Source organism: Amphibalanus amphitrite, unplaced genomic scaffold, assembly GCF_019059575.1.
Source record: "Amphibalanus amphitrite isolate SeventyFive unplaced genomic scaffold, NRLGWU_Aamphi_draft 000424F_arrow, whole genome shotgun sequence".
Classification (NCBI taxonomy): Eukaryota; Metazoa; Arthropoda; class Thecostraca; order Balanomorpha; family Balanidae; genus Amphibalanus; species Amphibalanus amphitrite.
This window is the reverse complement of record NW_024881918.1, coordinates 309,746-376,178: the sequence shown is the minus strand read 5'-3', so window position 1 is coordinate 376,178 and position 66,433 is coordinate 309,746. Positions and strand designations below refer to the sequence as shown.

The 66,433-nt window shown below is 46.3% G+C and overlaps 2 protein-coding genes across 5 annotated transcripts; both read right to left on the bottom strand.

Moving 5' to 3' along the window:
• Nucleotides 1–14,762: 14,762 nt before the first annotated feature.
• On the bottom strand, nt 14,763–17,030 carry LOC122391169 (protein C19orf12 homolog). The gene is made up of 2 exons (XM_043384852.1): nt 16,191–17,030; nt 14,763–15,300 (listed from the first exon to the last, which is right to left on the bottom strand). Exon 1 carries the CDS (start codon nt 16,872–16,874, stop codon nt 16,431–16,433), a length of 444 nt encoding a protein of 147 aa, XP_043240787.1. The 5' UTR covers nt 16,875–17,030; the 3' UTR covers nt 14,763–15,300; nt 16,191–16,430.
• LOC122391168 (RING finger protein 141-like) lies at nt 14,763–33,203 on the bottom strand. 4 transcript variants are annotated; one of them, XM_043384851.1, is made up of 3 exons: nt 33,116–33,156; nt 18,280–18,466; nt 14,763–17,757 (listed from the first exon to the last, which is right to left on the bottom strand). In XM_043384851.1, exon 3 carries the CDS (start codon nt 17,739–17,741, stop codon nt 17,079–17,081), a length of 663 nt encoding a protein of 220 aa, XP_043240786.1. In that variant the 5' UTR covers nt 17,742–17,757; nt 18,280–18,466; nt 33,116–33,156; the 3' UTR covers nt 14,763–17,078. The 4 variants fall into 4 exon arrangements, with proteins under 4 accessions (XP_043240786.1, XP_043240784.1, XP_043240783.1 ...); XM_043384849.1 differs by lacking the exons at nt 18,280–18,466; nt 33,116–33,156 and adding an exon at nt 33,185–33,203; XM_043384848.1 differs by lacking the exon at nt 18,280–18,466 and having other exon boundaries at nt 33,116–33,186.
• Nucleotides 33,204–66,433: the final 33,230 nt, after the last annotated feature.

Sequence of the window (66,433 nt, the reverse complement as noted above, 5' to 3'; positions counted from 1 at the left end):
ACAAAACATGTGCCGCCACACAAGGATGCGTCACAATCAACAAAATCGCCGATCGAGGTCAAAGGTCAAGGTCATATTTGCGAAAAACCGTTATTTTTCGACGGGGTACAAAATAAAAACTTTATTTACCTTCCGATCGGGCTGAAACTTACACAAAGCATGTGCCGCCACACAAGGATGCGTCACAATCAACAAAATCGCCGATCGAGGTCAAAGGTCAAGGTCATATTTGCGAAAAACCGTTATTTTTCGACGGGGTACCAAATAAAAACTTTATTTACCGTCCGATCGGGCTGAAACTTACACAAAACATGTGCCGCCACACAAGGATGCGTCACAATCAACAAAATAGCCGATCGATGTCAAAGGTCAAGGTCATATTTGCGAAAAACCGTTATTTTTCGACGGGGTACCAAATAAAAACTTTATTTACCGTCCGATCGGGCTGAAACTTACACAAAGCATGTGCCGCCACACAAGGATGCGTCACAATCAACAAAATCGCCGATCGAGGTCAAAGGTCAAGGTCATATTTGCGAAAAACCGTTATTTTTCGACGGGGTACCAAATAAAAACTTTATTTACCGTCCGATCGGGCTGAAACTTACACAAAACATGTGCCGCCACACAAGGATGCGTCACAATCAACAAAATCGCCGATCGAGGTCAAAGGTCAAGGTCATATTTGCGAAAAACCGTTATTTTTCGACGGGGTACCAAATAAAAACTTTATTTACCGTCCGATCGGGCTGAAACTTACACAAAACATGTGCCGCCACACAAGGATGCGTCACAATCAACAAAATCGCCGATCGAGGTCAAAGGTCAAGGTCATATTTGCGAAAAACCGTTATTTTTCGACGGGGTACCAAATAAAAACTTTATTTACCGTCCGATCGGGCTGAAACTTACACAAAACATGTGCCGCCACACAAGGATGCGTCACAATCAACAAAATCGCCGATCGAGGTCAAAGGTCAAGGTCATATTTGCGAAAAACCGTTATTTTTCGACGGGGTACCAAATAAAAACTTTATTTACCGTCCGATCGGGCTCAAACTTACACAAAACATGTGCCGCCACACAAGGATGCGTCACAATCAACAAAATCGCCGATCGAGGTCAAAGGTCAAGGTCATATTTGCGAAAAAACCGTTATTTTTCGACGGGGTACCAAATAAAAACTTTATTTACCGTCCGATCGGGCTCAAACTTACACAAAACATGTGCCGCCACACAAGGATGCGTCAAAATCAACAAAATCGCCGATCGAGGTCAAAGGTCAAGGTCATATTTGCGAAAAACCGTTATTTTTCGACGGGGTACCAAATAAAAACTTTATTTACCGTCCGATCGGGCTGAAACATACACAAAACATGTGCCGCCACACAAGGATGCGTCACAATCAACAAAATCGCCGATCGAGGTCAAAGGTCAAGGTCATATTTGCGAAAAACCGTTATTTTTCGACGGGGTACCAAATAAAAACTTTATTTACCGTCCGATCGGGCTGAAACTTACACAAAACATGTGCCGCCACACAAGGATGCGTCACAATCAACAAAATTGCCGATCGAGGTCAAAGGTCAAGGTCATATTTGCGAAAAACCGTTATTTTTCGACGGGGTACCAAATAAAAACTTTATTTACCGTCCGATCGGGCTGAAACTTACACAAAACATGTGCCGCCACACAAGGATGCGTCACTTCAACAAAATCGCCGATCGAGGTCAAAGGTCAAGGTCATATTTGCGAAAAACCGTTATTTTTCGACGGGGTACCAAATAAAAACTTTATTTACCGTCCGATCGGGCTGAAACTTACACAAAACATGTGCCGCCACACAAGGATGCGTCACAATCAACAAAATCGCCGATCGAGGTCAAAGGTCAAGGTCATATTTGCGAAAAACCGTTATTTTTCGACGGGGTACCAAATAAAAACTTTATTTACCGTCCGATCGGGCTCAAACTTACACAAAACATGTGCCGCCACACAAGGATGCGTCACAATCAACAAAATCGCCGATCGAGGTCAAAGGTCAAGGTCATATTTGCGAAAAACCGTTATTTTTCGACGGGGTACCAAATAAAAACTTTATTTACCGTCCGATCGGGCTCAAACTTACACAAAACATGTGCCGCCACACAAGGATGCGTCACAATCAACAAAATCGCCGATCGAGGTCAAAGGTCAAGGTCATATTTGCGAAAAACCGTTATTTTTCGACGGGGTACCAAATAAAAACTTTATTTACCGTCCGATCGGGCTCAAACTTACACAAAACATGTGCCGCCACACAAGGATGCGTCACAATCAACAAAATCGCCGATCGAGGTCAAAGGTCAAGGTCATATTTGCGAAAAACCGTTATTTTTCGACGGGGTACCAAATAAAAACTTTATTTACCGTCCGATCGGGCTCAAACTTACACAAAACATGTGCCGCCATACAAGGATACGTCACAATCAACAAAATCGCCGATCGAGGTCAAAGGTCAAGGTCATATTTGCGAAAAACCGTTATTTTTCGACGGGGTACCAAATAAAAACTTTATTTACCGTCCGATCGGGCTCAAACTTACACAAAACATGTGCCGCCACACAAGGATGCGTCACAATCAACAAAATTGCCGATCGAGGTCAAAGGTCAAGGTCATATTTGCGAAAAACCGTTATTTTTCGACGGGGTACCAAATAAAAACTTTATTTACCGTCTGATCGGGCTCAACCTTACACAAAACATGTGCCGCCATACAAGGATGCGTCACAATCAACAAAATCGCCGATCGAGGTCAAAGGTCAAGGTCATATTTGCGAAAAACCGTTATTTTTCGACGGGGTACCAAATAAAAACTTTATTTACCGTCCGATCGGGCTCAAACTTACACAAAACATGTGCCGCCACACAAGGATGCGTCACAATCAACAAAATCGCCGATCGAGGTCAAAGGTCAAGGTCATATTTGCGAAAAACCGTTATTTTTCGACGGGGTACCAAATAAAAACTTTATTTACCGTCCGATTGGGCTCAAACTTACACAAAACATGTGCCGCCACACAAGGATGCGTCACAATCAACAAAATCGCCGATCAAGGTCAAAGGTCAAGGTCATATTTGCAAAAAACCGATATTTTTCGACGGGGTACCAAATAAAAACTTTATTTACCGTCCGATCGGGCTGAAACTTACACAAAACATGTGCCGCCATACAAGGATGCGTCACAATCAACAAAATTGCCGATCGAGGTCAAAGGTCAAGGTCATATTTGCGAAAAACCATTATTTTTCGACGGGGTACCAAATAAAAACTTTATTTACCGTCCGATCGGGCTGAAACTTACACAAAACATGTGCCGCCACACAAGGATGCGTCACAATCAACAAAATCGCCGATCGAGGTCAAAGGTCAAGGTCATATTTGCGAAAAACCCTTATTTTTCGACGGGGTACCAAATAAAAACTTTATTTACCGTCCGATCGGGCTCAAACTTACACAAAACATGTGCCGCCACACAAGGATGCGTCACAATCAACAAAATCGCCGATCGAGGTCAAAGGTCAAGGTCATATTTGCGAAAAACCGTTATTTTTCGACGGGGTACCAAATAAAAACTTTATTTACCGTCCGATCGGGCTCAAACTTACACAAAACATGTGCCGCCACACAAGGATGCGTCACAACCAACAAAATCGCCGATCGAGGTCAAAGGTCAAGGTCATATTTGCGAAAAACCGTTATTTTTCGACGGGGTACCAAATAAAAACTTTATTTACCGTCCGATCGGGCTCAAACTTACACAAAACATGTGCCGCCACACAAGTATGCGTCACAATCAACAAAATCGCCGATCAAGGTCAAAGGTCAAGGTCATATTTGCGAAAAACCGTTATTTTTCGACGGGGTACCAAATAAAAACTTTATTTACCGTCCGATCGGGCTGAAACTTACACAAAACATGTGCCGCCACACAAGGATGCGTCACAATCAACAAAATCGCCGATCGAGGTCAAAGGTCAAGGTCATATTTGCGAAAAACCGTTATTTTTCGACGGGGTACCAAATAAAAACTTTATTTACCGTCCGATCGGGCTCAAACTTACACAAAACATGTGCCGCCACACAAGGATGCGTCACAATCAACAAAATCGCCGATCGAGGTCAAAGGTCAAGGTCATATTTGCGAAAAACCGTTATTTTTCGACGGGGTACCACAAAAATAACGGTTTTTCGCAAATATGACCTTGACCTTTGACCTCGATCGGCGATTTTGTTGATTGTGACGCATCCTTGTGTGGCGGCACACGTTTTGTGTAAGTTTGAGCCCGATCGGACGGTAAATAAAGTTTTTATTTGGTACCCCGTCGAAAAATAACGGTTTTTCGCAAATATGACCTTGACCTTTGACCTCGATCGGCGATTTTGTTGATTGTGACGCATCCTTGTGTGGCGGCACATGTTTTGTGTAAGTTTCAGCCCGATCGGACGGTAAATAAAGTTTTTATTTGGTACCCCGTCGAAAAATAATGGTTTTTCGCAAATATGACCTTGACCTTTGACCTCGATCGGCAATTTTGTTGATTGTGACGCATCCTTGTATGGCGGCACATGTTTTGTGTAAGTTTCAGCCCGATCGGACGGTAAATAAAGTTTTTATTTGGTACCCCGTCGAAAAATATCGGTTTTTTTGCAAATATGACCTTGACCTTTGACCTCGATCGGCGATTTTGTTGATTGTGACGCATCCTTGTGTGGCGGCACATGTTTTGTGTAAGTTTGAGCCCAATCGGACGGTAAATAAAGTTTTTATTTGGTACCCCGTCGAAAAATAACGGTTTTTCGCAAATATGACCTTGACCTTTGACCTCGATCGGAGATTTTGTTGATTGTGACGCATCCTTGTGTGGCGGCACATGTTTTGTGTAAGTTTGAGCCCGATCGGACGGTAAATAAAGTTTTTATTTGGTACCCCGTCGAAAAATAACGGTTTTTCGCAAATATGACCTTGACCTTTGACCTCGATCGGCGATTTTGTTGATTGTGACGCATCCTTGTGTGGCGGCACATGTTTTGTGTAAGGTTGAGCCCGATCGGACGGTAAATAAAGTTTTTATTTGGTACCCCGTCGAAAAATAACGGTTTTTCGCAAATATGACCTTGACCTTTGACCTCGATCGGCGATTTTGTTGATTGTGACGCATCCTTGTGTGGCGGCACATGTTTTGTGTAAGTTTGAGCCCGATCGGACGGTAAATAAAGTTTTTATTTGGTACCCCGTCGAAAAATAACGGTTTTTCGCAAATATGACCTTGACCTTTGACCTCGATCGGCGATTTTGTTGATTGTGACGCATCCTTGTGTGGCGGCACATGTTTTGTGTAAGTTTGAGCCCGATCGGACGGTAAATAAAGTTTTTATTTGGTACCCCGTCGAAAAATAAGGGTTTTTCGCAAATATGACCTTGACCTTTGACCTCGATCGGCGATTTTGTTGATTGTGACGCATCCTTGTGTGGCGGCACATGTTTTGTGTAAGTTTCAGCCCGATCGGACGGTAAATAAAGTTTTTATTTGGTACCCCGTCGAAAAATAACGGTTTTTCGCAAATATGACCTTGACCTTTGACCTCGATCGGCGATTTTGTTGATTGTGACGCATCCTTGTGTGGCGGCACATGTTTTGTGTATGTTTGAGCCCGATCGGACGGTAAATAAAGTTTTTATTTGGTACCCCGTCGAAAAATAACGGTTTTTTCGCAAATATGACCTTGACCTTTGACCTCGATCGGCGATTTTGTTGATTGTGACGCATCCTTGTGTGGCGGCACATGTTTTGTGTAAGTTTCAGCCCGATCGGACGGTAAATAAAGTTTTTATTTGGTACCCCGTCGAAAAATAACGGTTTTTCGCAAATATGACCTTGACCTTTGACCTCGATCGGCGATTTTGTTGATTGTGACGCATCCTTGTGTGGCGGCACATGTTTTGTGTAAGTTTGAGCCCGATCGGACGGTAAATAAAGTTTTTATTTGGTACCCCGTCGAAAAATAACGGTTTTTCGCAAATATGACCTTGACCTTTGACCTCGATCGGCGATTTTGTTGATTGTGACGCATCCTTGTGTGGCGGCACATGTTTTGTGTAAGTTTGAGCCCGATCGGACGGTAAATAAAGTTTTTATTTGGTACCCCGTCGAAAAATAACGGTTTTTCGCAAATATGACCTTGACCTTTGACCTCGATCGGCGATTTTGTTGATTGTGACGCATCCTTGTGTGGCGGCACATGTTTTGTGTAAGTTTCAGCCCGATCGGACGGTAAATAAAGTTTTTATTTGGTACCCCGTCGAAAAATAAAGGTTTTTCGCAAATATGACCTTGACCTTTGACCTCGATCGGCGATTTTGTTGATTGTGACGCATCCTTGTGTGGCGGCACATGTTTTGTGTAAGTTTGAGCCCGATCGGACGGTAAATAAAGTTTTTATTTGGTACCCCGTCGAAAAATAACGGTTTTTCGCAAATATGACCTTGACCTTTGACCTCGATCGGCGATTTTGTTGATTGTGACGCATCCTTGTGTGGCGGCACATGTTTTGTGTAAGTTTCAGCCCGATCGGACGGTAAAAAAAGTTTTTATTTGGTACCCCGTCGAAAAATAACGGTTTTTCGCAAATATGACCTTGACCTTTGACCTCGATCGGCGATTTTGTTGATTGTGACGCATCCTTGTGTGGCGGCATATGTTTTGTGTAAGTTTCAGCCCGATCGGACGGTAAATAAAGTTTTTATTTGGTACCCCGTCGAAAAATAACGGTTTTTCGCAAATATGACCTTGACCTTTGACCTCGATCGGCGATTTTGTTGATTGTGACGCATCCTTGTGTAGCGGCATATGTTTTGTGTAAGTTTCAGCCCGATCGGACGGTAAATAAAGTTTTTATTTGGTACCCCGTCGAAAAATAACGGTTTTTCGCAAATATGACCTTGACCTTTGACCTCGATCGGCAATTTTGTTGGTTGTGACGCATCCTTGTGTGGCGGCACATGTTTTGTGTAAGTTTCAGCCCGATCGGACGGTAAATAAAGTTTTTATTTGGTACCCCGTCGAAAAATAACGGTTTTTCGCAAATATGACCTTGACCTTTGACCTCGATCGGCGATTTTGTTGATTGTGACGCATCCTTGTGTGGCGGCACATGTTTTGTGTAAGTTTGAGCCCGATCGGACGGTAAATAAAGTTTTTATTTGGTACCCCGTCGAAAAATAACGGTTTTTCGCAAATATGACCTTGACCTTTGACCTCGATCGGCGATTTTGTTGATTGTGACGCATCCTTGTGTGGCGGCACATGTTTTGTGTATGTTTCAGCCCGATCGGACGGTAAATAAAGTTTTTATTTGGTACCCCGTCGAAAAATAACGGTTTTTCGCAAATATGACCTTGACCTTTGACCTCGATCGGCGATTTTGTTGATTGTGACGCATCCTTGTGTGGCGGCACATGTTTTGTGTAAGTTTGAGCCCGATCGGACGGTAAATAAAGTTTTTATTTGGTACCCCGTCGAAAAATAACGGTTTTTCGCAAATATGACCTTGACCTTTGACCTCGATCGGCGATTTTGTTGATTGTGACGCATCCTTGTGTGGCGGCACATGTTTTGTGTAAGTTTGAGCCCGATCAGACGGTAAATAAAGTTTTTATTTGGTACCCCGTCGAAAAATAACGGTTTTTCGCAAATATGACCTTGACCTTTGACCTCGATCGGCGATTTTGTTGATTGTGACGCATCCTTGTGTGGCGGCACATGTTTTGTGTAAGTTTGAGCCCGATCGGACGGTAAATAAAGTTTTTATTTGGTACCCCGTCGAAAAATAACGGTTTTTCGCAAATATGACCTTGACCTTTGACCTCGATCGGCGATTTTGTTGATTGTGACGCATCCTTGTGTGGCGGCACATGTTTTGTGTAAGTTTGAGCCCGATCGGACGGTAAATAAAGTTTTTATTTGGTACCCCGTCGAAAAATAAGGGTTTTTCGCAAATATGACCTTGACCTTTGACCTCGATCGGCGATTTTGTTGATTGTGACGCATCCTTGTGTGGCGGCACATGTTTTGTGTAAGTGTCAGCCCGATCGGACGGTAAATAAAGTTTTTATTTGGTACCCCGTCGAAAAATAACGGTTTTTCGCAAATATGACCTTGACCTTTGACCTCGATCGGCAATTTTGTTGATTGTGACGCATCCTTGTGTGGCGGCACATGTTTTGTGTAAGTTTCAGCCCGATCGGACGGTAAATAAAGTTTTTATTTGGTACCCCGTCGAAAAATAACGGTTTTTCGCAAATATGACCTTGACCTTTGACCTCGATCGGCGATTTTGTTGATTGTGACGCATCCTTGTGTGGCGGCACATGTTTTGTGTATGTTTGAGCCCGATCGGACGGTAAATAAAGTTTTTATTTGGTACCCCGTCGAAAAATAACGGTTTTTCGCAAATATGACCTTGACCTTTGACCTCGATCGGCGATTTTGTTCATTGTGACGCATCCTTGTGTGGCGGCACATGTTTTGTGTAAGTTTCAGCCCGATCGGACGGTAAATAAAGTTTTTATTTGGTACCCCGTCGAAAAATAACGGTTTTTCGCAAATATGACCTTGACCTTTGACCTCGATCGGCGATTTTGTTGATTGTGACGCATCCTTGTGTGGCGGCACATGTTTTGTGTAAGTTTCAGCCCGATCGGACGGTAAATAAAGTTTTTATTTGGTACCCCGTCGAAAAATAACGGTTTTTCGCAAATATGACCTTGACCTTTGACCTCGATCGGCGATTTTGTTGATTGTGACGCATCCTTGTGTGGCGGCACATGTTTTGTGTAAGTTTCAGCCCGATCGGACGGTAAATAAAGTTTTTATTTGGTACCCCGTCGAAAAATAACGGTTTTTCGCAAATATGACCTTGACCTTTGACCTCGATCGGCGATTTTGTTGATTGTGACGCATCCTTGTGTGGCGGCACATGTTTTGTGTAAGTTTCAGCCCGATCGGACGGTAAATAAAGTTTTTATTTGGTACCCCGTCGAAAAATAACGGTTTTTCGCAAATATGACCTTGACCTTTGACCTCGATCGGCGATTTTGTTGATTGTGACGCATCCTTGTGTGGCGGCACATGTTTTGTGTAAGTTTCAGCCCGATCGGACGGTAAATAAAGTTTTTATTTGGTACCCCGTCGAAAAATAACGGTTTTTCGCAAATATGACCTTGACCTTTGACCTCGATCGGCGATTTTGTTGATTGTGACGCATCCTTGTGTGGCGGCACATGTTTTGTGTAAGTTTCAGCCCGATCGGACGGTAAATAAAGTTTTTATTTGGTACCCCGTCGAAAAATAACGGTTTTTCGCAAATATGACCTTGACCTTTGACCTCGATCGGCGATTTTGTTGATTGTGACGCATCCTTGTGTGGCGGCACATGTTTTGTGTAAGTTTGAGCCCGATCGGACGGTAAATAAAGTTTTTATTTGGTACCCCGTCGAAAAATAAGGGTTTTTCGCAAATATGACCTTGACCTTTGACCTCGATCGGCGATTTTGTTGATTGTGACGCATCCTTGTGTGGCGGCACATGTTTTGTGTAAGTTTCAGCCCGATCGGACGGTAAATAAAGTTTTTATTTGGTACCCCGTCGAAAAATAACGGTTTTTCGCAAATATGACCTTGACCTTTGACCTCGATCGGCGATTTTGCTGATTGTGACGCATCCTTGTGTGGCGGCACATGTTTTGTGTAAGTTTCAGCCAGATCGGACGGTAAATAAAGTTTTTATTTGGTACCCCGTCGAAAAATAACGGTTTTTCGCAAATATGACCTTGACCTTTGACCTTGATCGGCGATTTTGTTGATTGTGACGCATCCTTGTGTGGCGGCACATGTTTTGTGTAAGTTTGAGCCCGATCGGACGGTAAATAAAGTTTTTATTTGGTACCCCGTCGAAAAATAACGGTTTTTCGCAAATATGACCTTGACCTTTGACCTCGATCGACGATTTTGTTGATTGTGACGCATCCTTGTGTGGCGGCACATGTTTTGTGTAAGTTTGAGCCCGATCGGACGGTAAATAAAGTTTTTATTTGGTACCCCGTCGAAAAATAACGGTTTTTCGCAAATATGACCTTGACCTTTGACCTCGATCGGCGATTTTGTTGATTGTGACGCATCCTTGTGTGGCGGCACATGTTTTGTGTAAGTTTGAGCCCGATCGGACGGCAAATAAAGTTTTTATTTGGTACCCCGTCGAAAAATAACGGTTTTTCGCAAATATGACCTTGACCTTTGACCTCGATCGGCGATTTTGTTGATTGTGACGCATCCTTGTGTGGCGGCACATGTTTTGTGTAAGTTTCAGCCCGATCGGACGGTAAATAAAGAAGTACCTTATTGTTGTTTATAGCCAGAGTGGTTTTTTGCCCCTAGAGGTCAAAATATTTGACCTAGGAAAAAATGAGTGATATTTTTGGAATCAGCGTGTCAAGATCTATCGGTTGGCATAGTTTGGCGATGTTTTGAACTCGACGCTGAAAACGAATACGAATACGACGCTAACTTGATGGACATTTGTCACCATCAGATTCCTTGCACCATTGCGCGTCGAATGATATGTAAAACGAGTGAGGAACGACTGGGGAAAGGCAAGATTTCACACAAAAGTTGATTTTGCCCCCCCCCCCCCAACCGAAAATCTCTGGCGACGCCTATGCGGTGCCTCACAATTTTTCATGAGGCCAGGAACCGTTGGGGCAGCTTGTCCTCCCCAATTTAGGGGTTGTGAGTCACAAAGGAAGAAAGCATGTGAGTGAAAAATCTACCTATTTTACTGACTCGGCAACTCATTTGGCAGCTTAAAACCTTTATTCCAGGTTGCCAAAACGGTAGTTTCTTCACTCAACGGAGACGGAATACCTCACTTTTTTTGCAAATATTTTCTTCTTTTTTTTTTCGTTGAAAAGGCCAAGGTCTGAAAAATAAGTGGCCTAAAACCGATGAGAAAACTAGATTTGGGGGTATCCTAGGTTGATCTCTATGATGGTTCAGCCCCCCCCCCCCCCCAGTCTGGAAGAAGTTCCCGCGCCATTGATGATGCACCTTTTTATTCTGAATCGGCATTCCTTTTTTAATTGATTGCCGTTTTCCCATAGTGAATCGCTCAACTGTGCACAGCATGGCGGTTAAAAATGTTTCGCAACTCATATTTCCTATTTGCGCCTGACATGGTCGCAAATAGCTCAAGAAGGGAAAGAAAGGGGAAAAGAGGGAAATGAAAATGAGGTGTTGCTGAAGCTTGCAATGTGTGACAGGGGATGCCAAATGTCGTCACCGACTGCAGGGGTGCCGAATTCAGCGCGGACCTCGAATATCAAACAAGATAGCCCGCAAAATTTGAGTTTCCGCCTTCTTTTCGCCTTCGGTGCATCACGTGATCAGTTTTTACTGACGTAAATGTGTTGGATAAACGTTCTTGTTCGAGTGATTGAGTGCTTTGCGCATAGGTTACCTTTTTGAGATCATATTTCATCTTTTCAGGCGTCGCTTTGCCATTTTTACTATGGGGAAACCCATAGACTTATTAGCGACCCTCCCCGGTCGCTAATCGGGAAGAGTTCCCTATTAGCGTTTTTTGCAATGGTTTGCCAAAATGCTCACTACAAATAAGTTAGTGAATATTGGGGCAGAAAATGACTATATTTTAATAGAAAAAATGAACAATCTCTCCGAAAATCAAGCCAGTAACACAATGGCACCCACAGAGCGTGAGCAATGACGGTTCAAATTAAGGGGGTCGCTAATTAGGCACCTTACCCTATAGGGAGTTTTTCTCGAATAACTTTCGAACTAGTCAATATAGGAACAAACTAAGGGCATCATCGTGATCCTCTCGTCAATCCGCATCGAATGATATATATATATATATATATATATATATATATATATATATATATATATATATATATATATATATATATATATATATCATTCTATATATATATATATATATATATATATATATATATATATATATCATTCTATATATATATATATATATATATATCATTCTATATATATATATATATATATATATATATATATATATATATATATATATATATATATATATATATATGTTACAGGCAAAGTGAAAACTCGGGCATTTTGCAAAATGCCTAGGCAATTTGCAAAATGCCTGACCGGCTAGGCATTTTGCAAAATGCCCAGGCAATTTGCAAAATGCCTGACCGCCAGGCATTTTGCGAAATGCCTAGGCAGTTTGCAAACTGCCTGACCAACCAGGCATTTTGCAAACTGCCTAGGCAGTTTACAAAATGCCTGGCGGGTCAGGCATTTTGCAAAATGCCTGAGTTGTGATTGATTTATTTTACCGTTTTTGTTTACTACAGGCATTGACCATGTCGCTCCCATGTGCCTGAGCCCCAAACACATTCAATATTTACGAATATACCCACGTCTTGCGCCACTTCCGTCGAGATGGAACCACTACTGAATGGTGTAGATTGAGCCAACGTCTCCCTATAATTTTCGTATACGGAGTTGTAGCCGTTCGTGTGTAGGAATGCTGCGATGGGGCGCGGAGCATGGCACAGAGAAACATGGGCGCGGAAAAACGCGGCGACCGGCCGAATATTGACCCGACATTCTTCGCTTCCCGTGCTTATTTACATCACGGCAAGAGAGGGCCGCAGCGACACGGGGTTGCCAGAGATCGATAGAACAGAGACAAGCGTATCCAATAAACACTTTTGTTAATCACGTGTCACGTGGAAAGAAATAGTCTATATCTTAAGAAATCAGCCATTTTTGGTACATTTCAGGAAAAACAGCATTTAAAAAACAATGGCAATGCATTGGAATGAGATGAGCTACATTCCATAGACAACAAGAACATGTGGTTTTTCTGCATTTCAAGAAAAGCAAGTTTTTGGTCATCCACGACCCACGTGCACACCTTTGTAAGAAAAAGACTCTTAGAAATTACAAGTTTTACATGCAACGGGCATGTTCATCTTTACACAGTCACAATGCATTGATAATGTAGACGTGTGGCTCGCCAACCAAGCTACCATACATCGAAATAACGTTCTTTTCTGATCAATATTCACACAAAGTATTTCCAGAGTCATCAAGGCTCTTAGAAACATAACCGTGTTTAACGCGTGTTTACCGCTAAAACCGCGCCGGGCGCCCGGTAGCCGGCGCGGCGGCCGGGCCGCTCGCGCTGCCTGGGGCTCAGTGACCTTGAACTCGGCAGCGCTACCCGGAGAATGTCTCACTGTGTGTCCTCCCACTTGGTGCGTATCGCTTGTGATTAACCCCTGCTGGCGGCACTTACAGTGATTCTTACGCATCGTCGCTGGTGTGAGTTCGATGTCAGGCATTTTGCAAACTGCCTGAGAAAATAATTTCAGGCAGTTTGCAAAATGCCTGGTGGGCCAGGCAGTTTGCAAACTGCCTAGGCATTTTGCAAAATGCCTGGCCGGTCAGGCATTTTACAAATTGCCTGGGCATTTTGCAAAATGCCTAGCCAGTCAGGCATTTTGCAAAATGCCCGAGTTTTCACTTTGCCTGTAACATATATATATATATATATATATATATATATATATATATATATATATATATATATATATATATATATATATATATATATATATATATATATATATATATATATATATATATATATATATATATATATATATATATATATATATATATATATATGTTGACCTCGAAAGGTCAAGGTCAAAGGTTGACCTCAGGTCACGTGACCTCGAGGTCATCATGTATATCATTCGATGCGCCTTGACGAGCTGAACACAATGAGACCATCCGCGCGGCTGTATCTTGTTCCTGTACGGAGTTATTGGCAAAAAACCGCTGGTGACCTTTGATGACGTCACATAACCTTACAGCTGCCCAACAGCAAAACAGACCTCAAGGTAGTGAAGGTTGATCGTATATGAGGTCATGTATGGTTTATGGGGCCATTCCGACCCGTTTTAGTGGTAAAAAACAGGGAGTTGATTTTCCCCCCATTGACTTATAATAGGGAGGTCGGGAAATTGACCTGACCTTAGGTCATCGATATCGAAATTCCAAGATATACAAATTGTAGCTAATAATGACCTTATAACATCCTGCGACTTTCAAAGGCCTCCGACATCTACTGTAGCTCTGGCACGGTGACAAAGTTGCAAAAAAGGTAATTTGAGGTTGGGTCATTCAAAGCGACCTGGTGACCTGACCTTAAAAGTTAGGAGGTTCAAACTTGCACACCATGTGTAAAATTGATGAGAGAATAGTCGTAACAAATTTCGCGGCGCTACGCGCCGCGGTTTTCCCGCTATTCGCGAAAAAACCTCAGGGGGGGGGGGCGGATATCCGCCCCCCCCGTCGGTGCGCGTGTTAATGCAGATAAATTTATTAACTATAATGCCGATAAACACTAGAGATGAGTCTTTCTCGGGTGGCGAAAAGATGGCATCAAATTTAGCTTTGGTGATGTATTTCACGCTACAGAGACTGAATTTGGAAAAATGGACTAGACAGTGGTGTTGGGTGTTGGGTGGTACTCTTGTGAAAACCGTTTTGTGGCCAGAAGCGGCAGTCTACCTTTGAAAATCCTATCATTAGCTCACTTAGGTGATGTTGTTGGTGTGTGGTCTCCTTGATCCATCATTTTTTTTCTTCAAAACCTTCCATTTTTATTTCGTTTGCCGCAGAGATCACTCCAAAACAGCAATTCAAGGCAAGCGCAACGTGACGTTCACATTAGCCATATGTGCTTGAGGCATATTTAGAAAATCGTACACAAAAGAGCACATATTACACCCTAAGCATCTCGTTTCATTCTTCACGCAACAGCAAGGTCACTTCAGCTCATCAGCCCCTTCAACCACCACACAACTGTGCTTCACTTGACTGCGCACATTCCTCTTGGCAAGGACATAAGTGCTGGCGTACAGCTGTGCTTGCGTGCAAAGTACAGAGCCAATGTTTACAGTTTAGAAGAATAGTTCACTTCAATGATATATCACGGTGAATGCAGACAATCAAGCAGTCTGCCACGATTATACCCTCCTCCTCTTCCCACATCTAGCAGATGCGGCCGGTAGTGCCACTAGCCGAAGCACCGTCACACACGCTTTCCTGGCAGTATACCGCTCATAGAGCATTCGTAGAATAGATATCACGCATATTAACCCGCGAGTTGCTGGGGGGGGGGGGGGGCGTTAAACGCCCCCACTTTTTCGCCGGGCCATAACATAAAAACGGCGCGCCGCAGGCGCGCCAAATTTTGGGTTCCTGTAGGGAATTGATTGAAGTTTATTGTGACAAAGTTTCAAAAAAAAAAAAAAAAATCGGTCGGATTTTTTTATTGAGATATCGAGGTTTTAGTGATGTCATGATTACTGAATTTTCGACCAAAAACGGCATATGTTCAAAAAATCATATAAAATCACAGAATAGACATACAGACATGCCGTAAACGCCATTAGACTGCCAATACCATGAACAATCAAATAGCTATCTTCGATTATTGATTATCGCTCCGCATTTTCCAAAATCTTGAACTGAATCTTGGCAATTTCTCGTGACTACTTCACGACCATGATACATGCATTTCTTAAATTGAACTTTTGGAGCCAAACACGTACACATATGATAAAATGAATGTCACCATCGTGTTCTACGCCCCAAATTACCCATAAAACATGTGTCACAGGTTGCGAATATCAGTTTTGATTTTCGGGGATATGTGCCTACCCGGTTGACCTGACCTTGACCCTGACCTATGCTTGACTGACCCCTACATGGAGCTGAAACTCTTGTAGGCCTTATATGATGGACTGTGCACCGTTTTGACAGAGTTTATGACGAGAGGCGCCCATTGCGAAGTCCTGAAGTCCATGCTACTGAAAGCCCGATTTCAGGTGTTTGACCTGACCTTGACCCGACCTGTGACCTTAAAATTCAACTTTAAAGTACTCATCTGAAGCGTCTCGTCGCGTTCTTTCGTTTGCCGCCTCGTGCGTTTCGCTGCGCCTATTGGTTCTCGAGTTATCGGCTGGGGGCGTTTAACGCCCCCCCCCCCCCCCGGCAAACGGTGGGTGGCGAAATACCCCAGCAACTGCCGGGTTATGTCCAACGGTCACCACATCGTCTCCCCTTCCCCTACAGGCAGCACACACATACACACTCGACTGTCCAAGAGCACCACATTCAGACCCTCGAGAGTCGGCGCTCTGTGTCCTTCAGCCCAATCTCGTCCCTGCCGCGCGTGCCCGACCGTACGGCGGCAGAGGGGCAGTCGGCTGTCCTCCCCCCGTCCTGCTGCCGCTCGGCGCCTCAGTCTCACCACGTTTGGCCCGGCACGCCAGACACCTCCATGGCCATCTCATTGGTGAGGAAATTCACCACCTGGGCGATGATGAGGGAGCGAATCTCGGCGCCGCCGCCAATCGCCAGCATGGTGACCGCAGTCAGCACGTCCTGCGCGGTCAGCCGCGACACCAGGTGGTTGACGCGGCGCTCCAGCTGACACTGCCGGTCGGGAGGTAGCTGCCGGATCACCTCGCCGGCTGAGCGGAACTTGCCGGCCGAGAGCGCGTAGCCGGCGCCGCCGCCGGCCGTGCTGCCAATCAGTAAACCCACCGGACCCATCAGCAGGCCACCGAAGAATGCGCCTGCACCGGCGAGCAGCGCGCCCTGAGCCGAGCCCTTCACGGTGACTCGCATCTCCTCCTCCTCTGCCAGCTGCGCGAGCAGCGCCATCACGTCATGACGGTCCAGCGGCATACTGGCGGCACGGTTATGTCTGAGCAGTACCTAATCACGCCGTCTCCAGTCACAGTGCGGAGAGCGGTGCGGTCCCAAGACTGTCCGTCTTCCAGTGGCTGGGTAAGACCACGTCACCGCTGCGCCGGCACGCCCACCGACTCTGCTCCTTGATCCATCATGGAGGCGGGGGGCCGGGCTGCGGCGCGGCCGGGTGCCGGTCGACTAGCGCTGCTCGGTGGCCAGCTGCATTAGACTGGTGGCCACCTGGTGGCGCAGCTGGGAGCAGCTGGGCGCCTCGGCCAGCACCCAGGCGTCGTCGGTGCCGCTCAGCTGCTGCCGGCACATGGGACACGGCCGGTGCGCCGCGCCGCCGCTCCACTCCTCGATACACACGGCACAGTAGGCGTGCGCGCAGGGCAGCGACGTGTCCGGCCGCCGCTCCAGGCAGATGCAGCAGCAGCCGTCGTCAGAGTCGAGCGCGTCCAGCAGACGCGTGGTGCAGGGCGCCGTCGCGCCGGCCGGCGCCTGCGCCGTCAGCCAGGCGTGCTGCTGCTGCAGCGTGGCACGCGCCTGCAGGAACTGGCGCAGCGAGAGCGGCCGGCGCGCCTCTGCCAGGCCGCCGGCCGACAGCCGCTCGCAGTCGATGCGCACCAGGCCGCGCCACAGCACTGGCGCCGCGGCCGAGCCGGCGTCCACGACGAAACGCAGCCGGCGTCCGGCACCGTCACGCAGCTGATCGCAGAGCGCGTTCAGTGAGTCGACGCGCGCCAGCAGCTGGTCATAGGGCATTGTGGTGAGCTGGTGCAGCGGCGCGGCGCGGCGCAGAACCGTGTCGCGCGCGCGCAGCACGGGCGCTGACAGCGGGCTCGAGTCCGACTGGCCCATGGCGGCTGGACCTCACCTACCGGCACGCGCAGGCTAGATCAGCTGACAGGGTGGTGGCACTGGCTTACCGCAAATCATATTGATTTTTTTTTTTGCATTTGAAAGTCGCCAACAAACATACATCCATTCAAAGGCAAAGCCATTTAACCCGCGCCCCGCTGGAAGGAGGGGCAGAAGCTGCCCCCCTCCCGTTTTTCGCCAATAACTTCTAAACGCGTTACGCCAACGACGGCAAACTTTCAGTACCTTATCATACATCTATTTAACAGTTTTTTTGAAAATTTGAGCGAAATCCGTCGGAAATTTTTTGAGAAAATGACGTTAAAGTGACTCATACTCATACTCATACTCATACTCATATATTTCGGTTACATCCAAGAAATTGGGTTTTCAGTAAACCACGTCATACATTCAGAAGTTCAAAACTCATACCTGTACATACAGGACAGATTCTATAGAGGTTAAAACACACCACACATGATAAACTAACTGACCACATTGACCTAGCGCAGCAGGATTAAACATGCCGTTCCTTAACCTTTTTACGGAACGCCGCCAGACCGGTGCAGCTTCGAACAGGCGCAGGCAACTCATTCCATGAACGAGTTGCGCGACAGATGAATGAGCGCCGGGCAAGCTCAGTTCGCACGCGCGGGACATGAAGCTGACCGTCACTGGTTGCCCTAGTGCTGCGGCTCGACACCGCAGTACGGTGGACGATGCGGCTGCGGATCGAATCAGGGGCATGCGAGTCATGCATCAGTTTAACCCGCGCCCTGCTGGGGGTCCTGGATTTCCACGCCCTGCTGGGGGGGGGGGGGTGTTTGAACACCCCCCCTTGTAACTCGGCTCCTGGGCCACGTAGCGATACGCAGAAGGCGGCGTTCGAAAGAGCGTAAAAAATAATGACGAAATCACTTCGGTCAATTTTTTGGTCAGGTCAAAGGTCAGGTCACCAGAGGTCATTGAAGGCAAAATTTCGCCGATTTCCAGGTCGAATGTCGAAAATTTCCAAGAAGCCAACGCATAACTCGGGAACCAATAGAGCTACAGCGCCGCGGAAAAGCGCATTCGATAGCCCTATTAACGCCCTTTCTGAGTAATTCTCTCAGATTTGACCTAACGTCAACGGTTTTGCCTGCAGGGGGCAAAAACTGCAAAAAAAGCCGATTTTTTCGAAAACAGTTTTTCTGCAATAACTTCTGACCCAAGCCTTGTACGAGCTTACTTTTACCGGCATCGTGTTCCTCTCGTCAAGACGCATCGAATGAACTATGACTTGACCTTGAAAGGTCAACTTGAAAATTTGACCTCAGGTCAAGGTCATGACCTGACCGGAAAGGGTCATGTTGCATATCAGTCGATCCGTATCGTCGAGCTGAACACATCTAAGGCGTTTTCATCGCTCTAGTATGCCTCTATCAAAAGTTATTTGCGAAAAACTGTTAGATACCATTCCTGACCTAAGATGACCTCAGGGCATAAAAAAGGGTCACGGACATCATTTTCAAGTTCAGTGTGTCTATACCACTTGTAATTCGGTGTTTGGGAGTGTTTATAATGTCTTTCATCCAAAAGAGGCGCATTTCAATTTTCTCCCATTGACTTATAATGGGGAGGTCGCAAAATTGACCTGACCTTAGGTCATCGATATCAAAATTCTGAGATATACATTTTGTACATGCTATTGCTCTTAGCAATCGCTGAAAGTTTCAAAGCGATCGGTCACTCGGTGTAGCTATGACAGACATTGAAAGTTTTTATGAGGTGAGGTCACTTCAAGTGACCTGGTGACCTGACCTTGAATGACCTTGGTCTGAAATTTTCACAACATGTGTAGAATTGATGTATGATAAGGTGTACCAAAAACGGCGGCGCTCCGCGCCGCCGTTTTTGAGATATTCGCGAAAAACCACAAGGGGGGGTGTTCAAACACCCCCCCCCCAGCAGGGCGCGGGTTAAATATAACATGCAGATCATGCTCACGCAGTAGCTCCTGTACAGCAGGCCATCCCAGTTCCTTGCGGGACGCTGTCACACGGTCGCAACGTCTGAGGTTCGTTACGATTCTGACACAGAAGTTTATGCATTTCTGCAGTCTCCTGAGCTGTGTGACTGTGCAACCGCCCCATACAGACATGCAGTACGTTATTAGCGGGAAGACTAGCGCTTCAATCAGGAGCTCACGGGTCTCGCGCGGCACGCGGTGTCGAATCCTTGACAGACCTATCAGTACACTATAGCACCGGCGCAAAATGTATGATATGTGTTTGTCCCATGTCATGGCGTCGTCCACGGCGACGCCCAGCACCCTCACCGACTGTACCGGGAAAATTTGAGAGTTTCCAAAATGGATATGGAAGCCAGTTTCGGTTTTCCGAAACTGGCTTCCATATCGGACAGCTGTGTCCGTACTGCTGTGGACACAGCAAGTGATGACTTAATAGGTAGTCCATGAGTTGTGTGCAGACAACACGTTCGCAAAGCTTGGAAACAACAGGTGACGTCATGTCCACCATTTTCGGCTAAAAAACGGCTTTCAAACGCCGCTAACATCTTCATTTCTAAAGGAATCCAGACGTAACAAAAAAGATTATACGTGATTCTACTTTGTCTATCAAATGGTTATCTCGGTTTTTTGAAAAGTATGGATTTCTGCCCATTTTTTTCTTAAAAAAACTGACTTTTGGGAAAATAATGATAAAATCCAAATTTTTTAATGCATCAAAAAACGGAATATATGTCAGAGAAGCGGTCTTTTTGCACCTACATACCAATTTTTAGAAGAATCGGTTCAAAAATGTGGGAGTTTTTCAAATTTTTTGACATGACACACAACATTTTTGAAAAATGAATTTTTGGAAGTTCTAGACCTCTTACAGAAACAAAAATAGCACCATTCGATTCGCCGTGAAAATTGCATCAGATCGACACCTTTTGAGGTCTTAACAACCAACTTCAAAATTTGACCTCGCTTGACCTGACCTCGACCTGAAATTCATCCAGATGTGGTCCATATCACTTATTGAGTGTGCCTATTAACTTCTATGAATAAAATGACACATAAAACATGTGTCGCACATGCCCTTTTCTATATTTCGTTTTTGGTGATCTGACCTTGACCTTTGCATGACATTGTATGCAACGAATATTTACTTGGTAGCCTAAGAACGCGTTTTGGGCAATCAGTCTCAGTCCATTCCGGCAACAACAGTGTAAGGCCGATACTGTAGAAACTCGCATTTTGTGCCCTTAAAGGGACCCTCCCACCTTAACATTAGTTTTGAGTTGAGATAGCCAAGTTTGCGGCCAGGCTCAGAAACCACCATTTATCCTGGTCGCAACCCCCGCAGCTTTATGGTGTTCAAGAAATGTCTTCCCTTTACTTGCAGGGTGGGACCAGCGTGGTCCCTATCTCTTAACCATTACGAGAATCTGATGACGTCATCAGGCTTTCGAACGTCCGTTAAATGTTTGACTAAAACGTTTTGTAGCACGCGGTGGTATATGCTGCTTTGCGCGCAACAAATGCCGCACTTTCAAATAAAGTCGCTAGGAACAGCGGAGATCCCAAAAAGTAAACAAAAGTAAAAGTCTAATATCATGAAAACCGGTGAATATTTTTCTATGAAATTTGGTAGATATTCGTTTTTGCTCTTTCTGAACCGAGCGACATCACTTTCATGCCAATTCATTAACTTTTTTGAAGGTGGGAGGGTCCCTTTAAACTGACCTTGACCTGAACTCTGACCTACTTAAAGTGACCATCCCACCTGAACATTAGTTTTGAGTTGAGATAGCCAAATTGGTGGCCATGAGCCTTGTTCGGGTCCGCGCAAAATATTTTGCTGAGTGTGAAGTCACACATGCGATGATGTCAGCCGCCTGGCTCCGCCCATTCTCCGCCCCCTCTCCGCCGAGCGCTGTTCGGCAGCAGGCTATTTTGTGTGCAGGGTATGACGTATTTCGCGAGCCGACGTCACAGGCGGTGACTCACGCGCGAGCCGAGCGCCAACGACAAACTAACGGAACCCTCGGACACCCTCGGGGCATAAACCGCGGAGTAGCATATTGAGCGAGTCTTATAAGGAAAATTCATATATTTTCGTTTCTCAAAAGATAATCAGGGTGTCTCTTACCTTTTTACATATCATTTAGGCTTACCTAACACTTCAGTTGTCAAATATCTGCAATTTATTCAAGCGAAGGTATTCTCAGTAAATATCAATGGTATAGACCGAAATCTTTTGAATAAAAACTCCAACCAACAGAAATAAAAATAACTTAATTTATTCCAACCATTTCCTCCAAATAAACAACATAAAAACTCACTTTTACACACATCATTCATAATAAAGCATACTAACACGCCGCTTTTGACAATTGCGGCGTCGAGTGGCGCGCTGCTAGCGCTCTTTTTCGATCGCAGAGACCCTGCACGCGCGCGAGCACACTACGTCACGTCCGGGGGGCACAGGTATATGAAAAATCGCAGTGACGTAACACTTTTCTCGCTTCTCATTGGTCAATAGCCCGTTGCCGGGGTAACGTGCACGTATGTGAGCGCGGGCAAGAGTACTAGCCGGCCGCCGATCAGAGCCCTGTTCGGGTCCGCGCAAAATATTTTGCTGAGTGTGAAGTCACACATGCGATGATGTCAGCCGCCTGGCTCCGCCCATGCTCCGCCCCCTCTCCGCCGGTTCGCAAGGCCGAGGGCCACGCGACACGCGGCGAACCGTGGCGCGGATGGACTGGTGTGTTTCGTTCAATTACTAAGTAAAATGCGTTCAAATGTGGTTAATAGCAATGTGCCACTGAAAAGAAAGATAATGATAACAAAACAACACCATCCTAACCACTTACAATAAGAAATATATGAGGGTAAACTTTAATCCGCGCCACTTTCGCCTCCTGCAGCTACTATTTTCTTCTTGCGCAAAACTGAAAGATTTTGCGCGAGCCTACGTCACACGTGTGACGTCATACGCCGAAGGGCGGAGCTTGGCACCCGAGAGACCCCAACTGCGCATGCGTGGTGCAAAATTTTACAATAGGATGCGCTGCCCGAACAGGGCTATGGCCTGCAAATACCGGTTTGGGCACTCACTCACAACATCGAAAAATCCTTTAATTCGGAGATATGGAATTCCAAACTTGCAATTTTTGGATTATGAGGGGCTAATGCATTGGAATGCCCCTTAGAATTTGTGACGTCAGCGGAGATCTAACGATTTTTAAATCTCAGACTAAAACCATCGTTAACACGTGGTGGTATACGCTGCTTTGCGCGCAACGTCTGCCGCACTTCAAGGCTGCCAAATTATTGCTTCCAAATAAAGTCGCTAGAAACAGGAGAGATCCAAAAATTAAACAATAGTACCTAAAAGTCTAATATATTGAAAACCGGTGAATATTTTTCGGCGAAATTTGGTAGGTACTCGTTTTCGCTCTTTCTGAACCGAGCGACATCACTTTCATGCCAATTCATTAACTTTTTTGAAAGTGGGAGCCGGGAGGGTCCCTTTAAGGCGCAGTGGAAGGGGGGCGGATTTCGCCCACCCCTCATTTTTTTCGCAATTTTTTGCAAAAAAAAATTCGCAATTTCGCAATTATTTTGGCCAATAACTCGCGCCGCAAACATAATATTAATGTGAAATTTTGGCTTCCTGTCCAGAATTGAATTGCGGATCTTCTCGTGCAAGAAATAAGAAAATCGGTTCACAACTTTTCTAGTAATAGCGGTGTAAAGTCAAACATCCTGCCGCCGCGGCGCACAGTGATGCAAATGGGGTTCACGAGTGGCCATAAATACCAAAAAGTCAAGTTTACCAAACCGAGTAAATCGCTATATGGCTAACCAAAGAAATGTTTGGCGCATCTGAATTCACATAGTTTTCACATTTTTGTCAAAACCGGCCTCGTGTATGATTGTCAGAAGTCGTGACATTTTCTATGTCGTAAAATGACTGTCAGATAGGTACTCGGAACTTCAAACGCCGCTAGCGTGCGTTCATTTCATACAAATGACAAAAAAATTATGCATGGCATTGATCCCTAAAGCCTGCTGCTTCTCATGCCGGGTCACACAAAGCCGCATCTTTTTTGGTTTGGCGGTGATCTAATGATTTGTCATCATGTTGCAATCACAGATTTTTACTAAGAAATATTTGCTTTCGTTTCATATACAGCAGTTTACACAGTGTGTGCCCGTTAGTGCACCATACCATATCATTCCCCAACCATTTCTGAGTCACACTGTGAAAGAATTAAGGTGCTAGCATAGGGCAGGCCGGCGCCAGACTTACCTTACCTTACCTTACCTTAATTTGATCGGAATTTAGAGGCCACTTGGCCTGTAGGGAACCGTTCTCATCGAGCTCGTGACCTTTTTGGACCTTTCTAGCTCCTATCAGGTACCATGTACCTGATGTTTGCCCAGTGGGCATCCAATCTTGATTTGAACTGCTCGATATTGGCAGCGTCAACTACCGTCTGCGGCAAGCCATTCCAGTCGTTGACTGCCCTCACACTGAACGATTTCCTCCTTGGTCTGGTGGTGGCTTTGGGCTTCTGGACCTTCTGCGAGTGGCCTCGAGTACGACCGTCGGTGGAAGCAGTAAAGAACTCTTCCGGAGCCAGGTCAACACCTCCATGCATCAGTTGGTACATTTGGATCATATCGCCTCGCCGCCGCCGATAGAACAACGAAGGCAGCTTCAGTTCTCGTAGGCGCTCTTCATAGGGAAGGTGTCTGATTTGGGTTACCAGGCGCGTCGCTCTCCTCTGGACACGTTCGATCAGGAGTTGGTCGGAGCGATTGAATGGGCCCCATGCCACGTTGCCGTATTCCAAGTATGGGCGCACAAGTGTTTTGTACAGCAGAGGGAGGGTGGACTTGTCGATAAGCTCGAATGACCGTTTTATGATTCCTAGGATCTGGTTGGCCTTCGCCGCAGCAGCAGCAGCCTGTTTGCGGAACTTGAGCGATGAGTCCACGAAGACACCAAGATCGCGCTCGGCTTCGACCACCTCCAGCTCAACTCCTCGGATGGCATATTTGACCCGAGGGTTGTTGCGTCCCAGGTGCAGGATTTTGCATTTCCCCTCGTTGAATGGGAGCTGCCAGCGGTCGGACCATGCCACTAGATCATCAATGTCACCTTGGAGCGATGTCGTTACCGTTGGGTCTCGCGCCAGCTGCATGGGCGATGGTTGGGCAGAGTGGTTTCTGACATCTCCGTTAGGAGAGACAGCCACCTCTCCCTCCGCATCAGCCTGCGGCAGAGTACTGACGGGGTTACGGTTTTGCTCATCACTCGCCGGCTGGGTGTCTTGGGTGGGGTGGTCTCTGCCAGCTCTGGATTGAGCGACAGCCAGCCCCGCAACCTCGGCGGCTACTGAGCGGGAGACACTTTCTTGCTGTATTGACCGGTAGAGCTTCGTATCATCAGCAAACAACTTTACTGAGCAGTCGACCACAGAGGGTATGTCGTTACGAACAGCAGGAACAAGAGGGGCCCCAGAACTGAGCCTTGAGGTACACCACTCCTGACAGCAGTTGGTTTCGAGTGGCATCCGTTCACGACCACTTCTTGTTTGCGCCCGGATAAGAAGACCTCAATCCACTTCAAGAGTTTGCCTGAGATCCCAAAGCACCTAAGCTTTTTCAGAAGTCGGATGTGTGGTACCGCGTCGAACGCCTTACGAAAATCCAGGTAGGATGCCACGTCAACCGCATCTCCTTGTTCGAGCATCTTAGTCCAGTCCTCCAGCACCTCCAGCAGCTGGGAACAGCAGGACCTTCGGGGACGGAACTCATGCTGGTGTCTAGACAGCTGGCCGGTGGATGTCAGAAATTCGACCAACTCATCGCGCACTAGAGATTCCATGACCTTGCATGGGATGGGCGTCAGGCTTATGGGACGGTAGTTCCCCGGGGTACTTCTGCTTCCCTTCTTGTGGATTGGAACCACTGTAGCTGACTTCCAAATCGAGGGGAGAATACCTTGCTCCAGGGATTCGCGGTACAAGTTGGACAGCGGGCCAGCCAAGGCCGCGGAGGCAAGCTGCAACAGCTTCGGATGCAGGCCGTCAGGACCAGGGGCAGCGTCAGTCTTCAGGTTGTCAAGTTTATGTCGAACTGCTTCGGCTGTGATAGGGACTGTATCAATGGGCGTACCAGCAAACTGGCTGGTTGGCTCTGGAATGGTGGACAGATCCTCATCAGTGAATGTATCGTGGTGGCTGCTGTGGTCACACCCCGCTCTATAGCCTGGAGCCGCCGCTGAGCCGGCGCCGGTATCGTATGCAGTCTGGGCTGTGGCCGCCCGGGCCACCGCCGCCCCGCTCGCTGAATACAGTTCTCGGCTGGTACTGGTGGCGTCTGCACCCTGGGGTTCGTAAGCCAAGCAAGCAAGCACCCAAACATGGCGCAGCCTGCCTTCTGAACTTGCCATGCCACTCATCAAGCAAGCATGAGCAAGCGTTAGTGACTTTTTTGTGAAGCGTGCATCTAATTATTGTGATTTTTATCAGCCGTTATTGACGATTTTCGTGTCGATGCTGTGCTGCATCGTCACTCAAGATGCCTGGTTTCCATCCACCAGAAGACTTTGACTTCACCTCTCCTGAAAAGTGGCCGGCGTGGCGTGATCGCTTCATCCGCTACCGACTGGCATCGGGACTTCACAAGGAGGACGGTGATGTACAAGTAGCTGCGTTGATCTATAGCATGGGCCCGCAGGCCGAGCATATCGTGTCAACTTTTAAGCTAACTGCTGAGCAAAGCAAATATTTTTATTTTGTGCAGAGCAAGCTAGACGAGTATTTCATTCCGAGACGGAACTTCGTTGCAGAACGTCACAACTTCGAGCTCCGATGCCAAGGGTCACACGAGACCAACGAATCGTATATCAGGGCATTGTTCTCTCTCGCCGAGCATTGTGGCTTTGCAGACGCTGACGAGCGGATCCGGGATCGTCTCATATCAGGGATGTCCGACAGGGAGCTGTCCCGTAAGATCCAGCTCAAATCGCTCGAGGAAGAGGTGTCGATGAATACGGTCATTACCATGATGCGTAACGTCGAAATCGTAAACAGCCGTGACAGCTCCGGTCCATTTGATGTCAACAGGGTTCAAGCACCGACGCAGTACGGACAGCCGCGCCAGCAGCCACAGCACGCCCGTCAGCGCCAGCGTGGCCATCAGCAGCAGCACCAACGGCGCCAGCAGCACGGGCGACAGCAGCAGTCACCTGTCACGCAGCCACGACAGCAAGCGCGTCACATCGACTCTGCAACAACATGCAGGTATTGCGGGAGAGAGCGGCATGCTTCGCCGAGGGACTGTCCCGCTAAGGGAAAAGTTTGTTCCAACTGTCAGAAAATTGATCACTTCGCAGCCGTCTGCCGATCACCAAGCGTCAGGCAGATAGAGCGTACAGAATCAAGCGAGCCGTTAGCGCCACACGATGCTTTCGTTGGCGAAATCGACAAAGCGTGCGCGCCGTGGAGAGTCACAATCAGTCTCTGCGGTCAGGAGGTCACGTTCAAAGTTGATTCTGGTGCCGACGTTAGCATTTTGTCTTTGAAAACCTACCAGCGACTGAACCTGCCCTCCCTTGAGCATGCCTCAAGCACGCTCACTAGCGTCGGTGGCGTGCTAACCGTAAAAGGAAAGCTGCATGGGACAATCATGTTCAAAAGCAAAGCAGAGTCGGAGGTGTTCTATGTAGTGGACTCAGCAGATAACCTCCTCTCCCGGTCGGCGTGCTCGCGTCTGGGTGTTCTCCAGTTCACAGGAGAGGTGCATGAAGACGTCTTCGGAGAAGCAGGTCTCATGAAGACGGCACCGATCAGCATCCGGGTACGCGAGGATGCCGTCCCGGTCGCTCTCTCCACAGCAAGACACGTCCCCCTGCCGCTGATGAAGCCAGTGGAGGAGGAGCTGAAGAGAATGGAAGAGCAGGGCATCATCGTACCAGAGACTGAGCCCACAGACTGGGTATCCGCGCTCGTCCCTGTCCCGAAGAACAGTGGTGTCCGGATCACAGTTGACTACAAAAAGCTGAACCAAGCCGTAAAGCGTGAGATCTTCCCGATCCCGACCCTGGAGCACCTGACGTCCAAACTGGGCGGTGCGACACTGTTCTCCAAGCTGGACGCTTCTTCTGGCTTCTACCAGATCCCGTTGGACGAAGCAAGCTCCAAAATGACTACGTTCATCACACCGTTCGGCAGGAAGAGGTTCCTGCGCCTGCCGATGGGAATCTCACTGGCTTCGGAGTGCTTCCAGCGAAAGATGCAGGAGATGCTGGATGGACTGCCTGGAGTCATCGTCTACATGGACGACACGCTGGTTTTTGGAGATGCAAGCAACCATGACGCACGTCTCGAAGCCGTCATCAGAAGAATCCACGAATCTGGCCTCAAGCTGAACAAGACGAAGTGTGAGTTCCGAAGGGACGAGGTCAAGTTTCTTGGCATGAAGATAAGCAAGAATGGCATCGGCGTGGACGACGAGAAGCTCGAAGCGATACAGCAACTCCAGCAGCCAAAGAACGTCACAGAGCTCCGGTCTCTGCTAGGGATGGTCAACTACCTCTGCAGGTTCGTCCCGCACATCCAGGAGCGCCTAAGGCCCCTCAACGATTTGCTGAAAAAAGACGCTGCGTGGAACTGGACGCCTCAGCAGCAGCAAGCACTGGATGATGTGAAAGCAGCCGTCACGTCCGCTCCAGTCCTGGCGTTCTACGACCCAGCCCGTGAGACAGTGGTCAGCGCAGACGCAAGCAGCTACGGAATCGGAGGATGCATCCTTCAGAAGCATGGTTCCATCTTCAAGCCCGTCGCATTCTGCAGCAGAAGTCTGACGGACACAGAGACGAGGTGGGCCCAGATTGAAAAGGAACTACTCGCTGCAACTTGGACATGCGAGAAGATGCACATGTTCCTGTCTGGACTGCCGTCGTTCGACCTACAACTGGATCACAAGCCACTGATCCCGCTCATCAACACGAAAAATCTCGTAGATGCGCCAATCAGGTGTCAGCGCATGCTCATGCGACTGATGCGTTACAACGCAACAGCGGTGTTCATTCCAGAGAAGCAGCACCTGGTACCTGACTTCCTCTCGCGTCACCCACTTCAGAAGCACGATGCGATCGGCGCTGTGCTACAGGAAGACGTCCACCACTTCTGCAAGAGGGTCTTCGATCAGATGACCTGCCCGCCACACCGCAGCGTCTAGTGGAGATCAGCAGGGCACAACAGGCAGATGAACTCCTCCAGCGCGTGGTTCAGCAGACTCTCTCTGGCTGGAAGGAGGGAGCAAAGCACTCCGACATGCTGGACTACTTCGCCGCGCGTGGAGAAATCAGCGTTCTCTACCTGACAAGTGGCACACTGCTGATGTACGGCCGCCGCATCATCATACCGCCTAGTCTGCGTGAAGAGATGCTCAACCGTCTACATGACGACGGTCACTTCGGGCTCAACAAGTGCCGCCAGCGAGCAGCAGAATCCGTCTGGTGGCCCAAGATCAGCATCGACTTGAAGCGCCACATCGAGCACTGCGCGTTCTGCCAAGTGCACGCGCCCTCCCAGCACGCTGAGCCACTGGTAACGACTCCAACGCCGTCAAGACCGTGGACTCACATCGCAGCAGATATTTTCCACTTCAACAACAGCAACTGGCTCGTGACTGTGGACCTCTTCAGCAGGTATCTGGAAATTCAACGCTTGCCCAGCCTCACAAGCACCGCAGTCATCGAGCGGCTGAAGCGCCTGTTCTCCAGACTGGGGATACCGGATCTGATGACAACAGACGGAGGAACGCAGTTCACTTCCAGCTCATTCGCCGACTTCGCAGCGTCGTACGGCTTCACACATCGCGTCACTGACCCGCACACGCCATCATCCAACGGAGCAGCTGAACGGGCCGTGAGGACCGCAAAGTGGATACTTCGCCAAAAAGATCCTCACCTCGCTCTCCTGAACTACCGAACAACGGCTGTGGAAGCCACTGGATACTCCCCAGCCCGGCTTCTGATGGGGCGTGAGCTTCAGTCTCGTCTCCCCGTCGCTCAGCAGCCCGCCAAGAAGGCATGGCGGCACGCCAAACTCCGCGATGGGCGGAGAAAGAAGAAGCAGGAGTCAACCGTCAATCAGAGGCGAGGCGCCCGCAACCTGCCTCCGCTGCAGCCCGGCGCCAGAGTCCGGATCAAGACAGAAAAGGGCAGCTGGTCGGAGCCCGCCATCGTCACGCAAAGGCTCTCCAGACGCAGCTATCTGGTGGAGCTGGGCGGCTGCCAATATCGCCGCAACCGACGGCACCTGCTGCTGATCCCTCCTGTTCCGTTACAGGTCCCGGCACAGCACGGAACCGGGCAACGGGCAGCACCAGTGCCACCTCCGGTGGTGCCGCCGACATCCGTGGCAGTACCACGCCCGGTGGTGACGCCACCACCACCACAGCAGCTTCCGCCAGCTGCGCCGTCGCCTGAGCCGGCGACGTCTCCGCTGGCACCCGCTCCACCATCAGTGCAGCCAGCTGATGACCCTGTACACGTTAGCCCTCGTAAAACCCGCAGCGGTCGGATTTTCGGGGTTTAAGAAAACCAGCTTTGTGCTTGGAGTACAGCTTAGCATTCTGTAGTAGATCTTATTAGCATACGCGTAAGAGGGGGAGATGTATCGTGGTGGCTGCTGTGGTCACACCCCGCTCTATAGCCTAGAGCCGCCGCTGAGCCGGCGCCGGTATCGTATGCAGTCTGGGCTGTGGCCGCCCGGGCCACCGCCGCCCCGCTCGCTGAATACAGTTCTCGGCTGGTACTGGTGGCGTCTGCACCCTGGGGTTCGTAAGCCAAGCAAGCAAGCACCCAAACAGTGAAGACGCTACTAAAGAAGGCGTTTAGGAGTTGCGCCTTACCGCTGTCGTCGCGCACAATGGAGCCAGAGGCATCTATGAGGTTGTCAAGTCCCGCCTTAGTCCTCAGCCTTGAATTAGAGTATCTCCAAAAGACCTTTGGATTGGTTTTTAGGTTCTTGACCAGGTTCTCCTCGAGGTCTCTCCTCAATTTCCTTGTCAGGGCCCGCAGTTGGTTTCTGCAACGGGAATATCGGGTGAAGTCGAGTGGTTTGGGTCTCGGAGTAGATCGCCCATAGCCTCTCTTTTTCCTTCTTAAGTCGCAGAGCTTTGCCATTTATATAGATGTTTTTACGGCTGTTTTTTCTCTTGCTCCTTGGGAAACACTCTAGAGCGCTTGAACGTACACAATCCATGATGAACTGGTATTTTTCTTCGATTGCCAGAGGCTCTATTGAGTCCCAATCGGCGTCCTGAACCATCTCGATGAACTTCTGTGGGTTCCCCTTGAAGTAGTTTGGATGATCTGCTGCAGGGACTTGTTGGCAAGTGTAGCAGAACAGGTCGAACCGCAGTATGACGTAATCGCTTTTCCCCAGGCCGGCTTCGTGTTTGAGGTTTCGAACCATACCGTCCTCATTTGCTATAATCAGGTCCAATATGTGGGGGGTCTCACCAGGACGGAAACGGGTAGGTTGGGAGACCTGCTGTCTGAGGAAACAGTCGTCCAGGGCCTCGAGGAACTTGTGCGAGATGTCCAGTGGCAGGGCTGGGGAGAAGCCACTCTCCCTTGTACACGACTTGTAAACGATTCAAAAAATTCAATCAATTCAATCACGACTCACTTGATGAAATGACCGATTCAATCATAACTCAATCAAACAGTCTGATTTTCCAAGCGATTCAATCACGACTCATGGACCTTGTGATTCAACTCAATCACGACTCATCCCATTATCAGTGATTCAGGGAATGACTCAACTCATGATTTAAGTCAACGTGATTCAATCAAGATGTTATATAAAATATATACATATGTGATATCAATTTAAGACATTTTTGGAAACTGATACCAAACAGATACCAACCAAATACACTAGGAGAATACCAAAAAAACATAGAAAAGTAATAAATCTATACTGAACTCAACAAAGTTGTAGCTATTTATATAAATACGGTGTAAAGATGGTAATTTAAGTACAGAAAACACAAGTTCTGTTACAAATGAAGCTACCAGAGGACTTATAAAATTAATTTATTGGCTTGGCGCTTGCAAAAGGAAACATGCAAAATTGCACAGAACACTACCACATATTATCAGCATCATCGAAAAGGACCAAAATTTGCAAATCAATTGTGGTACCCAAACTAAAATAGCTGGTGATCAGCCATTAAAAAAATATTGATTGATACTTCAGGAAGCAGTGGTAAAGCCGGTAAAGCATTACAGTTGGGCAAACTAGACCTTTGGAATCAAAATATGGAGGCATCAAAAGATTGATTCCTTTGGGCATAAATGCAGACCATTTCTAACTTACCAATCACATAAAAATAAGAGAGTGTTTCAAGAAGGAGCATGCCTGATCTTGAACAGAAATGCTTGAACTATCTCCTAAGCAAAATAATATTGCTCCTATCATAACAATTTGAATTCTATAGGTAGTGAAAGGCAATCAAGGAATTGATTCGCTTTAAACAGATAATCATAATATTGATTCCCCATCAGCTGGCTAATCATTATTTTGATTCACAGGTAATGTTAACAGATAGGCAACAATGACTTGCAAGAATACAGCATTTATCTTGCTATTATTCTCATTTAGTGGTATCCTCAGCACCACAACTGATACCTATAGCATTGTTGTACTTTACCTTCACTACATTTGATAACAATTCACAATTTTTAAATGTCAAGAATACAAAAACTGAAGCAACAGGTAAAAACCATATAAATAATATAAAAGCACTACAACAATGATAATTAGGGGTTTAAAAATTTCATTTTGCCATTTTACACAAATACTGATTGGTTAGTATGTGATTCATGATACAAAAATAACATACAGTGTGATTTCCTCAAAACAGCTTTTACGTGATGGACAATGGCTCTGTCTTTTTCCCATTCACAAGACCAAAGGGACAATTTCTTAGCTTTGAGGTAACACTTTTTGCAAACCTACCACATATTTCTACCTTTTAAAAGAAAAATCTCACCGTCATGGGCCTTTTTTCAACCGTTACGATTCATTTGAAGTCAAAAGTGTACCCAAATGAATCAAAAAATTGATTCCATGCCCATATTTGGTCATGGCTCCTCCCACCAGAATCAAATTATTGATGCCTCCATATTTTGATTCCAAAAGTCTAGTTTGCCCAACTGATTACACATGACTTCACATTTTCGGCGTGCTTCAAGTTTTCTTTACTATCAAGAATACGGAATATCGACACATACGAAGCTATTCAATAGTTACATTATATAAATTGAATGCTCTCATGATAAAACTACCTCAACCATCCATATCTTCAATGACAAAATAACAATTCCAAGCCCGCCCCACGACACCGAACTTCATACGAGTCAGGCCGTAGCAGGGGGGTACGCTCCGGCTGTTTAGCATTACGAAAAGTGGTGACAGACGTTTGTGGAGGATTGTCGACGAACTCTTGTTCCGCGAGCAGCACTCACGCGCTAGCGGAAAATCCACCAATCAGCGCTCGGCAGTGCTCGACGCTGATTGGCCCGACGCTCGTGACGAAATTGCGGGGGACCGCAGTTATTCTCTATGGACCCGAATAGGCTTTTGGATTTCGGAGGGGTTTCTTTTAGATTATATGCTGTTTCGAGCTGTTTTCGAGTTGAAATATATTTCTTATGACTGTTAGCTATATAATGGCACCCTAAAATCATGATTTTAATTAATATTACCGATGTAATATCGGCCCAAAAGACATGCTGTTGTCATGGCACGGACTGCCCTACGGCTGATGTGGGGCCCCTAGTGCCAGCGTATGGTAATGATGGGTTGACGAAGGGTTATTGGAGACTCTTAGAGCCCCACCAGGATTCAGTATAGGGTCATCAGAGGCCGGGAGACTCCATCAGGGGTCGGAGTAGGCCTGCCATAGGGGCATACATGACACATCATGCATGGAACATGGGTCAATCTAGATCCATTAGGGGCCGTTGAAGGGCCAGCATTGTTCAGCGTGGGTCCGCAATTACCTCTGATGGGCATATGCCGTGCCCCGATGGACTAACACTGGCCCCTGATAAACCATCACCAGTCCCTGATAGGTCTACAAAGCCCCCCGCTGGGTCTAAATTGGTCACTGATATGCCCAAATGGGCCACTGAGAAACCCGTACAACATCTCCGGCTCTTGAATGGCCTCTTCAAGTCCCTGAAGCGCCTTTATTGGCCTAAATGGACCCCTGATTGGCTTATGTGGTCCCTAATGGTCCTATAATGGCCCCCATACGAACCCTCAACGTCCCTAGACAGCCTAGACATGATATGCCACCGGCCCCTGGTAGGCCTGCACTGGACCCGCTGGGCCTATACCGACCCATAAATGGCCCATGTCGAGCCCTCATGGGCCTCCGATGACCACACGCCGGTATGTGTGGCCTAGGGTTGTTAAAAAAAAACGAATTTTGGAAAAGTATATGGGCTCATGGCTCATGTGGTGCGGTATTCTTTTCTGAGTCCAATGATACCCTTTTTTCCGATAAGTATTACTGCTAGGCGCTGCTCAAACGGCTTAAAGAGGACCATGTTACGCCCGCCGACCGGCCGGTGTCAATAAGGGCGAGAATTCGACGCCGCACGGCGGCGACAGCGCCTTATCGGCACCGCGCGCCACGACATCTGCCGGGCGGCCGGCTGGGCGGTGGGAAGTTATAAGTGCGTGGTCTTATTGGCTGCACACGATCGGGGTGAGCTATCCCATGTTTTCGGGGCGGAAAGTTTCAGTGCAGCATCGGTGCGTCTGCCACGGTGGTTTGTGTCGATGGTATAGAAAACAACTCAAGCAGACCTCAGAAAATACTGAATGATTCCGGGTAGTTGCCTCGAAACAATCCGCTTCAAGAATACAGCTGCCTTCTTAACGTACTGTATCACTTGTTAATTCTTCAAAAAGCAAGCTCTGAGCAATAACAGACTTCTTTGCATTGCTGTTAACAATTTAAGTTGCTTTTGGACGGTGGCTCGCAGCCCCAATATGCTGCCAACTCTATTCCAACGACGAAACGGCAACTTAGCGAGAATCGAAAATTTAGCGAAGTAGGTACAACAGGAGCTGGCAAGGCTCCTGCATTGGTCTATCCGTCATGAGTGACACACCGGGGTAATGTGTCACGTCAGGGCAGAGCTGTGTTCTATGCCGGGTCTGGATTCGGGTCTTGATCGGCATCGGTGGGCACGGCCGCCCTGGCCGGACTGCCGGCGTCGCTTATGCTCGAAGGATTGGATAAACGGCGCTTGATTTATATGAGTAGGTACTCCGGCTAATGTCTCTACTCATGTCTCACTTCGTCACACTGTCAGGGTGGCCACCCTGTCACTCCCAGACATGTTATGTTTTCTTTCGACCCGCTAATCTAAGTTAAACCTGGCGTCGATTCTGTTGCCCCAGCATCTGACATCAACGTATCTGAATAATGACATTGGTGACGCCTATGCTCGTCAAAGCCACCCCCAAACTTGGGCCGATGACTGTCGGGTATCCTCCATATTCTGTCCTTGTGCATACTGCATTGCCAGCCCCTGCTGTACGTATATCGTGAATTTTCGATTCTCGCGAAGTTGCCGTTTCGCCGTTGGAATAAAGTTGCGCGGCAGCATATTGGGGGTGCGAACCACCGTCAAAAACTAACGTAAATTGTCAACAGCCATGCAAAGAGGTGTGTTATTGCTCAGAGTTTGCTTTTTGAAGAATTAACAAGTGATACGGTACGTTAAGAAGGCAGCTGTATTCTTAAAACGGATTGTTTCGAGGCAACTATCCGGAATCATTCAGTATTTTCTGAGCTCTGCTTGAGTTATTTTCTATACCATCGACACAGACCACCGTGGCAGACGCACCGATGCTGCACTGAAACTTTCCGCCCCGAAAACATGGGATAGCTCACCCCGATCGTGTGCAATAAGACCACGCACTTATAACTTCCCACCGCCCAGCCGGCCGCCCGGCAGATGTCGTGGCGCGCGGTGCCGATAAGGCGCTGCCGCCGGCGCGCGGCGTCGAGTTCTCGCCCTTATTGACACAGGCCGGTCGGCGGGCGTAACATGGTCCTATTTAAGCCGTTTGAGGAGCCCCTAACAGTTAATGCTTTTCAGAAAAAAGGGCATCATTGGTCTCAGAAAAGAATACCGCACCACATGAGCCATGAGCCTATATACTTTTCCAAAATTCGGTTTTTTTTAACAACCCTAGTGTGGCCCCATCAGCAGTGGTCCGTCTATCCCATGTACTTACGGTCTTTTTGGCCGATGTGACACCAGTAGTATATAAAAATGTCATGATTAAATGTCGTTATTATATAGTCAAAGGTCACGGAAAGAATATCCAAGCTCAAAAATGGCCTCAAACCCAAAAAAAACTGATACAAATCCCTTCCAAAAGTCATAATTCTATTAAACGCCATAGGGTTATAGCTGCAGTCCCCCGCAATTTCGTCACGAGCACCGGGCCAATCAGCGTTGAGTATTGCCGAGCGCCGATTGGTCGATTTCCGCTAGCTTGTAAATGCTGCTCGCGGATATAGTCTTGAACAAGTGAGGGTCGCGGCAACTGGCCGTAGTCATCCCCATTGGGCCCTGCGTGCACGGTTCTCAGCGGGCGGCAGGGACAAATGACGTCACCGAAGGTGCACTTCGATCCTGGCTCGTAGTATCATAAATTGATGTTTTTCTTCATTAAAAGCCATTTAAAATCAAAGAACAGCAGTCAGTTTTTCATTTTTGTTCACTAACATCGGCTTTTGAATGCTTTTTGAGAAAAGAAATGCCTTTTAGTGTTTGCAGTGAATTAGTGGGGAGCGTCAAATCATTGCTGTGTTTTAGAGGACATTTTGACAGAATTGACGGCTCTGGCGCAGATGTTTCAAACAAAAAGTTTTGAAAAACAGTGATAAATTCCGTTGATATTATTTGTGAGTATAGGTGCACGTTACACTGGGTGGGTTGTTTTATTGGAGATATGATAAGTTACCTTATTATAGATATCTAATATTACTTGCAGCAGCTAGGGAACATTTTTAATAAGTCTTTGGTGCACAACATTATTGCCTAGTTGACTGTTAATTGAGATTACAGGCTACAGTTTGAAGATAGGACTTAAACAGTGAACATTTTTTTGATAATATTGCTAAGGAAGCCCTCAGCGTCCCACAAAGTAAATCTCGTCGATCTTTTCTCATTTTTTAATACTCTGCCTGCATGGGCCTGCTGAAGTTAATGTTTGTATGCCTAGATTATTGACAATGCGGCAATGCTCCTCAGTATCCTTGTGTGGTGAAATGTGAACGTTAAATCGCATACTAGCATACCTGCTCTTGCCTGAAACCGTTTTTCGGCTAAAAGTCTGGACTCTTGCGGTTAGGTTGTTAACTATTTGATGTGATGTTTTCCTAATTGCCTTATTTTGTTCAATCATGGGATTTTACAATATCTGTGATAAATTCTCAAGGTTTTGATTGGTATGTAGGTACCTATGTCCAATATTGATTTCCCCGACTGAGGTAATGCTCGCTGCCTCTTTTTAGGAGGCATGGTCAGCTTACTCTTGATGCGTCCTCTTGATCTAAATACGGCTTTACAATATTGACCCTTTTACCTGACCTGAGAGCCTAAGTCTACTTGTAATACCGTAAAGTTGGGCTATTTGAAACGGATTTTACAGTTTTTGGCCTCTCCCTTTAAGACGGTTCATATTTCTTATAGCATGTAAATTGCAAAAATGTAGTTCTCTGTGAGCTCTTTCATATAGGTGTATTTTGGTTCAGCTAGTAATAATGATTAAGGTTATTTTTTATGTTAAAGCCTGTCTCAAATAGCCCCATAGGGTGGGCTATTTGAGACAGTTTTAGTTGCAAGGAAATTAAAGAAAATTGGTCACGCTAGAGATAATTTTTTAAACGCCATGCATTTGGAAATTGGATTTTGATCATTTTGGCAAAAATTGTTTTTTTCAAAGACTGTTATATGACCTTTATATTCAATCTTTTCCTTTTTCGTAGGACACTTCATTTCAGTAGGGTAGGTATAAAATTGCATCACTATATGCTAAGGCTATCATAATATGATGTGACCCATAGCTTTCAAACTGACAGGATGATCATCAAGGACTATTTTAAAGTCATCGACAGTAAAATTTTGAAAGAAAGTTTTTGTATATAGCCCCGGTGACGTGAAAACAGATATACCGAAAGACGAAAGTCGGTGGGGCTATTTGAGACAGTCTCGCTACCTTATGAAGCACACTGTAATGAATCAAACAAGGCAAAAGGTTTCCCAAAACATTTGAGTGAATGGTCTGCATGATTGTTTGTTCCATTGTACATCTCCATGCGAAGAAATAACAGAAAAATGTTAAACGGTTTTGATTTTATGCCGATTTTCCTCGATCGCTGCATGCTGTATCAATTGGCCGGTTACCCTACCACATCAAGTACTTGGATAGGCTCATCTAACAGTACGTTCGTGTGTTAAGTAACATTCAATGGTGTTTTTTTGGTCAACCAAGGTAGACATATGTTGATTGACGAATGAGTCAGTGACTGATGAAGCACATTTTAAGCACATATTCATCAGAATAGGGGCATTCCACGTCAAGTGGGACAAAAAATGATCATTTTGAACCCCACCTCCTCCAATTTTTGCGAAACTTTGTGAAACTACTCATCTATATGTGAAAAGAGAGGAGACATTTTTTTTCAAAATATGACGTCACGTTTCCGAGATACACGTCATCAAACATTGACTTAGGCAAGGCACATTATCATCTTTAAAGCGTCATAACTATTGAAGTTTTAGACATATCACCACGAGACAAAGTGTGAAATGGAAGGAAAAGATCAGGCTTTAATTTGAGGATAACAATGTTGTCGTAATTAACTCATCATCATCAATCACATGTATTTGAACATCCAGACGCATGTATGAATTAGTACAAAAGCACTTACGTGCTTAAGTCGAGGTACATCATTCACACTGGTCCATGAGAACTGACAACAAACACCCCACATCACACATCACTTTTCCGTGGCTTTCCTACCTTTAACAAATCATATTTCTTTACAGTATCTCATATTTAAGACTCAAAGCGCTTGGTTTCCCTGATATACTTTTGTACCGAAGCAGCCACAGCCACACACAGGCTACTGTTTTTTCCAGGACCATGAAGTATAATAGTTAATTTATCTTTTGAGTTAAGCGTATGGTAATTATTTATTAAATGTCTTAACGATGCTTCAAGCTCTTCCCTTTTTTGTGCGTACTGCGGACAAGACAAGAAATAATGGTGTACTGATTCTGTGAGGGAATTGCATTTGCAATATGGTGAATCTACCAAAGATGAATTTATTTGAAACAAATGAGAGTTTAAGCTGGACATACCAAGCCTGAGGCGAGTGTGCAAAATGTTATCCCCCTTAGTTCCCAAGCTATAATAAAACAAAGGTTTCGCTACCCCATACATCTTCTCTAAGGTTTGTTTAAATTCAATAGCATTTCTGATTGATTTGGTTTGTTCTGATAGTCGATTCCATCTTTTAATGGTCGAAGGAAAAAATGAGTTTTTGAAGGAAGATAAGCGATTGAATGGTTCACTTATGCTTCGAGAGTTCCTGAGGTCACGCAGAGTTTGTTCGTATCTTGTGCCGGGGATAACGTCTAATAGATAGCGGGGCGCATGGTGCTTGATTTTGTGAAATAGTTTAAGCGTGCTTATTTCTCTTCTTGTATGCAATGTTGTAAGTCCTAATTCTACTAGCAGTGATTTTGTTGGTGTCCTTCGAAAAGCTCCGGTTATGAGCCTTGCTGCTCTGTTTTGAACCCTTTCTAAGTTTAAAGAGTCTCTAAAGGTAAGGGAGTCATGAAAGACTGCATCTCCATAATCAAGTAGGGGTCGTACATATGTTAAGTAGATTTGTTTTAGAACGCGTCGAGGAATAAATTTCGCCACGGGGTACAATGGAGCTAGTGCAGCATTTGCTCTTCTTACTATCTCTTTTGTATGCAGATGAAATTTGAGGTCAGTGGTTATATTTAAGCCAAGGTGTTTGTGATTAGCTACTGTGGGGATCGGACTACGTCCAAAGGTAAGGGAGGGTGGGCTAAGTGTGCGTTTATTAGTGAATGTTTGCTGTGTAGTTTTTGACGAGTTAAATGTGATTGCCCATTTCTTTCCAAAGTGTTCTATTTTTGCATTGTCTTGTTGAATTGATCGTTCTGCTTCTGACGAGCCGTGTAAATGAGACTTCAACAAAATGGTGTCATCAGCAAAGAAGAGTAGCTCATTTTCGGTTACACCATCTAGGTCATTAAGATACACTAATGCCAGAAGTGGTCCTAAAACCGATCCTTGAGGGCATCCTGCGTTAATTGTTTGCGTTCTCGACATGCAATTCTCCACACGCACACTATGCGTCCTGTTGTGCAGGTATGATCTTAACCAGCTTAATAGCTTTCCGTTCATTCCACAATGTACCTTACATTTTGCTAATAACCCTTCATGCCAAATGGTATCAAAATATCGGGATATATCTAGGTAAATGATTGTAAAATCACGTTCGTTGTCTAGAGAAGAGTACAGCTTGTGAATCAAGTAAACAAGCTGAGTGTATGTCCCGTGATAATGTCGGTATCCACTTTGCCTTTCTGTTAAGAGACTGTTGCTTACAAGATGTTCATATAGTCTATTATATACAAGTTTCTCGAATATTTTTGACATGCCTGCTAAAAGACTTATTGGCCTGTAACATTTAACATCTGAAGTAGACCCTTTGTTTTTAAATACAGGTATTATATTAGCATGTTTCCATGCGGTTGGGTATCTGCCTTCCCTGAGTGATTTATTGAAAATTTTTGCCAGCGGCTCTTTCAAGAAAATGGCAGCCATTTTTAAAAGCTTGTTAGAAATACCGTCAGGCCCACATGCCTTGTTTACCTTAAGTGTCTTTAAAACACCAAAAACTTCATCTTCGCTAACTGTTATATCGCTTAGTGACGGTACTTCTCTGTTGACGAGACACTGCGGAACTTGATGTTCGGATACTATGGTTTTCGATTGGTTTGCGAAGAAGTCGTTCAATAGGTTTGCTTTGTCTAAACTATTCTCACAAATTTCGTTCCTATCGTTAAGCAAGGGTGGTAAAGTTAGAGTACGCTCACGTCCAATCATTTGCTTAAGTATCTGGTGGTATTGTTGAGGACTTTGTTTGCTGTCCATCAGTTTCTTCACCTGACGCGCCATGTATCTATTTTTAAACCTGCGATTCAAAGCAGATACCAAGTTTCTTTGGGTCTTCCATTTATTCCAGTCTGTTACGTTATTTGTTATTTTTGCAGCTCTAAAGAGATTGTTTCTCTTAATCAATTCTTGAAGTAGCTTTTTACCAACCCAAGGCTTATCATTGCTCTTTGAGCTAATGTTTATCTTAGGTATGGACTGTGACGCAGCATCTAGGATGAATTGTGTTAGTGAGCCTACCGCTGCGTCTAAATCCATGTTCAACGTTTCATCCCAATTCTTGTTTTCAAAGATTTGTATTAACTTGTCAATGTCTAAGCGCCTGTAGTCATATATACTTTTTACCCACCGGCCTTTATCCGGAGTTTCAAACTTTAAGCGTACGTAAATTGGGATATGATCAATATTTGCGAAAGGGGATAAAAGTCCGTAGTCGGCTAAGCGATGTTCATCTGAAACTATTATTAAATCTCTAAGATTTGCTATTTTATCAGTAACCCTGGTTGGCTCGGTCACGATTTGTTTGAAGTCGAGACTGTGTACATATAGTCTCTTGGAAGATCAAGTCAAAATGTGTTACGCCGCTGTGGTTTTTATACTCTGGCCTTAGATATATATTTCCCAAATTGAAATCTCCCATGATCAAAATAATCGAAGGATGGTGTTTTTGAGCTTCGAGAGCACTATCTGAAAGTTTATCTAGAAATAATCTGAAATCAGTGCTTGCTTGATTTGGGGGAAATATACACAGCATATAATCACTGTTTCTTTTTTAGTTCTAATTTTCACCCACACGCTCTCAAGATCATCCCACTCTAGTTCCGGTAGCCTAGTGCACGATATGTTAGTTCTAGCAAAAATCGCCACGCCTCCTCCTCGGCGAGTCCTGTGCCTGGTAAATGGTGGGCTAAATGCTTTCATGGTATATAATGACGAGCTTACCGTTGAGTCTAACTTTGTTTCGGTTGCACATAAGACGTGAATAGAATTGATGTTTACAAATTGTTCCAATTCATCTAGCTTGTTGGGGGCGGTGATGCTGTTAATATTAACATGAGAGACATTTAGACCGCACTTGACAGAAAGGGAAGATAGGCTTGAAGCACCTTGAACGCGACGTTGAAGCGTATCATTCACATCGATTTGTGGCAAGTCTGGTTTGACTGGGCTGCTTGACAGTAACGGTAACTGGCGCCTATCAGAAGTGGCAATTGCCCTATCGCTTAGTTCGTATACATATGTTTCGCAAAGAGTGCTAGTTACATCGTTGCGACGTTGATCTCGATCGTTTTTCAAGCTAAAAAACCGCCTGTTAACTCAATGATCGTCCTATAAGCTTGTACAGATCCCATTCTGTTGTAGTGAACGGCGTCACGTTGCAAGCCGCCAAATGGACACGATTCTAGTCGTTGGCGGAGGTCTATGAAGCCCACACCGTGAAGTTTCGAACAGAGCGTCCGAAGCCTATTGTTTACGCTTTCTGAACGGCTGAATATATAGGACCCGCGATCTCTTCTGGGAATTATACTACACACGTAAACTTTTTCCACCCCACTGCAACCCTTCGCTTGCTGCACTAGGTTCAAAATGTTCTTAACAACCTCCTCAGATCCATCCCTCGTAATATCATTGGTCCCAACATGAAGAACAACCTGGCTTGGGCTAGCTTCAGTAACTACCTGTGCGAGGTCACGTCGTGCGCGATAAGCTGTAGCACCCGAGATGGAATGGAATGTTGACCTGACCGCTGAACAGCCGTGGGAGTTCCTCAGATGACGGACATTGGAGTCGCCGATGATCAGCAGAGATGGTCTGCCAGGACTCTGTTGTCCGCTTGACGGTGGTTTTGATGCCGGAAGTCGGGCTTCTTGATTTGACGACGTCTCTCTAGGTGACGTACTCGGCAGTCCATCCATCGGAGGGGATCCAAGCGTTTGGCCTCCCTGGATCCGTTGAGCAGTTGGCAGAAGCCGCTTCAGTTGGCTTACCTCCTCGGTTAGCTTGTCCATTTTCAGCTGGGTCAGTCTCACAGCTTCCATCACGTCCATGAGACTCACCGAGATAAAGGATGGTCCCGGCAGTGACTCCGGCTCCGCTGACAAGTGGCTGTTGGATCGGTTACAACCGGATGGATCGGGTGGTGGGTTTCTTCCAACAGTCCCTTCCTCAAACACGCTCCCTGGGAGGTTTAACAGGTCACCCGATTGTTCTGGCGGTGGATGGCGATGGTTTGGCAGCTGGCACTCAGATGACGCGCTTGTATCCTTTTCGGCAGGCTGTTGGCCGGAAAGGATGTCGGGTTGGTACTTTTCTGTGACGACTGGAGCTGCGGATGTTTGAGATAGGTCGTTTGTCTTATTTGCATGAGTTTCACAGGTCCAGTGGATGTGCTGGCTGGTTGTAGACTCGCTCCAGCATTGATCGTGAATGAATTTAGTGCAAGTATCTTCGGAGCATCTGATGACGGTGCCCTTAATTGGCCGTGATCTGAGTGTAAAACGATCTGAATGCACACCGCAAGAAATGCAGAGGATTTCAGAGTCATCAGTCCGTTGGGGAATCCCGTTACTTTCATAAGCTTCGGCTTGAGCTGGGCCAGGGTTGAGTTCGATGTCTCCAGCCATCAAAAGAAGCAGGAGACACAGGTACGTCCTGCTGTCATTAAACCGTTGGTGGTGTTGGCATGGCGTTAGTCGAGGACGTAATATCAAGAGTCTCATTGGCACTCGATAACTGCACCAAGGCGAGTATTCTTCTGCCTCATCACAGCGCAGCAGAGCAGCTAAGACGACCAGGGCAAGAAGATAGAGCTTGAATACGTTTCCAAACATTTCATCTACTTGCTAACGAAAAAGTTGTCAATAGATGGCGGTAGTGTCGCCTGATGCCATTAAAGTGCCGTCTGTAGATGTAGCATCCGCCCAGATAATGTCACGTGCTACGCCGATTTTATCGTTTGCAATAAAGCCTGTTTGTCGAATCTGGCCTAATTTTCAGAAAAACTAACAAACTTTGACCATTGATTAATAATCATCCAGTTACTTACTGTGCATGTCCGTGCGGCCCATAGGAAAAAAAGTTTTAAAGAGCATACTGTTGGCCTTTACACTCTTCTTTAACCTCCAGATAAGTCACACTTCGTGGCCAAAAACTTGCGCCAAACCTCGTCTCAGCTCTTCATGTATGTCTACCAACACACATCTGGATGTTATTCGTAATTCTTTAAGATTCTTGGCTTACTTTTCGGGCTCCCAAGTCAGAACTACGCATATAAGAGACTGGTATAACTTAAACCTTCTGACTGTGTGAATTCAGTCTTAATAAAGGCCTTTTATCACCGGAGGAATGCACCGTGCCATGACGTCACACGCTCCTAATTAACTAATTAGTGAACTTAATTAAAATTCAAAAAATAAATTTCGATTTTCTGAAAAATGGGTACCCTTCGATTTTGCTGATTTTTACATATTTTATTCTCCTATACATTAGCTACATCATATAAAAAATCCAGAATGGGCCGACGTCTACATAACTGTCTTTTGGACTTCGTAATGTCTGGCACTCGCGTGTTTCGTTTTAGCAACCAAGGAGAGGCGCTACCCGGAGATGCTTCTTTCTACCCCAAACCAAAGCAAACCTAACCTGACCTGACGTGACCTGACCTAAACTAACACGCGTAAATATGTACAGCCCTCACGGCAGTTGCCGATTGGCCAAATGCTACCTAGATACGAACATTAGCCCTCACGACAGTTGCCGGCTGGCCAGATGCTACTTAAAAAACGAATGCGTGTTAAAACACTTCAAGCTGACCGGCTGCGAGCCAGTGACCTTTAGATTTCGAGGTGGGTACACACTTACTACTAAGCCACGAAGATAGCTGGTCATCGTAGCCAGTTTTTTTTAATGATGAAATTGGACATTCTCCGGGCAGTGCCTCTCTTTGGTTGCAAAAAGGAAATACGCCTGACTCTCCCAGCGCTAGGGGAGAAAGGCCCGGTTTAGCCAGAAAAGGTATTAAAAAAAACGGAATTTGAATTGTAGGTGGGGCGGTGGGGAACTTTATCGTGTGCAAGTTTCATGGCCCAAGATCAATATCTTCAAGATCAATTGAGGTTAACCCGCGAGTTGCTGGGGGGGGGGGGCGTTAAACGCCCCCACTTTTTTCGCCGGGCCATAGCATAAAAACGGCGCGCCGCAGGCGCGCCAAATTTTGGGTACCTGTAGGGAATTGATTGAAGTTTATTGTGACAAAGTTTCAAAAAAATCGGTCGGAAAATTTTTGAGATCGAGGTTTTAGTGACGTCATGATTTCTGAGTTTTCGACCAAAAACGGCATATGTTCAAAAAATCATATAAAATCACAGAATAGAGATACAGACATGCCGTAAACGCCATTAGACTGCCAATACCATGATCAATCAAATGGCTATCTTCGATTATTGATTATCGTTCCGCATTTTCCATAATCTTGAACTGAATCTTGGCAATTTTTCGTGACTACTTCACGACCATGATACATGAATTTATTAAATTGAACTTTTTGAGCCAAACACGTACACATATGATAAAATGAATGTCACCATCGTGTTCTACGCCCCAAATTACCTATAAAACATGTGTCACAGGCTGCGAATATCAGTTTTGATTTTCGGGGATATGTGCCTACCCGGTTGACCTGACCGTGACCCTGACCTATGCTTGACTGACCCCTACATGGAGCTGACACTCTTGCAGGCCTTATAAGATGGATTGTGCACCGTTTTGACAGAGTTTATGGCGAAAGGCGCCCATTGCGAAGTCCTGAAGTCCATGCTACTGAAAGCCCGATTTCAGGTGTTTGACCTGACCTTGACCCGACCTGTGACCTCAAAATTCAACTTAAAAGTACTCATCTGAAGCGTCTCGTCGCGCTCTTTCGTTTGCCGCCTCGTGCGTTTCGCTGCGCCTATTGGTTCTCGAGTTATCGGCTGGGGGCGTTTAACCCTCGCCGGCCGAGGGGGGGGGGGGCGGATAGGGTTTTTTCGCGATAGCTCCGAACACGCTGGCGATAGAGAGCTGAAACTTGGCATACCTGACCTTTGATCCAAGCCGCATCTTTTGACACCAACCGCATTTTTGGGTCAGGTCAGGTCACTGACCTATGACGTCATACGTGAACCTCTGCACGGTCTTCAGATGTCGCAACTTCGCAACGCCCTCACTGCCAGAGGAGATGTCACAGGGAAATGAAACTTGCAGGATCTAGTATCCATTATGAGTCCCACAACTTGCATATCTCGGATTTTTCCTAAAGGTCATATGAGGTCAGGTCATTTTCGTGACCTCACCATTATAAGTCAATGGGGAAAAATGAAAACGGCTATTCTGGCGCCGGGAACGATCTCCAACTATCTCAAGCACACAGAATCGTGATTTGATGCACTCCTTGCAAGGTTAGATGCGTCACTTTTGCAATGTTGACCTTGCGTGACGTCACTTATGACGTAATCAAGGTCATATTAGTTTTTCGTCAATAACTCTTGATCAAATTGAGCTAGCGAGTCGGGAAAGCCACCAATGGACTCAGGAAGACCTGCCGAATCGAATGATATGCGACATGACCTCTAGACCAACTTCGTGACCTGGGGGTGCTGACCTGACCTTGACCTGAGGTCAACACCCCAAGTTGACCTGACCCGGACAAAAAGTATATCATTCGCGCTAATCCAAAGGCCCGGGGTTCGAATCCCCGTACAGCCCAAATCTTTAACGAGTTTGCAAAAGATGACTGATGTCATCACTGTCAACCGTGGAAGCCGTATGGCTACCCATCTAGGGGAGAGTGGGGTAATTTGGCCGCTTTTTTTAGAAAACGATGTAACTTAAAATTGACGACACATTTCTGCATTTCCTCAACGCTGGCAGGTGTCGCATTCATTTTACTTTACTGGACAGTGAACTTGAAGTGATAGAGTAATTACTTATATTGAAATTGTGACGTATTACAAAGGTCTGCAAGGCGGCCAAATTGCCCCACTAGCAGGGTTATTTGGCCGGGGGTGTGGGGCAATTTGGCCGGTGTTAGTTTGCGGTCGGGATTTTCTGTTATATTGCGAGTGAGCTTCAGATTCAGCAATGACGTGTGTCCTATGACGTATTTACCACATTTTGGAGGTTGACTCATGGGGTCACAGGGGTCAAAATAGCCAAATTAGCGGCTCTAGATGCGTAGACAGTTTTTTACGAATAACTTTTGAAGTAATCAAGCTAGGCCAAAACTTCGAGTACCATCGTAATTCTCTCGTCATTCCGCATCGAAACATATATGTGTTGACCTCGAGAAGTCAAGGTCAAAGGTTGACCTCAGGTCACGTTACCTCAGGTCGCTTGACCTCAAGGTCACGTGATTTCAAGGTCATCATGCATATCATTCGATGCGCCTTGGCGAGCTGAACAGAATGAGGCCGTTTGTGCGGCTGTACCATTTTTATGTAAGGATTTATTAGCAAAAAACGTTTGGTAACTTTTGATGACGTCACATGCTCTTACAGTTGACCAATCGGAAGTAAGGCATCAAAGTAGTCAAAGTTGGTCATGAATCAAGTCATTTATGGTACAATTGACCATGAAAACTCGGCCATCCCAGCATAGTGACCATGAGCGCACCGGCCAAGTTGCCCCGCTAGTCCCGGCCAAATTACCCCATATTGCCATTCTGAAAATTTTTGTGTATAAAGTCATCACGGCTATACGGAATTAGATGAAATTGCTCTTGGAACCGCTGAACACCCCCAAGAATGGCGCTATAATGTCTGAATTCGTTTTTAGCCCAAATACTACATGTTATACAACTTTGTAAACAGAAGTAAAAGTTACCATTTTCTAATGAAATTAACGTTTTATTAATTTTGAATAAAACTACGAGGGGCAAAGTTTTGACATTTGTCCTCCAGTTATTTCTACCCATGACAAATGAATAGAGACTAGAGTTATTTCACTCACTTTTATTAGACATCGTACAGGTGGGGGCGGCCAATTTACACCACCGGCCAAATTACCCCACTCTCCCCTACGCTGGAGTACGAAAAACATCATCTCACGCTCTCAGTCCCAGCGGATAAAAACAACACCTCAGAATTATCATCACCTATTTGGCATATCCGTTGAGGTTTGACCAGGTGGGCATCATCGGGATTCTGAGACAATGGGTTACGCAATCGGCAGTACCGTTAACAATATATAATATTTTCATGAAAAATGTGCTTAGTCTATAAGCAAAAAGGTAGTAACGATAGATACAGTGGCGAAGCTGTTAAAACTTCAACTTTTTTAAGCTGCAGGTAGGGGTCCTTTTCGAGCAACTTAAATTGTGCGTTTTTCTGTATTTCGTATTTTATTGCAAATTTCTTTCAGAACTTTTCGAAATTTTCAAAAAGGTTATTCAGAGCATTCATTGTTCAATTCCACATCAGCCTAAGCAAAAATGACGAAAAAACATTAAACGGTTTTCATTTTACAGCGATTTTACTATACCATTACCTTACTGTCTCAAATAGCCCCACTGTCTCAAATAGCCCCACTTTACGGTACATCCGTGGCCTTGTAGCGCGCTACCCTGCTGGCCCATGCCGGTCTTTTAGGGTCCCACACTGACCTCTGAGGCCCCATGCTGGCCTGTAAAGGTCCATATTAGCCTCTGAGGGCCCCGCACTGGATTCTGAAGACCCGATGCCGGCCTTTAACCATCCCCTGTATTGGTGTTTTTCCAGCCGCGAACGTATAGGGGGGGGGGGCGTTGGACCCCCCCTTGCCGTTTCGCCCCTGATCGAGCTAGAGCTCCGCGGAAAAAACAAGCGTGTTGCCCGTAACGAGAGGAAGCCGATGATATCCAATTTTAAGGTCCTAGGTCATCGGCTGACCTTCCAGGTCAGGTCATGGACCCAAAAGTCGGGAAAATCGGGACGTTGGCTGTTAGAACGTCGTAAAGGGTGGCTATGTTTTTTTTTTGGGGGGGGGGTGCTGATCACGAATATCATGTTAGTTATGATCATTGATGATGTCTTCATGCATTTAGATCAGGTCGGGTCAGGTCAGGTCAACCAGTAAGGGTTTTGCCGGGTATTCGTAGTAGGTGGCAACCGCCTCTTACAGCTTCGTAACATGTTACGAAGGCACCAAAACTACTTCGTAAATGTTCAAATGGCTGCTAAATTTGAATTCCGCTCCAAAAACTAGCAAAAAAAAACATGTAAAACTCGAAAAAGTGAACCGAGGTCATCAAAGGTTAATGACCTGACCTAAAATTCAAATGACCTTGACACCCACCCTAATGCATGGGAGCAACATCATATCCCATGTTTGAACGTTTGAAACCACGAAAAGACTGCATACGCGCGGCTAATGCGAGCCGACACGCCGAATCGCGATTCCGGCCAAACATGGTCTCAAAAAGTAGGTCACAGGTCAAAGGTCATTAAGGTCAGGGTCATGAAATTTGCAGGGTAGGTGTATAATTGATCAACGCGAGGGTACTGAATGTTTCGTCGCGATCGGCCGCTTTTTACGCGAGTTATTCGCAAAAAAAAATCGAGGGGGGTCCGTTCGACTCCCCCCTATACGGGCGAGGGTTAAGGACCTGCATCGGCTCTGAAGGCTCAGCTTGGCCTTTTTTGGACTCTGGGGTCCAACACCAGCCCAAGCCTGTCTTTTAGGGTGCCACACTGACCCCTGAGCGTCCCATCCTTGCCTGCAAGGACCCGCATTAGCCTTTGAGAGCCTAAGTCGGCCTCTGATGGCCTCAAACTGCCATTTTCAGGCCCTGAACTGGTCTCTGAGGGCCTTAAACTGACCTCTGAGGGCACAAACCGACCTCTAAAGGTCCCACACCGGTTTCTGATGGCCCATTTTCTGCCTCTGAGACCCAAGACTGACCCTTATGTGCCTCTGAGGGCCCCGTACTGGCTTCTGAAGGATCGATGCTGGTCTCTGAGGACCCATGTCAGTCTGACACTGACATCTTGATCACACTGACATCTGAGGCCCCACATTAGCCTCTGAGGGCTCTAAATTGAGGCCCTATTTAGTCCCCAATCAGCCTATAAGGTCTCTAAACCGGCCACTGATGGCCCTATTTTGTTCTCTGGCTGGGGACCCATGACTTACACCTTTAGGCGTCACGCACTGGCCTCTGAGAGCCCACATCGGCCTCTGGGGTTCCATACGGGCCTTTGAGGCCGCTATGGCAAGGGGCCCCTGTAAGTTAGCACCGCCCCCCCCCTCCGAGGGTTGGCAAAGTTGCCAAGTTGCCCCCACCCCCAAACGCCAAGTCTGCTACCTCCCCTGCATTCAGATGCATCCATTGTAAAAAAAAATAACTTGTACTGCAGACTGCAGTGATTGGGGGCTGGGGCACTGGCTGCTAGCAAGTTTTTTTTCCGGGAAACCGAAGTGGTAGTACCTACCGGACGTCTGGCCGGACCTTTATTTTTGCATTTGCTTCTGGGTGGGCAAGTCAACGCCACTGTTTGGGCAATTGTGGTGACTGGGTGGGCATTTGCCTACCCAGTGGGTATGTTAGAGGAGGCCCTGACCTGAATCTGCCTATGATCTTTGAAATATCCAAAATAGCGGAATATATGTGAAGACTCAGTTCATGAAGAAGGGTTTCCTGAAGTTTCATCAAAATCGGTCAAAAAATAAAGAAGTTATAGCATTTTTAATGATAAGGTGTAAAACAAGATTTTTTCAAAAAAAAATTTGCTTCTATGATCCACCATTTTTTTTACTTTTTAAAGTTCATTAGGAGAGCAATCGAATGGCATTTGTCCCATTAACCCTCGCCCTAGCAGGGGGGTCGATGCGACCCCCCCCCCTCATAAGGTTTTTCGAAGATAGCGTAAAAACGGCGGCGCCAAGTTTGGCACAGCCTATGGGGCAACCTTTTCACATATGACCTGAAAATTTCAGGTCCGGGTGACCTTGGGTCAGGTCCAGTGCTGGAAATCAGGCCGCTTTATGGTCCCGGCGTTTTATTCTCCTCGCGGGTTAATCCCGTCCAGCGTTTATCTTTAGCCTTTCGGGACCCACCCAGGGTCGCGGTTGTTTTCGCCGCTCGCCCCAGTCGAGATGCAAAGTTATAGTCACACAAAGCTTATTTAGGGCCAGCCAAACCAGTCTAGTCTGGGGTTACTGTTAATGTATGCATATAGATGAAAGGAAAAGGTTTTGTAGAATCGATTCATTTCGAAGTCGTATATTCAGAGGCCCCAAATAAACTTCGTGCGACTATCAACTTCGCATCTCGAATGGGCCGAGCGGCGAAAACAATCGCGGCTCTGAGAGGGTCCCGAAAAGCTAAGCGCTAGACGGGGCTAACTCACCCGGAGAATAAAACGCCGGGACCAGAAAGCGGTCTCATTTCCAGCACTGGCAGGTCACCAGGTCAGAAAAACCGGTACAAGGTCATGGTCAAATTTCAATTTTCTTTTTGCACCTGTCCAACTCACAGTTTTGGACTGATTTCCTTCAAACTTTCAGGATGTGCTAAGTTCACCGAGTTGTATAACATATAGTTCGGGCTTTTTGAGGTCACTGACCTGAGGTCAGTTAGAGGTCATTACGTCGTAATTACGGAGCGAGCAAAGCGAGCGGAGTCTCATACTGAATTAAGGGAAAATCCTGAGTATGAGCGGCCGGCCGGCCGTGGGGACGCTCTTCAAAAGCTAATATCTTAGGAACGGGACATCCGATTGACAAGCGGTCTTCTTTACTGATTTACCGGGGTTACATGAGCAAGTAAATGCGTATCAGGAACGGATTTTCCTATTCGCTCACCATTGTAGTCCGTTTGTAATGCGTATTAACTCTGCTCATGTAACCCCGAGCAATGTCACTTGGACGTAAAAGTTCTGTGGTGTGATGGCCACCATGCGTTCTTGCCAACCACCGCACGTGGCGCGTGGCAAAGTTGGACATTTTTTAAGAACCCCCAAAATTGCCACCTCAATAACGGCACAACGGTTGGGCCGATTGAATTGAAACTCGGTACACAGTTAGGTCTCCATCAGATAATTCATCTGCATGTGTTAAGGTTGGGGTGCTACAGCACGTGCGCACGTGCAGGGGGCGCTCCCAGATCTCGAGAACGGCTGGGCCGATTGCGTTCAAATTTGGTACACGGTTGGGGACCAGTTAGTAGGGTGCCGTGCAAAAGTCAGTTTGGACCCCGCTTGCACGTGCGCACGTGCAGTGTGCCGCTTCCAGATCTCGAGAACGGCTAGGCCGATTGCGCTGAAATTTGGCACATCGCTAAAGACCGGTTAGTAGGGTGCAGTGAACAAGTTAGTTGGAGGTACCCCTCGCAATTTCGCACGTGCAAGGCCCATCCTCTCGCTCGCTCCGTTGGTCGCCCAAAAGGCGTTTTACTGGTGTTAAGCCTAAAATACTTACTTAGGGAAAATACTTAATTCGGAGAATACTGGAGATATCCGCTTCGTTCTATCACTTTTGTGCTTTGAAACCACAGTACGTAACAGCAGGTCACTTGGTGCTTTTCTGTTTGGTGTACTTATCCATGGCCGTCAGGTCAAATGAGGTCAACTGAGGTCAAATGACGTTTTTGCCAATAACTTGGGCTTGGCACATCATGACGCTAGAGCCTAAAAATGGTGTCATTGTGTTCCTGGTGATCAGCCGAATCGAATGATATGCGACATGATGCAATTTGGTTAACTTGAACTTAATTAATTAATTAAAGTTTACTTAAAATTAAGAAAAACTTTAAGTACACTTAAGCAAGCTAAAAAGTATATCATTCGACGCGCCTTGACGTGTTGAGTTCACTGGTGCTTTTCTTTTTGCTCTATCTTAATTAGATCAAAAGTTACAAGCGAAAAACTTTTGACCTGTTTTTAGCGAATTTTTACATTTAACCCCCCCAAACCCCCCTAAATATTGACCTAGAGCAACCAAATTTGCACAGGGGCGAGAACTTCAGGGGGCCCACCTACCTACCAAATTTGGTGTTTCTAGGTGCCATAGGAGTCAATCGCGAGGGGGTATCGCATCGACTCCCCCCCCTGCCAGGCCGTGTTATGAAAAATGCCCTGCCAGGGCGAGGGTTAAGATGGGACATTTAGTTTTCGAGATATCAAGTGGGGCAATCGGCCCCCCTCCACCAGTTAACGTAGTCCAGAGAGCCCACCAGTAATAGGGTTGAGGGACAGTTTGGGGTGTTTTGTTATAAAACTCAAGAAGGGTTGGAGATACTAGGGTTGACTATTTAGTAATGGAAGTGCCTTAAGCAATTAAATGTTTTTGCACGTGCACACATTTTGTTTGGTGTCATTTCATGCGCCGATGTTTTTTTTTATATCCAATGGTGAAAACCACATGTCCTTAGCTACTTTTTGCTATCAGTATCGTCGTTGTCCCAAGAGACCACCCAAACCTGTGGCGCACCACCTGGCAATGGCCAAAACCGCGCCAGCGCCGAGTGCAAGGTCATTAGAGCTCAGTTTGTCGTAGGGAAAAGGCCTACCAAGATCAGAAAATTTATTTTTTAAGGGTATGGAGCGCCGCAGCCTCCCCACAGACGATATGTCGGTGGATTCATCGGTTTGAGAAAGAAAGCGCCGATCAGTCTTCTGGCGGCGTTCCAGGAGTGGGTCAAGACGAGGCTGGAACGGTGTGTGATGCTTGAAGGCGATTATGTGGAGTAGTGTATGCTGTCATTTATCTGCCTATGTGTATTTTTTTATGAAAATATAGCAATTGTCCATTGTGTAGCCATAACAATAAGCCAATAAGCTCTGATGACCTCGCGCTGGCGCTTGGCGCGCGATTTTGGCCATTGCCAGACTCCTTTCATGGTGCGCCGCAGGTTCGGGTGGTCTCTTGGGAAAACGACGATAGCTTGGAGCAAGAAGTAGCTAAGGACATGTGGTCTTCACCATTGGATAGAAAAAACATCGGCGCATGAAATGACACCAAAAAATGCGTGCACGTGCAATAACGTTTAATTGCTTAACCCGGCAGGCGGTGGGCCTACCAGCCACCTTCCGCGCGGTGGGGGGGGGCATTTTTTTGCCCCCCCCCCCGTATCTCCGAAACTACTGGACGGATCCGGAAAATTCAAACGGCGTTCGATAGCCCTGTAAAATTTGTTGAGGGAAGCCAAATTTCATTGACCTCGGGGTCACCGATGACGTCACAGGTCAGGTCAAAGATAAAATGTTTCACCGTTCACGGGTCTTCTAGGGAAAGCGCTATAACACCGAGTAAAACGCATTTTGTCGAAAATCAGCGATGAGGCGTCAGTTGTCTAGTACAGTGTGTCTAAAAAGAATGTACCGTCGCCACTACGTGGCGCTGGTGTCGCGAGCCGGTAGTTGGCTGAATCCGCACCAGACCACACATTCCCAAGCGTTAGGTGACAGCTGCGCAGCGGCCGGTAGTAGCGTAAGCCCGAACCTTCGTGACACGACCCCGAGGGGGGGGGAGGGAGGGGAGCGGGCGGGGCAGCGCGTGTAGGGAGGGGTGCTCCAGCAAGCTGGCAGTTATCGCGGCCAAAGGTCAAGGGGTCACACACCAAGCGAACGGACGCTGATGTGGGTTCGTGGGGATCATGAACTTGTGTGTGGTAGGTGCGTCTTGCGATGCACGGGTGATGCGCCAGGTCTAAGCCAAAGGATTCAGGGGAGAGCTGAAGAAAAACACCTGGTCAACTACGGCGAATAATAGTGCTGAAAAATGGAAAGTATGGGTCAATGCAAGCCTTCATGACTATAAACAACTTTCTGAGGACGCAAAGGCCAGCATTGAATAACGATATCCGGATCGAAATTAGCAATGATTTATGATTAAATGCCGAACTAATAGCGCTGCAAAACCCTCCTAGTAAATTGTCAAGTCGGATTATACCCACTTGAATTAAACTATCCTAAATAAAATTGTTAATTAACTTTCTAACACTGACGTTCTTTATCATACGATAAGTATGGGGTTAACCAAGATTCAGCATCTTCCACGTTCAAACAATCACCTGTAAGGCTAGAACATTAATGGCCAGGTAAAAACATGGTCGGGATTTGATTAACCGGATTATAAGTCGATTTTTTTAGTCGGGATTTGATAAGTCGGATTTTTTACGCCAACCGCATTTTTAAGTTAAGTCAGGTCACTGATCAATGACGTCATAAATGAGCAGTCATAAAATGAACTGTGTGAAACTGTCCTAAACTGTCCTCAACATTTTAGGACTGTGTGCACAGTCCTAAAATGTTCCAACTTCGCAACACCCTCAGTGCAGAGCTTTCATAGGGAGATGAAACTTACAGGATCTTATAGTATGATCGAGAGGTCTCACAACTTGTATAAATGTAAATGTATATCTCGGATTTTCTGAAGGGTCGCCTGAGATCAGGTCAGTCTCTCACCATTAAAAGTCAGGGGAATATGGAAATTGCTAGTTTGGTCCGGAAATGATATACAACTATCTCAAATTCTCAAGCACACGGAATCGTGATTTCATACGCTCCTTGCAAGGTCTGATGCTTCAATTTTGCTTTGTTGATCTTGCGTGACGTTATTTATCACGTAACTAAGGCTATCAGTTTTTCGTCAATAACTCCCGATCAACTAAAGCTACCGAGTCGATAAAGCCACTAATGGACATGAAAAGACCTGCCGAATCGATTGATATGCAATATGACCTCCTTTGACCAGCTTCGTGACCTGACGGGCTGTGACCTGACCTTGACCCGAGGTTAACACCTTAACTCTCGCCCGTATTGGTGTTTTTCCAGCCGCAAACGTATAAGTGGGGGGGGGGGGGGGTCCGTTGGACCCCCCTTGCCGTTTCGCCCCTGATCGAGCTAGAGCTTCGCGGAAAAAACGAGCGTGTTGGCCGTGACGAGAGGAAGTCGATGACACCCAATTTTAAGGTCCTAGGTCATCGGTTGACTTTCCAGGTCAGGTCAATGACCCGAAAACCGGGAAAATCGGGACCTGTTAGAAAGTCGTAAAGCGTGGCTGCTATGGGGTTTTCGGGGTGCTGATCACGAATATCATGTTAGTTTTGATCACAGATGATGTCTTCATGCATTTAGGCCAGGTCGGGTCAGGTCAGGTCAGGTCAACCAGTAAGGGTATTCGTAGTAGGTGGCAACCGCCTCTGACAGCTTCGCAACATGTTACGAGGGCACCAAAACTACTTCGTAAAGGTTCATATGGCTGCTAAATTCGAATTCAGCTCCTAAAACTGGCCTAGAAACATGTAAAACTCGAAAAAGTGAACCGAGGTCATCAAAGGTCAATGACCTGACCTGACTTTCCGGTGACCTTGACACCCACCCAAATGCATGGAAGCAACATCATATCCCATGTTTGAACGCTTAAAACCACGAAAAGACTGCAAACGCGCCGCTAATGCGAGCCGACATACGTCGAATCGCGATTCCGGCCATGGTCTCGAAAAGTAGGTCGCAGGTCAAAGGTCATCAAGGTCAGGGTCATGACAATTTCAGGGTGGGTGTGAAATTGATTAACGCGAGGGTACTGAAAGTTTCGTCGCGATCGGCCGCTTTTTACGCGAGTTATTCGCGAAAAACTGAGGGAGGGGGGTCCGTTCGACCCCCCCCCCTCTACACGGGCGAGGGTTAAGTTGATCTCACCCGAAGAAAAAGTATACCATTCGACACGCCTGAGCTAGACAAACACGATGCTGCTAAAATCGCGGATCTGCGATCATTTTTAGCGAAGTTATTTACCAAAAACCGAACCTGTGCCTTGGGCCACTTGACCTGACCTCCGAAGTCATCGGCTGACCCTGGTCCTTAACCCGCGAGTTGCTGGGGGGGGGGGGGGCGTTAAACGCCCCCACTTTTTTCGCCGGGCCATAGCATAAAAACGGCGCGCTGCAGGCGCGCCAAATTTTGGGTACCTGTAGGGAATCGATTGAAGTTTATTGTGACAAAGTTAAAAAAAAAAAAATCGGTCGGAAAATTTTTGAGATATCGAGGTTTTAGTGACGTCATGATTTCTGAGTTTTCGACCAAAAACGGCATATGTTAAAAAAATCATAAAATCACAGAATAGACATACAGACATGCCGTAAACGTCATTAGACAGCCAATACCATGAACAATCAAATGGCTATCTTCGATTATTGATTATCGCTCACCATTTTCCTGTATGTTTGATGCAGTCTTGCAATGCAATCCAGCCATCCAAGAAACTTTGCGCGAGACGTTTTCTTGGATGGTTTTCTTGGATAGCTTGATTTCACCGAGAGCTTCTGTTTTAAAGAAAATTTTGTAAGCTTTGCTGAACTGTTAAGTAATTAGAACTGCCAGTATTTCAGTATTTAACGTGTAGTTAATGTTACTGTATTTTATTTATGCATATTTCGGCCTTTTTTAAGCAAATAACGAACGATATTAAGAAACATACAGGAAATAATATCTAGGACTCTACCGCGACGAAATATTTCTATCTCGAGTTTTCAAAGAATTTCATGCACTCGGCCAAGGCCTCGTGCATGAAATCCTTTGAAAACTCTCGATAGAAATATTTCGTTTTCGCGGTATCGTCCAAGAATGTATATTCCAAAATCTTGAACTGAATCTTGGCAATTTCTCGTGACTTCTTCACGACCATGATACATGCATTTCTTAAATTCAACTTTTTGAGCCATACAAGTACACATAACACGGAACAAAAAAATGATAGACGAACGCGTTTCGGCTAAATCACCGTCATCAGCGTCTAATAGGAGAACAAGAGGTTCTCCTTTTCCTCTTGTTCTCCTTTTAGACGCTGATGACGGTGATTTAGCCGAAACGCGTTCGTCTATCATTTTTTTTTGTTCCGTGTTATTATACTTGTCTCAACTGAAATACAAGTACACATATGATAAAACGAATGTCACCATCGTGTTCTACGCCCCAAATTACCCATAAAACATGTGTCACAGGCTGCAAATATCAGTGTTGACTTTCGGTGATATGTGCCTACCCGGTTGACCTGACCTTGACCCTGACCTTTGCTTGACTGACCCCTACATGGAGCTGGCACTCTTGTAGGCCTTATACGATGGATTGTGCACCGTTTTGACAGAGTTTATGACGAGAGGCGCCCATTGCGAAGTCCTGAAGTCCATGCTACCGAAAGCCCGATTTCAGGTGTTTGACCTGACCTTGACCCGACCTGTGACCTAAAAATTCAACTTTAAAGTACTCATCTGAAGCGTCTCGTCGCGTTCTTTCGTTTGCCGCCCCGTGCGTTTCGCTGCACCTATTGGTTCTCGAGTTATCGGCTAGGGGCGTTTAACGCCCCCCCCCCCCCCCAGCAAACGGTGGGTGGCGAAATACCCCAGCAACTGCCGGGTTAAATCGGAGACCAATCGCTGCATTTCGTAACGACGCACACGATCGTTTCTTTCGTGAGGCTCTAGCTCAATTAGGGGCGAATCGGCGAAGGGGGTTGTTTCCTCACTTCCAACCCCCAACGTCCCCTCGGTATTCAGAAAACCTGAATTGGTCCGGTGAGGGTTAAAACGTTTCTCCTGAACGAGCAAGAAATGTAAAAGTCAAAGCTCTATAGACGTCCCGTAAAAGTGGCCATAATAATAAGTTCGTTAGAAATAAGATGCTTTTTAAACGACTTCCTCATATAAAATCGGGTGCTGGGACCAATCTTATAAACGCTTTAGAATGGACAGGGCGTCACTGGCTAAAGTTTGGGTGCAGAAAACGGCTATTACCTAAATGCAAAATGGTTTTCATGCATTTCAGTCAATTGTGTGTTGTCGGTCCCAGTGGCCGAGCTAAAAAAATCGGTAGTGTTTTGCATCTTTTACGCCCTAAGAAACTACACCATCTATCGAAGTGGGCGGGCTTATTTGAATGGGAGGGCGCATTATGCACGAATCGTGTGCTTTCGTTTATTTTGGACTGTATTTTACCACATCCACTGCTGGTATCACTATTAATATTATCTAATGCCGTGAATACGACAGCATTCCATTTATAAGATTGGGCCAATGGAGTCGCGCCCCGCGAGCTCGGTTTTCCGCTGGGCCGCTACAGGCCAGGAAGTCGGGCTTCGCCTGAGGGCAGGACAAAGGTCAGCGAGGGAGCGCGGGGTCAGCCAGGTATCGCCAACTGCCGAGCGGATGCCGCTCCCTCTCCTCTCTTCCCCTCTTCTCCCCTCCCCACCTCGGTATAGATGGGGAGGGACCGAACTGCCAATGACACGCGAGCGGTCAAGGCCGCTCGCGCGGCAGCGACCCTGGTGGCCGGGTGCCGCAACTGGGATTCAGCAAAGTTACCGATTCGCCTCCTGTGGGAGAGCCAAACCAGGGGACATACTTTTTAGATATACTGTACATATGCTGCTATTAGAGGTCACCGGTCATACCAGGTCAGGTCACAGGTCAGGTCACCAAAGGTCACCAAGGGTCACCACATGAGCCCAACTTTACTAAGGTTATGCGATGCATGTTTTATGGCCAGTTTTTCATTTCCAACTCAATGGTGTTGGTTATAAGACCATCAGGTACGGTTTAGGTCACTTTCTGGTGGAGGTCAGGTCAAGGTCAGGTCAAAAAAGGTCAAATTTCAAAGTTGATATTTTTGCATAAAATGGGTATCAATTCGATGCAGCTCGTCATGGGGAGTCTAATGGTGGTCTTTGTTTTGCGCTAAGAGGTCTAGAATTGCTAAAAATGAGTTTGAAAATTTGACGTCATCAATTTTGAATAGTTTTTTCGCTATAACTTGGCCAAAAAAGAGGTATCAATCTCAATTTTGGTGTGTAGATAGAAAGCGGTAGGGACTATCACATATATTCCGTTTTTTCGAAATTCAAAAAACTTTTTGGATTTTTTGGCTATTATATTCAAAAAATCTATTTTTTTAATTTTGGGGGTCAAAATCCAAAAAAAAATCGAAAAACCGAAATAGCAGTTTTGTAGCCCTTTTGATTCCACACCTTTTATGTCTGACACATTTTTCTGTATCTCTAAAGCTGTAGGCCTGACAGCTCTTCCCGCGAAACCTTTTTTGGGTCGAGAATGGCAAAAATGACGTCACTCTGACGTCATTAGCGGCCAACCTATCATAGCCTTTGGAAAAATTTTTGGTCACCATGTGCGCTAGCTGCTCCCGGGAGGGTACTGAAAGTTTGGTGACGATCGGCGCAGCGGTTCTCGAGATATATTGAAAAAACTAAGGGGGGGGGGCAAAAAATGCCCCCTCCACCGCCTGGAAGGTTAAGGCACTTCCATTACTTAATAGTCAACCCTAGAAGAAGCATCAAATTGTCAGCATTTATGTGGAATTTGGTGCTTTACATGTCTGCCACATTAAAGTTGTAAAAATATACACCTGCATCTTATTGTTTATTATTTTTCATCACTGTCCCTTAGCACCCCAATATGGGGTGTTAACCCGCGACCTGGTGGGGGGGCTATTTTTTGCCCCCCCTCCAGACTTTTCGATATATCTCCAGAACCGCTGCGCCGATCGTCACCAAACTTTCAGTACCCTCCCGGACATCAATTTTACACATTGTGACCAAAAAAAAAAAATTCCAAAGGCTATGATAGGTTGGCCGGAAATGACGTCAGAGTGACGTCATGTTCTGCCGTTTTCGACCCAAAAAAGGGTTCCGCGGGAAGAGCTGTCAGGCCTATAGCTTTGCGAATACAGAAAAATGATAAAGACATAAAAGCTGTAGATTGGACAGGGCTACAAAACTGCTATCTCGGATTTTTGAAATTTTTGGATTTTGACCCCCAAAAATAAAAAAATAGATTTTTTTAATATAATAATCGAAAAATCCAAAAAGTTTTTTGAATTTCGCAAAAACCGGAAATATGTGATAGTCCTTACCGCCTTCAATCCACATACCAAATTTGAGATTGATACCTCTTTTTTTGGCGAAGTTATAGCGAAAAAAACTGTTCAAAATTGATGACGTCAAATTTTCAAACTCAATTTTTAGCAATTCTAGACCCCGTAGCGCAAAACAAAGACCACCATTAGACTCCCCGTGACGAGCTGCATCGAATCAATACCCATTTTATGCAAAACTATCAACTTTAAAATTTGACCTTTTTTGGCCTGACCTTGACCTGACCTTGACCTGAACTTCACCAGAAAGTGACCTAAGCCGTACCTGATAGTCTTATAACCAACACCATTGAGTTGGAAATGAAAAATTGGCCATAAAACATGTATCACACAACCTTAGTAAAGTTGGGCTCATGTGACCTGACCTGTGACCCTTGGTGACCTGACCTGTGACCTGACCTGGTATTGCCAGTGACCTCTGATAGCAACATATCTACTAGGCAACTGACGCCCTACCGCTGATTCTCGACAAAATGCGTTTTCCTCGGTGTTATAGCGCCTTCCCTAGAAGACCCGTGAACGGTGAAACATTTCATCTTTGACCTGACCTGTGACGTCATCGGTGACCCCGAGGTCAATGAAATTTGGTTTCCCTCGACAAATTTGACAGGCCTTTCGAACGCCGTTTGAACTTTGCGGATCCGTCCAGTAGTTTCGGAGATACGAGGGGGGGCAAAAAATAGCCCCCCCCCCCACCAGGTCGCGTTATAAACAGACCCCACCAGGGCGCGGGTTAAGGGACACCTATATTATTCCAAGAAATGGTCATCAGACATCAAATGCCCACAATTGGGGTGTCAAAGGGCACACAATTTATGTATTGAAATGTTTTGCATATTCTGTCACAAAACAAGCCATGTTCATTCACCACTAATGGCCTTTTTAGCCAATTACCTACATGTTATGCAGTTTACGCTTCTGGAAAATGTGCTGATTATAAGGTAAACAGAACCAAAAAGTAACCTTCTGTCATCAACAAAAACCCATTTTGAAGCTAGTCACTTGTCATAATGTTGCCCTCTTTGTTTTGGCCTTTTTATGAGCGCTGTTTCGGCAGCCGGCTATTTTTTGTGCAGGGTATGACGCATTTCGTGAGCCGACGTCACAGGCGGTGACGTCGGCTCGCGCGCGAGCCGAGTGCTACCGACAAACTAACGGGAACCCCCGGGCACCCTCGGGGTATAAACTGCGGAGTAGCATATTGAGCGAGTCTTATAAGGGAAATTCATATATTTTCGTTTCTCAAATGTCAGGGTGTCTCTTACCCTTATACCTACCGATCATTTAGGCTTACTTAACACTTCAGTTGCCAAATATCTGCATTTTATTCAAACGAAAGTATTTTCAGTAGATATCAATGCTATAGACCGAATATTTTTGAATAACAACTCCAACTAACAAATAAAAATAACATATTTTCCCAACCATTTCCTGAACATTAACAACATAAAAACTCACTTTTACACACATCATTCATATAAAAGCATGCCAACGCGCCGCTTTTGACAAATGCGGCGTCGAGTGGCGCTCTGCTAGCGCTCTTTTGCGATCGCAGGGACCCTGCACGCGCACGAGCACACTATGTCACGTCCGGGGGCACAGGTATATGAAAAATCACAGTGACGTAACACTTTTCTCGCTTCTCATTGGTCAATAGCCCGTTGCCGGGGTAACGTGCACGTATGTGAGCGCGGGCTAACGCGCTAGTCGGCCGCCGACCAGGGCGGTGTTTCACGGCAGAGCGCTGCGCGCGTCGGTGCGTTGGGTTTCCATGGCAATATCAACAAACTCCACTCTGACGCTACGCTATGACGTCATCGTTAAACGCTAGCACCCAGCGCCAGCACCATCAGCACGCTAGCAGCATTCGCACTCAAACTTCTGTTCTCTCCGTACTTGGTTTCTTAGGACCTCCGTTCCAAATGCGATTCATCATAAGCTAACGGATCGCACGCAACGTCATTCGAGTGACGTCAGTGGCGTGCCTCAGCTCCCAGCGCGCTGCAGCGCGCGCAGCGTCGGGCGGTGAAACAGGGCCCAGGGCTATGATGACATCACATTTACCTACATCAGTCTCCATTGACCCATCATTGTAGGAAAGAGATTGCTAAAGGGGCGTAGCCAGAGCCTTTCGATGGGAGGGGCACAGTGGGTCCGATGGGCCCCCCTCGCAGATGGCTCCCCCTTGCAAACGGGCCCCTTCGCAGGTGGGCTTCTCTTTAATGGTCTTCGAACTTGAGGAAAAGTGGAAAATTGGTAAGTACAAATTTGATGTTTTTGCCTGAGGAGTGTGCATAAAATGCACAGTATTTTACTAGTGAGCGAAGCGAGCGAGCGAGTTAATTTGTGCACAGTGAAATAACTCAATACGAGCGGCCCAACGTGGCCCAATACGACCTGGGGCATTCCACGACAGATCGACCAAAAAAACTTAAAATTTACACCCGCATATTTTATTTTTTGCTTAAAATTGGTCCAATGGGTTGTGATGGGCGGGGAACCCAGCTGTGGCAAGGATTTTTTTTCTTCGAACAACAGTTTCCGAGATATAGCCTCGGGCAGTTCCTGGAGGTCACGCTGCAATCCTATGTTTGGCGGCTTATAACTCAGAAACTATTGGTTTTCTATGGTAAAAACTTGATATGGTTCAACTCGCAATCAACCAACAAACGTTTTGGCTATCTCGGATTTTGGATTTTTGAAAATTTTGATCATGTGACATCTTGGCCTTTTTTCGAAGAGTGACCTTGATATTTTCCCAACTGAAAGTCGCGATTTTGTCTGATGACGATTAAAGCTTTATCAATTGTCATTCATATGCGATAATAATAAAGTGGCTTTCGGCCTGCGTTGACCTCAGGTCAGGTCATTTTTATGACCTTCCCACTATTACGAGCGGGAGCGACAGCGAGATCTCAAGAACAAAGCAAGAAAGCGACAAGCGGTAAACGGCACAGGGTACACATGGATAAGGTCTACAACTTTTACTCAGGTCATTTTCAGGTCAGGTCAAAGATGACGTCACAGGGGTAAAAAGAAAGTCTAAATGGCGGCACTACATATATATGAAGTTTTTCTCGAATAACTTTCGAAGTATCTCAGCTAGGAACAAACTAATAGCACCATCGTGATCCTCTCGTCGATCCGCATCGAAACATGTGTATGTTGACCTCGAAAGTTCAAGGTCAAAAGTTGACCTTAGGTCACGTGACCTTAAGGTCATCATATATATATATCATTCGATGGGCCTCGACGAGCTGAACACAATGAGCCTATCCGCGCGGCTGTATCTCAAATCTGTAAGGAGTTATTAGCAAAAAAACATTTGGTGACCTTTAATGACGTCACATGACCCAAGAGCAACGTCACAGTTGACAAGAGCAAAAAAGGTCTCAAGGTAGTCAAAGTTAGTCGCATATGGAGTCACTCATGGTATATTAGGCAATCCCGCCGCGTTTTGGTGTAAAAATAAGGGAGCTGATTTTCCCCAATTGACTTATAATGAGATGGTCAAGAAATTGACCTGACCTCAGGTCATCGGTATCGAAATTCAAAACGAACTGGCGCTAGGCGAAAGCAAACGGATTGGTGCCTATTCTACGTCTCTTTCTTTATTAGATCAAAAGGTACAGCCAAAAACGGAAAATTATTGTGTGTTCAACGCGTGACCTCGGATGACCTTTCAGCGGGTCACTGATACAAAGCTGCACCAGTGCCATCAATAATAGCCTAACTCAACATGACTCAAAAGTATTTGAACCGGTCAGATGCGTTTCGGTGGTAGCCGATATTTCTACCATTGACTTATAAAGGACTGAGGACAGGTCAAAAAATGACCTGATCATCATCATCACTTCGTTTATTGGTCAAGGCATGCAAAAATAAAGTTGAACAAACAGATAAGACATGATGCAAAAGCACACAATGTACTTAACTCGAGGCACCAGGGCCTCGTTTTATAAAACTCTGCCGTAACTTACACCTTTCCGTAATTCAGACCCTTTCAAACTACGGAGCGCAAATAAATCCGTTTCACAAAGCCACAACTGGAATTGTTTACACCTCCGTAACTAAGCACATTTGCGTAGTTACCGTAATTTATCAAGCGTCCTACAAATTACAATTTCATGTCAACACTTATTTGTTTACGAGAATTTATAAAACAATTATGTTGAATTTAAATCTTAAAAATTATGTATGAAAAAACAAAATTGATATTGATGACCATCCTTTATTAAAACAATATATTAAAAACAGCAGAAAGCCAGCTAAGCAGAAGTGCCTAACTACGAAAGTGGCGCGGCGCGGCGAATAAACAAAATTCCGATAGTGGCCACAAAAAGCGACTGGTACAGAAGATTTGCAGTTTCTTTTTCTCATTTTGGCTGTTCTTTCTTCCTCACCGGGCTCAACATTATAAAATATATTAAAAAATAGCTTCGAATCTTAACATTAATTCAAAATCACGCAACATTTTTGTGCGTAGTTTACACCACTGATATCAAGAGCTTGATAAAATATTTGGCGTTAATTACGTCGTTTTATGAAACCCAAATGGCATCAATTGGTCCGGAATCGAGCATTTGCCGTAAATGAAGCTCCGTACTTTCGATGGCGTGAATTACTCCGGTCTCCGGCTTTATGAAACCGAATTGATACTGCGCATGCGCGCACTGCCGTGTGGACGCTGTTTGGACGGCTCCGGACTTTCTCCGTTTTTCTTGGGAAGTAGCTCGATTTACCTGTGCTAAGGGTGGCAGAACATCTGCTTTTTGCTGCCAGTGGCAGATTGATATTGCCAGTGTACGCTCCCGGCCAGTTAGGGTCGGTGTTGCGTTTGAAGGGTGTCCCCGTGGCCGCCTGTTGCCCGGGCGCCATGACGGGCAGTTCCAGGGTATGACGTCACTCGTCCCTCTACTTGAGCGCTGATTGGCGGGATGGCTCGCTGTGACGTACATACTGCTGAACGGCCAGCTGGCTGTTTTCTACCGTGACCGGCAGCCAGGTCACCGACAGCGAGACATCTGGCGGCGAGGGATGGAAGTAGAAGTTGAGCTCCGCTCTGAGCTCCACGCTGAGGGCTCTGCTGCGCCAGCGGCTGAGAAGAGCTGGCACTGGCAGCTGCCGACCTTGCCGCCGTTATCCATCATCAGCATGAAGGCTCTTCTGGTCATTATTCTTCTGCTGACGGCGGGCAGCAGCTGTCAACCCACTGCAACTGGTGCACGCGCAGGGACACCCAAGGCTATGCTGCGTGGTGCTTCTGGCGGGGGCCGTGCCCCCAGATTCTTCCGCACCAGGATTCTGCACCACTCGAACGCCAGCTCAACATGGAGCGTCACTCGCATCGTCCTCTGTGGTGACATTGAGCTCAACCCCGGCCCGACGCCGTCTAGCATGAACGACTCCAAGTCGACCCCCGCTCGGACTGTGCCGGCTGTCGCTGCGACCGGT

Coding starts and splice junctions, on each gene's coding strand:
- LOC122391168 (XM_043384849.1), bottom strand. CDS start 17,741: ATGGGCCAGTCGGACTCGAGCCCGCTGTCAGCGCCCGTGCTGCGCGCG.
- LOC122391169 (XM_043384852.1), bottom strand. CDS start 16,874: ATGCCGCTGGACCGTCATGACGTGATGGCGCTGCTCGCGCAGCTGGCA.